Consider the following 72,089-nt stretch of genomic DNA (forward strand, 5'->3'; position numbering starts at 1 on the left):
ATAGATTGTATTACTGTTATTTTGTGAAAGTGACAGGAAATCTCTTAACCGAGTGGACTTAACAGTCTTATATGTAAATCCTCTAACAAGGTGACATTCTTATTGAGTGTTTGAAATCCTTTGATAAGGTCACTTCTAACAAAGTGAAGATCCTAACAGATCTGAGGGAAATCCCTTAACCGGGTCACATCTAGCAATGTGTTTGTAATCTTTAATAGGATTTGCTTTTAACTAAGCATACTCTAGAAAAGTATATTTCTTAGTGGGTCCAAAATCCCACAGTGGTTTTTCCCTATTTGGGTTTCCACGTTAAATCTGGTGTTATGAGGTTTATATTGTTCATATGCTTTTGAGTTTGCATGTTTGACAATTTTTGTTTATATGACTGATATATGTGTTACCGAAGTTGAATCTGATGTTTTTATAGATGATTAAGTTTGTATGATTCACCCCCACCCTCTCATCTTGTTTTCTATTGGATCTGTACTTATATTAAGTATCAGAACTATCAAATTATATCATCTACAAATACTTCAGCTATCAACACTCTATCTCCATCAGTCTTAATAATGTAGATAGGAATTTGGAATTCATCAAAGCAAATAGGATTTAGACTAGCTCAATCACGAAAACTAAATTGCAATGATAACAATCCTAAAACATTCAATAGAGACACGAAAACAAGACATTCAAATCAAATGCAAACCATCACAAATGCGAATATCTCCTCCATAGTTCTCCATTGTCCTTCTTTCTCCTTCAAATTGCTTTGTTTGTAGATCTCACCTACAAATGCAAAGGCATAATATGAAAGCAAGATTGTTAAGATGGAATGGCAGCGTAAGGGTACTAGAAGCGTGATTGATTGATCGAATTCAAAAAAATGTGATTAATCGGGGGTCCTTGGTTGAAGAAATTCATCCAATTTATAGACAAACTGGAGAGATGACAAGATTAGCATGAAGAGATTGAAAGGAAATTTCAAATCAAGAATGACAAATATGACAAATTATGACAAGATTGACACTTTCTATGCAAGATTGATTGATTGACAAATTATGACAAAATTGACAAGATTGCTATGCAAAATTGATTGATTGACAAATTATGACAAGATTGCTATGTCATTCCCATGAAATTAGGGGAAATGTTAGAAAAATAGGAGAAAATAGAAAATTAGATGAATTAGAAATTAGGAAATTAGAAAATTGATGAAAATTAGGTAAATTAATTAATAATTTTTCATTCATTAATTAATTCACAAAAAGAGGGGAATTAATTAGCCAATTAAATAAAAATTTAATTGTGACAAGAAGACTTAGGATAAATAAATAAATTATTTAACCTAGAGGGAAAGTGACAACCAAGATTAAATGAACAAATCATAAAACCCTAGAAGATGAATTAGAAATGCAAGGACGACAATTAGGTCTTGAGAAAAGATAATTGATGCAGGGTCGATTTGATCATGATTCAGACTGACAAAGGACCAAATGTTGATAAATAATTGAGATTGGTTGAGGAATTGACCAAGATTGATAAAGAGACCAACAATAGGTGCCAATTGATGAGGAACAATGACTAATTGATCAAAATTGACATGATTGAAAAGGAAAACGATTGATGATGAATCGATCGCAACAATGACGTGATTGACCAGGACAAGGATCGATGATGAATCAATTGCAAGATGAAAAGATTGACGAGAGGACAATGATCGATGACGAATCGATTGCAAGATGACAAGATTGACAAGGGGACAAGGATCGATGATGAATCGATCACAAAATGACAAGATTGACAAGAATAAGGATCGATGACAAATCAATTGCAAGATGACAAGATTGACAAGAGGACAAAACCCTAATTCTATCATCGATTAGGATTGACGATGTCCAAAATGAAATCGAATTGACGATGTCAAAATATGCCAAATGAGCATGCACATTGATGCGATAGGATAAGATCGACCAAAATCATGACTGAAGATTATTATCGACAACACCAAATTCGAAAGCGAGACAAATGAAGAATGTAGAAGAAGGACTCGATGCTCACAAATGATAAATACCGAGTGTGCAATATAGAAGAAATGTTAATGCGATGCAAGAACCCTCAAATAAGGCAATGCGCAAATGTTAAAGTATGACTCCGCAAGCGTTGACCATTTTTAGATGTCTACATTTTGCCCCTCTTTGAGACAATGCGATTCTAAGCATTGTTTCAAAGAACAATAATGAAAATGCCCCAGACAATAACAATGACATATGCATGCCCCCTCGAGGAATTGGTCAGAAATATCTAGAAAAGAGGCCAAGTGATCGATAAGAATGATAGAAGACGATAGGTTCGAACGGATCAAACGGACTGCCAAGACTAACGGAAGAAATGTTAGTAAGAAGAAATTAGATAGAGGACAATTAGAGATGAAGGAAAACTTGCTTTCACAAATGCACATAAGTAGATGAGAACCTTTATTTAATGTAGCAAAGCGGATGCAGAGCATCAGGGCATTGAAGGCCAGAGCTGGAATGCAACCCCTTTTGCAAAAGACAGACACATCACACATAAAGAATGAGTGAAGCATCCTAGGGTGCATACATCAAGGGTCGAGGTATGTGCGGTGTTCAAAAAGCGAACATACTTATCACAGACACCCAATGATATAGTTGCCCCAGTTTGTGACAAACATTCCACAAACAGCAAACACAACAAAGAAAAGAAAAAGGGACCATGAACCATCCTGGTCACTCTAAATCACTCAGTGACATCCTCGAGCAACATAGGAATATGATCGAAGCCAAAGATAAATCAGTAAAAAGATAAGATGCACAAATTCAACCAAGTCAAACAAATAGTCTGATCGTCATTGTCAAAAGTGGAAAACAAGAATGATCATGCTGTCTGGTTCCAGGGAATGCGGTACCCCGTCTAAGATAGGACACAGTCTAGTTTCGAGTATACCACCCCCTGTATAAGACCCATGATAATGTAACAAGGACAAATGATATTGATGTTGATTGATGGATATGACAACTTTAATCAGTTTGAATGCTTGCTTAGTCGAACAGTTCATTTGTTAATGCATGATTTCATTAAAGCGTAGTGTTTGATAGATTGTCGTTGGATGTATGCTTAGCGATCTGTCTATGCACAAAGGGAACCATTTATTGGCAAAATGCAAAATGCCAAAGGAATTGTTTTTGGATTTTGATGTTTTGAAAAAAAAAAATTGTTTGTTTTTCAGGACTTTATTTGACTTTTAGGATTTTTTCAGGACATTATTTGATTTTTAGGGATTTTTTCAGGACATTATTTGATTTTTTAGGGATTTTTTCAAGACATTATTTGAATGTTTTTGGATCATTTCAGGACATTATTTGATTTTTTAGGGATTTTTTTCAAGACATTTTTCAATTTTTATGATTTTGCCCCTAGTGTCTAGCAAGGCAAGGAATATGATAGGTGAATAAATAGGCTTTCTGAAATGTTGGTGGATAGAGGGAAGACAAAGGCCTTTTATCATGGAGATAATACGGATGCAATTTTCAAGGGCTATGGCATGATGGGACAAGAGACTGGATATGACAATGTAAAGCAGTGACATGGCATGAGGGACATGTCAAGAGGTTTTTGAAACCATGTTTTGTATTTCACGTCCTTATGTCAGATCAAGATCAAGGGATAGAAAGAGTGTATGGATGGTGATAAGATATGGATAGGATAAGCAAGACCAAGAATGGATAAGGGACATGGACTGAAGGTCGGGGTAAGCTAAGGGATAGTGGCAAAAAGTTGCAATAAGCTAGGGAATATGGATGAAAGGTTATAATAAGAAAATGGATAAAGACCAAAAGCTATGATAGACTAAAAGCTGCAAACAAGATGCATGATGCTCATGACAATCCTTAGCCTTGTCAAGATCAAAGGTGGAAAGGGAAACTAGACATGAGGGACAATAGGATAGTGGAGGGTAATGACATGGTATGATAGGATAATGGAACAATGAAGGACAAAAGGATATGATAGGATAAAACCTATCCCCAAGTATGGTATGCAAGAAGTTCATAGATGCAGGTTTTCATCACGGTACTTGCCCAAGCTACCTATTTGCCAGGTTTTCACCAGTGGATGAATTATTTTTGCTTTACTTTTTTTTTCTTTTGTCCTTTTTTTTCTTTGGATTTTGACATTTTAGTCGAAAATGGACACATGATAGGGGATGGAAGAAGGACTCAAACATCTTTTTGTTTGGATAGTAGCTTTGAAAAAAATAGACCATGACCGTTAAAAGTATGCTCAAAGACGTTGGTAAGATAAGGACATGGAAAATAAGATGAAACTAAGGCAAGGATTTATGCAAAGGATGGGATCAAAGGCATCGAAGGATGGAAAATATGCATTGGATAATGGATAGGGTATTGGAAGAATTGTGCTTGAGTGGATAGAAATGTTGGCAAGATCAACATTGGCACACACCTTGACGGGTGGTGGATTGATGGAGGAAAAATGGATTTCCGATTGTGAGATTTGGATGGAGGAATAGCTTGGGATTTTGGGACATAAGAGCCCAAAATGGATGAAGAAGGTGATGGAGGAAAAAATTTGAGAGGGTTGGATGGAGGAATAACAACTTTGGATGCCAAGTTGGATGTTTCTTTAGGCTTTTATGCTTCAAGGAGCCGCTTAGGGATCCACATGGTTTTTTATTTTTCATGCTTTTGTGGTTCCTTGGAGTGCATTGCTTGCACAAGGGATTTAGGAACCCATTTATATTTTGACTTTGCTTTATTTTGCTCAGTGGGCCTTTGTGGCCTTTTGGATATTTCTTTTTCATTATAGATCATATTGTTCTTTGTTTTGACATGTCGATTATATTGGACATGTTGATCCTTGAATACATGTGGATTTCTAGACTTATGACTTTTATACTTGGCATCCAAATTGCTTAGAGGGGGAAAGGAATGCATGGATGGATATGAATGAAATGGACTTCTTTTTGATTGATGAAATTTACTCAAGGATGTGTGCCTTTGCTGACCTTGCATAGAGGACGAAGGGATATAAGGACCTAAGATGGATGGAAAGTATGATGGGGAAGGGATATGTTTTGATTTTGATGGAGGGATACCAACATCTTGAGAGTGAGTTGTGTAGACATGAGCCTTAAGATCTTCTTTGATATGGAGGGGTTCTTTCTCATGAAGGTCTACCCCTTTGCCTTTATGAATATCTTGACTTGTAGGATACTCTTTTCTTTGGGAAGAAGACGCGAGTCCATTATGAGGTGGATATGATATGAGAGAAATAATGAGATCTTGAAGTGGATTAGATTGGACCAAAGAGGAAGAACCCATTATGCATGTCGAGGGTTCATGAACATCATGCACTAACACGTTAGAATCATGCGGGGGATTAGGATCATGAGGGGGACTAGGATTGTGTAGTGGACATGGATCAATGATAGGCTCTTCAAGAGATGGAACAGGATAAATAATGGGATCTTGGAGTGTGTATGGAGGATTAAGACAAGGAGATGGAGGAACAAAAGGATCTTGTGGAGGATTTAAAGGAATAATTTGATCTTGACAAGGAGGAAGATCATTGGAATCCTCTTTAAAGGTTCTTTGCTTTTGACTTTTAATGGGATCATCATAAAGGATGGAAGGGATATCTTGATCTTTCTTAGGAAGTGGAATGTCAATGGGATTTGAAAGGACATTTTTTTCATGAAATGGAAGGGGATCATTTGGGATTGGATGGACTGGGATATCTTGATTTTTCTCGGGGAATGGAGTGCCAATAGGACTTTGGATATGATGGACAAGAATAGGGGAATCATCGTGAGTGTCTGGGGAAATGGGATCCTGGTCAACAATTGGATGGGATGATAAGGTTTCAGGATCTTGATCTTGATCTGTTTCTTTAGGACTCATTTCTTCGTGCTCTAAATTATCCTCTTGACATGAGGTTGGACTTTGGATATGCATGGGGGATTCTAACAAGGAATCAATGTTTTGGGATGAAGGAAATGCACTTTGAACATTTGTGATGGATTCTAGCAAGGAATCAATGCTTGAACATGAGGAAGAGGGACTTTGAATGGGGTCCTCTAAAATAGGTAATGGTAATAAAATGCATGGTTGCATTGGGTCTAGTATTTCTGAAACATGACAAGGATGTGCATCATGAATTGGATTATCTTGGCAATCAATTATGGATAGCCCTTGGATAATTTCATCCTTGGGTGTATTGTTTGATGAGGACAATATGGAAGGTTCTTGTGAAACTGCTAAAGGTGTAGGGATAGATGCCACTAGAGAGTCAATTTGCTTGTGGGGGGATGAGGCATTGCTAGACATAAGTGTATTATTTTGATCTTCCTCAAAGAACTCACTTGGTAGTTTCCTTAAGATCCTTGCAATAAAGCCACCTTTCTTTCGAGGTTTTGACATAGTTGTATCTGGAATTTGAACTTGTTTGGCAAGGAGTTGGTTCTGGTCTGATGTCATGTTTTGATTTCGAACTAGATGTTGATCAAATTGGTTTGACATGTTCAAAATTTGGCTTGGTGTGTGTTGCAACCTTTGTATTTGAATGTTTGGTTGTGGTTGTTGACATTGATATATTGATTGAACTTGTTGATATTCCACCATTGGTTGAACTATTTGTGGACATTGTATAGTTGGTTGGACATATTGTTGAAATTGGACCATTGATTGTGTTGGTTGTATATGTTGGACAATTGGTTGTGTCTGTTGGAAATGTTGGAACTGTTGAACCATTGGTTGTGATGGTTGAAAATGTGATTGATAGTAAACACCTTCTTGTTCTTGTTGTGGAGGCACATAATGTTGTTGTCCCTTTTCTTGAAATTGTTTCATCATCTCTATTTGTGAGAGGAGAACTGGTATGTCTGATCATTCAATAAGAGATCTTACATCAATTGGCTCAATCTTTGGATTTTGACCTGGAAATTTTTGAAACATTTTGGACATTTGTGATCTATTCTTCTCAATGTTTTCCACTCTTTGTTCCAATATCTCCTTTTCTTGAGCTAGTTTCTCCTCTAGTTTTTGTATTTGGAGACTTGTTTCATCATAAAAAGTTTGATCAATGTTGCTTTGTTGTTGGGTTGGATAGAATTGTGATTGCATTGTCGGTTGATATGTCAAACTTTGTTGCATTATTTGTGCTTGAAACCTTGTTTCAATAGACATGTCACTATGCAATGCAATATTTTTTTTTGGGGGGATTTTTTGATTTTAAAAGGATGATGTATGATATGCAACTAAATATAACCTAAATAGACAAAAATGCAATCTATGGCAAGAATGCAACCTATGCTTTTGTTGTTTTTCAAGATTTGGACAAACTTTTTGAAATGCAAACCTAAAGACTCAACCTTAGGAAGTTGAAATCAAGCCAAGACCTTAAAGGACAAAGGACCAAATGACAATAGGACAAATTGACAATGTCTCACCTATATGCTTGGATACTAAGCTAGGTTTGACAAAAATGATATTAATGAAAGGACAAATTTTAGACAAGGTCAAGACTCCCTAACAACAACTTAGGGTATCATCCAAAGTTTTGATTGTTTTAAGTTTGACAAACCAAATTTTTGAGACTAAATGCAAGAAGGCAATGATTATGACAATGACTTAGGATATGACATGAAAATGATCTAAGGATATGATATGACAAGATGAAACCAAGACAAGATGACAATACAATAACAAGGATATGCGAAGACCAATGACTTGGAATATGCAAAATGCAACCTAGGCAAGACCTAATTTTAGCATGACAAGGATAATGCAAGAATGTCACCTAAATGGAAATCTAGCTTGGATATGACAATGAAATGCAAACTTAGGGAAAATGATCTTGGACCTAAGTGCAAAATGAGGACGCTTGCAATGAAAAGGACTAAAATGAAAGGAGATGACAATATGCCTTAGGACCTAAATGGGACTATGCAAAACCTAGCCTAAAGTGGCATTCAATGTTTTGACAAACCATGTTCAAATGTTGGATGAATACTTGGACAAATTTGGACCTTTGTTTGGATTGCGTTTTGAGTTGAATGTTGTTGATTTTGAAAATCCAAGTTGATTATGAGCACTTTTGAAAGTTTGTTTTTAATTTAACCTTTGACAATCACAGAAAACAAAATGTTTGTTTGACTTTGACTCAAGACAATCAAGCATACTTACAACAAATCCTATGGCTGGCAAGGAAAATATTTTTTGAATCCTCTATCCATAAAATACAACACGTAGCCGGATAGCTAGATGCTTGGTAGTATTGGCTCCCCCTTACAGTGCACTCACTTCTCGGGCATACCAAGCTTCGAGTTCAAGGGGCATCACTTCCCAAGAACTTGCTATCTCTAACTAAGGAGTACATGAGAGGTGTCTTCGGCATGCGCATATCACAATGCCTGAGCCAACAGATAGAAGGTTTTTGGCATCTAAACAAGAGATTCTAGTAAAGGCATCCGTTCGGGTCGGTATTGATCCGGCAAATAAATCATCCTAGTACCATTCTAGCACCTATTGTCTACAACTTTCGTTGCATCACAGTTATTTAGAGTGGTTCGGAAGAGCTTGGTTTTAGCCCGTCACCACTTAGGGACGTTCCCTCTCACCAATGCCTGTGCGAAGTGTCAGGCAAATCGGGAGGCAGGCCCAATTCTAAGGGTTAAAACATGCAATCAAACTAAAAGTAATCAAAGCATACATGGTGTTCATTAACCTTTAGGAAACTAAATGTGTAACTACTTTAAAAATCACATGCAAGATGTTTTAATAGAACTTTTTGACCGCGTCCTGCATAAGATTTGTTAGTAGCTTCATTCTTACTCTTCATCACACGTAATGCCAAGGTGCTACACAGAGAATCAGTACCAAAGAAAAACCATAATGCAAAAAATAGAATGAAAACAAACAAATTTGCAAGTAAAAACATTTTTATTTTATTTTTTTTACACAAGCGCAGAATGCCTCAACACAGGCATAGAACCCATCAAGTTGCACCTGTGTACCTTACATAGGCACAGAATGCCTCAACACAGGCGCAGAACCCTTCAACACAGGCGCAGAAGTGCCCAGAAAGCTCCGAGTTGCCCTGTTTCTTGAGTTTTTCACTTGCAAATAGCTCAAAAGGCACTCAAAACATGGTTAAATGGTTAGTTCACATCGGGTTCACCAATTAATGTAGGCAGGAATTTGGAATTCATCAAAGCAAATAGGATTTAGACTAGCTCAATCACGAAAACTAAATTGCAATGATAACAATCCTAAAACATTCAATAGAGACACGAAAACAAGACATTCAAATCAAATGCAAACCATCACAAATGCGAATATCTCCTCCATAGTTCTCCATTGTCCTTCTTTCTCCTTCAAATTGCTTTGTTTGTGGATCTCACCTACAAATGCAAAGGCATAATATGAAAGCAAGATTGTTAAGATGGAATGGCAGCGTAAGGGTACTAGAAGCATGATTAATTGATCGGATTCGAAAAAATGTGATTAATCGGGGGTCCTTGATTGAAGAAATTCATCCAATTTATAGACAAATTGGAGAGATGACAAGATTAGCATGAAGAGATTTGAAAGGAAATTTCAAATCAAGAATGACAAATATGACAAATTATGACAAGATTGATTGATTGACAAATTATGACAAAATTGACAAGATTGCTATGCAAAATTGATTGATTGACAAATTATGACAAATTATGACAAATTATGACAAGATTTCTGTCATTCCCATGAAATTAGGGGAAATATTAGAAAAATAGGAGAAAATAGAAAATTAGATGAATTAGAAATTAGGAAATTAGAAAATTGATGAAAATTAGGTAAATTAATTAATAATTTTTCATTCATTAATTAATTCACAAAAAGAGGGGAATTAATTAACCAATTAAATAAAAATTTAATTGTGACAAGAAGACTTAGGATAAATAAATAAATTATTTAACCTAGAGGGAAAATGACAACCAAGATTAAATGAACAAATCATAAAACCCTAGAAGATGAATTAGAAATGAAAGGACGACAATTAGGTCTTGAGAAAAGATAATTGATGCAGGGTCGATTTGATCATGATTCAGACTGACAAAGGACCAAATGTTGATAAATAATTGAGATTGGTTGAGGAATTGACCAAGATTGATAAAGAGACCAATGATAGGTGCCAATTGATGAGGAACAATGACTAATTGATTGAAATTGACATGATTGAAAAGGACAACGATTGATGATGAATCGATCGCAACAATGACGTGATTGACCAGGACAAGGATCAATGACAAATCGATTGCAAGATGACAAGATTGACGAGAGGACAAGGATCGATGACGAATCGATTGCAAGATGACAAGATTGATAAGGGGACAAGGATCGATGACGAATCGATCGCAAAATGACAAGATTGACAAGAATGAGGATCGATGACGAATCGATTGCAAGATGACAAGATTGACAAGAGGACAAAACCCTAATTCTATCATCGATTAGGATTGATGATGTCCAAAATGAAATTGAATTGACGATGTCAAAATATGCCAAATGAACACGCACATTGATGCGACAGGATAAGATCGACCAAAATCATGACTGAAGATTATTGTCGACAAGACCAAATTCGAAAGAGAGACAAATGAAGAATGCAGAAGAAGGACTCGATGCTCGCAAATGATAAAGACCAAGTGTGCAACATAGAAGAAATGTTAATGCGATGCAAGAACCCTAAAATAAGGCAATGCATAAATGTTAAAGTATGACTCCGCAAGTGTTGACCATTTTTAGATGTCTACAAAGATATATGTTATTGTCCTCACTGGTACGCTGGAATCCTATCTTGATTAGGTGTGCATGGAATCTTTCAAATCATACTCTCGGTGTTGGCCATTTGGTGGAATTAATTATGTGTTGCATTGATGTTTTGTCATTGATGTCAACACTAGCTATTTGGATGCCATACAGACACCCTTCTGGTCCCAATAGTTTGAGTAGTTTCTCGTTAACTTGGATCTGACATGATCTGGTTGACTTCAGTATAATCTGGTGATGGAATTGACTTGTTCATAATGCTTATACTCATATTTGGTCAGTTGGTTTTGGTCTGGTGATTGGATGCTATCCTGCTTGCTATGAAGATTGGTTTTTGGTTCCGGTGAGGGTTTCACCAATAGAGATTTTGGTGGAGATCATTGATGCATTGCATAATTGGTGTTGGTGCAACTTTTGATAGAGTTTCAAGATGTTGTTGGTGATCATGTTCGAGACTTGGTGTTTGGAGATCATTGCTAAAGTGTGTGGACCTATACTTGGTCCTGATTAATCTAGGTTATGGATCGACATTAATATAACTTGTGGATAGGACCTATTATTATATTTATGGGATGTCTTATGTGTTGGATATTATTATTTTTGGTCTAAGGCCAACATGGTTTGTAATTATGTAATTGGTTTATTGTCTGGTATCCAACCTGATTGTTTATTGTTGAGGGTTTGTATAAATAAAATGTAAGATTTCATTGTAGATCATCATGGTTATTATAAGAGGTCATGGTCAAGGAATGTAATGTACAAATAATGTAATATCATTTAGGCAGAGGAGTTGGTCAATCATTGGAGATCGAATTGGGTTTGTAAGAGCATTTAGTCCTTTGGTATTGAGCTTAATCAGAATTGTACTCAGGCATAGGAGATGTTATCTTTTGTAGTTCAACACTTCTCTAGATTATAGTCTAGATTTGTATGTAGTCAGTGAGACTCCTTTTGTGATGAGAAGTGTGCTCTAGACTGTTGGCCTTCCTACAAGTGCAGACCCCTTCATTATAAATTCACATACTGTAGAAGTATTATCAGATTATGGGCAGGCTTCCCACCATGGTTTTTCCCTTTATCAAGTTTTCCACGTACAAATATTGGTGTTGTGTAAATGGCTTTTATTCTGTGATTATTGTCCATGCTTAATTAGATTAACTGCTATTCCAATATTATTGTTTTGGGTTCTGGTATTGTTATTTTAAATTTCTAATACTTCCAGTAATCTGTGACATCTGATTCACCCCCCCCTTCTCAGTTGTCTTTTAGTTATCTGAACTGTCTAACAATTGGTATCAGAGCTTTGGTCCTCTCTGTAGAAAGGTTAAATGCTTTAGGAAGATCCTATGGTGACTAACAATTCAAGTTCATCCAGTTCTTCTGGAGATATCTTTTGAAGAGATATACCAAGGCTTGAAGGACCAAATTATACAATATGGAAGATTCAGATGAAGACTCATCTGAGATGTCTCGGCAAGGAGATTTGGGAGATCACACAGAATGATGTCACACCCTTTAATACAGGATCTTGCAATCCTCCTCTCGCAAACCTAGACAAGGAGCTTGAGAATGATTGTATAGTAAGAGAAGCCCTCTTGTGTGCACTTTCTGATCAACAAATAATGGGATTAATCGACAAATCATCTGGAAAGGCTATATGGATAAGTTGCAGACTCTTAATGAAGGTGACCCTACAGTGAAGATTACTAAACTTGATGGTTACCTAGTGAGATATGAAAACCTAAAGATGGGAGAAGATGAAAGGATTACTGCATTCATGAAAAGGGTAAATGAGATTGTTATGGGAATTCAATGTTGTGGTGGAACTTTGAGCGAAGATGAAATTGTTTCTAAAGTCCTGAGAGCCCTACCACCAAATTATAAAATGAAGGCTACTGCTATTAATGAGTTGAGAACAATGGCTAATACATCTGTCAATAGAGATACTTTGGTTGGGAAACTATCTGCTTTTGAGCTTGAGGATTTGGACCTTCTAGAGTTGTGAAGACTGAACCTACTTTTCATGCATCTACATCTACAACCAGTAAGCAAGACTGGAAAGCTTTATATGCAAAAGAATTAGAAGATATGAAGAGAGAAGATGATGAGTTTGAGCAACTTGAAGAACTATTTGCTAAAAGAGTATTGAAAGGACCAGTAGGAAGTAAGTGTGAAGGAAAAGCACCTTTTAAATGTTTTGCATGTAATAAGATTGGTCATTTTGCATCTAGATGTCCTGACAGAAATTCAAGATTTGAATAAAGAGTTAAAAGATCATTTAAGCCTAACCCTAGATATTAGAACAAGTATAGATTCAAGAAAAATAGAGACAAATCATGCTATATAGCAGATGAGGAAGGCATTACTGATTCAGATGATGAACCGACAGAAGACTCTACTAGTGGATCCATCAATGGGAAGGAATGGGTATTATTGGTTATCAAGGAAGATGATCCAACACTAGAAGAGAATGTACCTAAGGAGAAGGCACTTGCTATTAAAACTAAGGATAAGGATGAATGGGTAATTGGCAATGGTTGTTCACATCATATGACTAGAGATAAACGGAAGTTTCTATCTTTGCAAGTAATTGATGGTGGACTGGATAGATTTGGAGACAACAAGGCATGTATGATCAAAGGAAAATGAACTATATCATTGGATGGTAAGAATAATACTGACAATGTTTATTATGTTGAAAGTTTGAAGCATAATATTTTGAGTGTAGGAAAACTGGTAGATAAGAGATTTCAATTATAGTTGAAGGATGGAAATGCAAAATCATTAAAAAATATGGCTTGGAGATTGCAACCAGTACACAGACAAAAGGTAACATATTTTATTTGAACTCTGATGAGAAGACATGTTTGATTACATAGATTGATGAGAGTTGGTTATGGCATAAAAGGTTGTGTCATGTGAATTTTGATTGCATTGTGAAGATCAGTTCAACTAAGGCTGTTAGAGATATACCTAAGATTATGAAGCTCTATAATCTAGTATGTAAGGAATGTCAAATGGGTAAACAAGTCAGAACCTCTTTTAGGAGTATACAAGATAAATCAAATCATGATTTTTATCTTATTCATGCAGATTTGTGTGGCCTTTCTAGAGTTAAAAGTTTTCATGGTGATAGATATTTCATGCTAATCATTGATGATTATTCTAGAATGATGTGGGTTACTTTTTTGAGAGAAAAATATGAAGAATTTGAAAAGTTTAAAATCTTTAAGGCTAAAGAGGAAACTGAGACAGGATTGAACGTTAAATATTTGAGATCAAATCATGGTGGAGAATTCACATCCGGTGATTTTAATAACTTTTGTGACAAGCATGGTATTAGAAGACAATTTTTTGCTCCCCGGACACCTCACTATAAAGGAGTTGTGGAAATGAAAAACAAAACTATCTTGGATGTTGCTAGAACAATGATGATGGAAGCTAATCTACCTCATATCTATTGGAGAGAAGCAGTTAGTACAACAGTTTACACATTCAATAGAGTACATATCAAAGGAGAAATTGGTAAGGCACCTTATGAATTATGGTTTGGCAATACACCTACAGTTAAGTATTTTAGAATTTTTGGTAGTAAATGTTATGTCACAAGAGATGATACTAATGGGAAATTTGATCCTAGAAGTGATGAAGGAATATTTATTGGTTATTCTAATGAAAGTAAATCATATAGATGTTATAACAAGAGATTGCAAAGAATAGTGGAGAGTGCTAATGTCAAAGTAGATGAGCTGAAAAAAAGTCAAATTAGATTTTATGGGAAGGAACCGATAGTGGAAATGATTATATCTGAACCGGTAGTACCTTTATTGGAATAGAGAGTTGAACTAGTTACTCCGACAACATCAGAGAATTCTGCAGTAACTAAAGATCAGGGAAGAGGAATAGAGAATCAAAAGACTCCTAAGTATGTGAGATTGAATCATTCTAAAGATCAAATCATTGGGGATAAGAACAATGGAATGATGACAAGAAGAAGACTGCCAACCAATGAGGTATGTTTAATTTCATAGGTTGAACCGGTATCAGTAATTGAGGCATGTAAAGATGAATTTTGGTTAAAGGCTATGGAAGAAGAATTATATCAGATTGAGAAAAATAACACATGGACTTTGGTTCCCTAGCCTAAAAATAAAAATGTTATTGGAACTAAATGGGTTTTTAGGAATAAATTGAATGAGGATGGTAAAGTTATAAGGAATAAGGCTAGATTGGTTAGTAAAGGATATTCTCAAAAAGAAGGAATTGATTATGGAAAAAAATTTGCACCGGTAGCTAGGATTGAAGCTGTAAGATTATTTCTTGCCTATGTTGCTTATAAAAACTACAAGGTTTATCAGATGGATGTAAAATGTGCATTCTTGAATGGGGATCTTGATGAGGAAGTTTATATTGAGCAACCTGATGGTTTTTCACTATCAGATGATACTGATATGTTTTGTAGGTTAAGGAAAGCTTTATATGGACTGAAACAAGTACCTAGAGCTTGGTATGCAAGGTTGGATAAATATCTTTTGAAGCTTGGTTTTACTAAGGGAAGTGCTGACAGTAATTTATATTATAAAATCACTAATGATGATATACTGATTGTTGAAGTATTTGTTGATGACATTATTTTTGGAGGTGAAGATAAATTATGCATAGAATTTTCTAAGAACATGTAGAAAGACTTTGAGATGTCTATGGTTGGTGAGATGAAACTTTTCTTAGGTTTGCAGATTACTCAGATTGACAAAGGTATTTTTATCTGTCAAAATAAATATGCTAAGGGATTATTGAAGAAACTTGGTATGGTAGATTTTAAACCGGTAGGTACACCTATGGTTACAAGTGAGAAATTGACAAGGAAAGATGTTTCTCCACCGATAAATCCTACAAGATACAAATCAATGATTCAAGGTCTACTTTATTTGACTCAGACTAGACCCGATATTATGAATGTTGTTTGTATTGTTTTAAGATTTTAGAGTGATCCTAGAGAAAATAATGAAATGATGGTGAAAAGGATTTTAGATACTTGCAAGGTACATCAGAATATGGTTTATGGTATCCTAAGGATGATAACTTCACTTTATGTGCATATATAGATGTTGATTAGGCTAGAGATGTTGATGACCAAAAAAGTACTTCTGGTGGAGCTTTCTTTCTTGGAAAGAAGTTGGTTTCATGGATTAGCAAGAAACAGTCATGTACTTCTTTATCTACTATTGAAGCTAAGTATGTTGTTGCTGCTACTAATTGTACACAAGTTTTATGGATGAAGAAAATGTTGAAGGATATAAAGGTGGATTGTGATGCACTGGTAGTTATTCATTGTGATAACTCTGCTGCTATTGATATATCAAAGAATCTGATATTTCATTCTAAGACAAAGCACATATCTATCAAGTATAACTTTTTGAAGGAGAAGGTGGAAGCACATGAAGTTAAACTGGTTTATGTGAACAGTAAAGAACAAATTGCAGATATTTTCACTAAACCTCTATCCAAGGAATCATTTGATTACCTAAGAGATAGATTGGGGGTTTCTAGCCCTCTGGTAGAGACTTGATTGATGTGGTTTAGCATCAGTATGATATTCATTGTCAGATATACTATTCATTTTGACATTGATGTGGGATGCTACTGCTCGGGGGGAGTAGTCAGCTTTGAGAGTCAAAGGCTTATGTTTTTTCTTTGATATTTTTGTCTGATTTCTAGCATGATGTCAAAGGGGGAGAGATAGTGATGTGAAAAACAAATTCAAAACTTTACAGAGATATTATTCAAAGAGGGAGAGACATTGATATTCAGAACTATATGTAGGAGATTGTTGGTTGTCCTCCATAGGGGGAGACTAGTTTGGCATTTCTTGGTACTTAGATGTTTTTCACATCTAGTGTTTCTATCAATGCCAAAGGGGAAGATTGTCGACCATTTGGTGAAATTGATTATGTTTTGCATTGATATCAACACTACCTATTTGGATGCTTTACCAGCACCCTTCTGGTCCCAGTAGGTTGAGTAGTTTTTTATTTAACTTGGATCCGGCATGATCTGGTTGACTTCGGTATAATCTAGTGATAGAATTGACTTGTTCATTATGCTTATACTCATATTTGGTTAGTTTGTTTTTGATCACGTGATTGGATTCTATCCTTCTTACTATGAAGATTGGTTTCTAGTTCTGGCAAGGGTTTCATCGACAGAGAATTTGGTGGAGATATTTGATGCATTACATAATTGGTGTTCGTGGAGCTTCTAATAGAGTTTCAGGATGTTGTTGGTGATCATGTTTGAGACTTGGCATTCTGAGATCATTGCTGAAGTGTGTGGACATATACTTGGTCCCGGTTGATCTAGGTTATAGACCGACATTAATATAACATGTGGATAGGACATATTGTTGTATTTCCCGGATGTCTTATGTGTTGGATTTTATTTGTTTTGGTCTAAGGCCAACATGGTTTGTAATTATCTAATTAGTTTATTGTTTGGTATCCAACCTAATTGTTTATGGTTGAGGGTTTGTATAAATAAAATATAAGATCTCATTGTAGATCATCATGGTTATTGTAAGAGGTCATGGTCAAGGAATGTAATGTGCAAATAAAGTAATATCATTTAGGAGGAGGAGTTGGTCGATCATTAGAGATCAAATTGGGTTTGTAAGAGGATTTAGTCCTCCGATATTGAGGTTAACCAGAACTCTACTCAGGCATAGGAGATGTTATATTTTGCAGTTCAACACTTCCCTAGATTATAGTCTAGATTTGTATGTAGTCAGTGAGACTCCTATTGTGATGAGAAGTGTGTTCTAGGTTGTTGACCTTCCTACAAGTGTAGGCCCCTTCATTGTAAATTCACATACTTACTACAAAAGTATTATATTATTGTGGGTAGTCTTTCCACCATGGTTTTTCCCTTTAGTGGGTTTTCCACATACAAATCTTGGTGTTGTGTGGATGTCTTTTATTCTATGATTATTGTTCATGCTTAATTGGATTAACTGCTATTCTGGTATTTTTTTTTGGGTTCCGGTATTGTTTTATATTTCTAATGCTTCTAGTAATTTGTGACAACTGATTCACTCCCCCCTCTCAGTTATCTTCTAGTTATCTGGGCTGTCTAACACTTGGTGTCTGCTTTAATCCATACAGTGCCTTATGTAACTTGCAAACCATATCTTTATCCTCAGACAAAGCAAATCCATCTGGTTGTTCTATGTACACTTCTTCCTCAAGGATGCCATTAAGAAAAGCAAATTTAACATCCATCTGGTAGACCTTACAACCTTTAAATGTAGCATAAGTAAGTAACATTCTTACTCCTTCCAATATTGCAACCAATGCAAAGGTTTTTCCATAATATTCTCCTTCTTCGTGTGCATAGCCTTTGCATACCGACCTTGCTTTATTACTCACAACCTTGCCTTATTCATTCAATTTGTTTCTAAAGACCCATTTAGTATCAATCACATTATTGTCTTCCGGCCTGGGAACAAGTGTCCATGCCTTGTTATTCTCTATTTGATCCAATTCCTCATTCATAGCATTAATCCAATCATCATCCTTCAATGCCTCTCTTACTATTTTAGGATCAATAGTAGAAATCAGATAGGAGTTTTCTCTGATTTTCCTTCTTGTTTGTACACCAACATTTTTATCTCCAATAATTTATTCTTCTGAATGATTCAGTTTGACATACCTTGGTATTACCAGTTCTGGTATTGTGCCTTCTGCTTCTTGTTCTTCATCTTCTTCATCACTTTCTTCATTTACTAGTTGGGCACCTATTTCTGCATCTTCCCACTCATCATTCTTTTGTACTTCCAGTTCAATAAACACAAGTTTTTCTTCATCTTTCTCAGGTTCATATCTATTGGTCTTATCAATTTTCTTAGAGAGTTCATCTACCTTTACATTTTCACTCTCAATGATCCTTTTTGTTCTCTTATTATAACATTTGAAAGGCTTGCTCTTTCTAGAGTAACCAAGAAAAATACCTTCATCACACTTTGCATCAAAGTTTTTAGTGAAATCATCACGTTTAATGAAACATTTACTCCCAAATTTTTTTAAAGTAACTTACATTAGGATTCTTGCTATGCCATAATTCATAAGGTGTTTTGTTGTTACCTCTCTTGACAAGTACCCAGTTCAAAGTGTAAACAACAGTGCTAACTGCTTCTCTCCAAAACATTTTGGGTACTTCACCTTGAATCAACATGGTTCTAGTAGCTTCAACAATTGTTCTATTCATTCTCTCTACTATCCCATTATGTTGTCGAGTTCTAGGAGCTGGCATCAGCCTCTTGATTCCCTATTCCTCACAAAACTTCACAAACTAATTAGAAGTAAATTCTCCTCCCCGATCAGATCTCAAACATTTCAAATTCTTCTCGGTTTCTTTCTCAATTAAAGCTTTGAATGCTTTGAATTTACTGAATACCTCAGAATTTTCTCTTATAAAAGTTACCCACATTATCTTGGAAAAATCATCAGTGAAAATCATGAAATATCTATCACCAAAATAGCTCTTAGTCCTCATAGGACCACAAAGATCAATATGAACCAAATCTAGAATATTTTTTGAATTGAAAGACTTACTCTTAAAAGATACAGAAGTCATCTTACCCATCAAACAATCCTTACATAACACAGTATCCGGTTTAACAAGCTAGGGAAAACCTCTCACAATACTTGATTTACTAACCTTTATCAAATTGTCAAAATTCACATGACAAAACATCTTGTTCCATAACCAACTGTCTTCAATGTTTACCACCAAACAACTATTCACATTAGTATTCTGATTAAAAAGATTACCTCTTGTTTGCTTTCCAGTAGGAATCAATTCTCCATTACTTCCAAGAATCCTGCACACTCCACTTTTAAATTCTAAAAGATATCCCTTATCCTTTAATTGACCAACACTCAAAAGGTTACGTTTTAATCCATCAACCCAAAAGACATCATCTGCATTGCTTTTTCCATTTAATGAAATAGTTCCTTTACCTTTAACCATGCAGGGTGAGTTGTTACCAAACCATACCACACTTCCATCAAATTCTTCAAGGGATAAGAACTTGTTTCTACCATCAGTCATGTGGTGTGAGCAACCACTATCTATTATCTATTCATCACTGCTATCCATGTAAGACACCAATGTCAGTCAGATCTTCCTTCATAGCAACAAACACTATCTCCTCATTGTCATCTTCTTCTGCTTCTTCATCAGTTACGCCTTCATCGACTGCAACATAGCAATGTTTATGTCATTTTCTTTTAAATTTCATGAACTTTTTTTTTCTATCACCGTTAAGACAATTTGTAGCATTGTGTCCAATCTTATTGCAGGAAAAACACTTCAAAGGTAATTTACCTTTATACTTAATGGTGCCTCTAGGAAATCTTTTAGCCAATAGTGCCTCAAGTTCCATCAGATGATCTTCATTATCATCATCACCTCTACTACTACCATGACTAGACCTCCAGTCATGATTATGACAAATATCCTTTCCTTTCCTAACAGATGTACCGGTTACAAAAGCTTTGAAAGAAGATTTATATGGTTTTGAAACACTATTATTATAGGTGTTTAACTCAAATGCAGTCAACTTTCCAATAAGAGAATTAACAGGGACTTTATCTTTAGAAATAGATCTCAGTTCTTGAATTGTAGAAACTCTAATAGCATATTGTGGTAGGAGAGTTCTAAGCATTTTACTAACAATAATATCATCATCAATCTTATCTCTAGCACTCTTAATACAACCTACAACTTCTTTAATAATTTGACCATATTATGAAATGTTCTCACCATCAACCATTTTCATGTCATCAAATTTGCCTCTTAAAATTTCTTATTTTTCTCTTTGAACATGTTCATCTCCTCCATAAATCAATTCTAATTTCTCCCATACCTCAAATGCAGTTTCTAATCCATGAACATCTATATACTTAGAATCAAATAAGCTACTTACAATTTCTTCCAAGGCTTGAATGTTTTCTTATTGTTCTTTAAGCTCATTCGGTGTCAAGGGGTTGGTAGTAGGAGAAACATACTTGTTCATCACATGATTCCAATACTGCGAACCCAATCCTTTAATGTATATCTTCATCTAGTCTTTCCATATCTAGTAGTTGTCCTTGGTAAAATTGGGACCCTCCTTCTTCATCATCTTTCTTTAGGATCTTTCCCTCAAGTTGTTAAGCTTTCTACACACAGAGAACCAATGCTTTGATACCAATTGTTAATCTTAGAGGATTTAGTTAATACTAAGAGGGGGGGGGGGTGAATCAGTATTAACAATAATTTCAAACTTTAAACTTGAACTTATAAAACTTCACCAAATTAATCATAAACTAGTAATAAACTCTATACCATTATCGGTAATCATTGATAACCAAGTGTTAAACTGGTTTATCAGAATTGCTCATTAAGTGTTCATCAACATGCATAAACTGAAAGTGAAATATAACAGCACATAAAAAACATTCACCATATGAACACCATGTTTTTCACGTGAAAACCCAAATAGGGAAAACCCACGATGGGAATTCGTACCCACAAAAATTGTACACTCTTTCGGATTGCGCCCTTTTAGGAGCTTAGTCGGTTAGATTCTTACAATGATGCCTTGTTAAGAGTCACCTGATTAAGGGATTTAGATGATGAGCCTTGTTAGGAGCTTTGACCTGTTAGGATCAACCTTGCAAGAGGATTTAACACTCAGATGTTGAGCTACCTAGTTAAGGGATTTACAATGTAAGGTATGTTAGGACCTACCCAGTTAAGGGAATTTGACTACTGCAATTGTTAGAGAACAACAATAAATAATTTAGGTATAGTACTTAACTACTTGCTTGATCAGATCCAGTTCTTGCTCCAAATCTACTACACTCTAGTAGATCTCATACTCTGGTTTGGCTTCACACTTTTCTCAAAACTAGCAACACAACAAACATCAATTGTACCAACCTAAATAACCTTTTAAACTTTGTCGGTTACAAAACCCTAAGACTTACTACATAGATCATCATAGATCTTTACAACTCATTATAGATCATCATTGATTATCATATAGATCATTACAAGTAATTATAAATCAATTACAACTGTTGGTTGATCATCGCATCTCGATTTGATACAAAGTCAAACACTTAGAACACTCTTCTAAGCACTTTATTGTTTCCCAACAAATTTCATCTTCAAATGCAGCAAAACATCATTCAAACACTTCACACAGTTTGTGCCATGTCACCTTCAACATTTGAACTTGATGTAGATCACCGCCAAACCAAAAATCATTATCAGTTAAGAGAATTCTTTACTGGTCCTTAAACCCTTCTTAAACCCTAGCAAAAATACAACAAAAATCATAAACATGATTTCTGATAACAAAAAGATGATGCAATTTCGGTCTGATACATATTACAATAATACAAAGTCACATTCCAAACCGCAACACTTCAATCATCACCAATCGCCAGATCTAATTAACACATTTCCTCATTTATTAGTTAAGGTCCTAATTCCCAATTCACTATCTACAATACTAGTAAGGCATTTCCGGTAGACCAAAAAAACTTAGATGACAAAATACAACATAGTAAACATTAGTTTCCATCAATGACAACACAAGTAACTAATCAAATTTATCCAATCATGCAATCTCAATCTCTTCATCACAATGTCATCACAAACAATACTTTACCGATTCAGTCATCATTCTTCATCTACATCAGTTATGCCAATCATGCTAACAATATCATCTTATTGTGGGTAGGTTCCCACAATGGTTTTTCCCTTAACCAATTTTTCCACGTCAAAATATTGGTGTTGTGTGAGGTGCTATCAATTTTCTTATATTTGTTGTTACTACAGTTTATCAGATTTGCATTTGTGGTTGAGTTTGCTAATCCGGTGAAAACTGATTCACCCCCCCCGCCCCCTCTCAGTTTTCCTTCATTGTTGTTGCCAACAAAAACATATTTTATTAATTGAAATACTAATTTTTAAGTATAATATATTTTGAAATGAATATACAATTGAGAAATAATACCATTCTTGTATGTTTCATTGATGTGGATCTCGTTGTTCATTCCATGCATGGACAATAGAATAAAAGTATTTTTGAATATTTTTTACTTCATCATCATTTACACAATTAAGGTTTTGTATGTTAGGTTCTCTCTCTAACCATATAAATATACATGTGTGGTGATCCTCTATGCTACCATTCATATCTTGACCAATAATCTTTCACCTTCATTTCCTTTTGCAACATTTCCTTTTGAAACATTGCATATTGTAGGCACGTTTAATATGTCCTAGTATGTGGGTAGTCAATAATATTTTGTTGTCGCCATTTCTATGCTTCTTGTGGATTAGAAAGTTGTATCCCTAGCATTAATTTGCATGTAAATCTGGCCATTTCATATATGTTGCACTCAAAGTAAAGAATATTGTTGGTGTTCCAATTTGATGCAAGAGGTTAGTTAATTCAACTTGACATTTTCCCAAAAAGACTGTGCACCCCTTAGCATTATACCAAAATGCATCAAACGATTAGCTAGATGTGAGTGGGATATTTTCATATGTTCTCATAGTTCATTGATTGTGATTGATATGTCTTGCAAGCTCTTTTTGACAAACATTGTTGATTAATTTTGTGCACGATGTCACCTAATCATATTCATAATATAATATCAAAATCATGGGTGTCGTCCAAAGTGATGATCTCTATATTGAAATTAATTGTTAACATACTCATGTAGATGGACTCTCCTCATTCATGGTTCTATCAAATCACATCTTCCACCTAGAAATAGTGTTCAAAAATCCATATAATGTAATCCTTCAATGACATACTCATCAAATAGGGATACTCTAATTTCTAGCCAATCAATTAGTGATCTAGGATCTACATTAGGGTTATTTACCCATGCATGAATTAGTTCCATATCTCTTTGAGCATTTGGTGCTTTAGAGACTACTGATGTAGTGTGATTAATAATTTTTCCTTCATTCATCTCCAATATTGGACCCACAAATACATATTCATTCACATCTGAATCAAACTCCATAAGAACAAAATTCAATTGGTCAAAAAAAAAATCATCTAAATTGCATGTAAGTTCACTAAGTACATTTTCATCAATTTGAACATCTGCATAGAACTTATAATGTTTTATTTTATATTTAAGTTCCCTGTATACCCTCTCTTCATTGACTATAAGATTATAATTTGTTCCACGCTGATCCTTTTTTCGAACAATAATGACTACTAAATATTTTATTCGATGTGGTGAACTTTTAGCTATTTCTCTTGTGAAAAACTTATGGTATGTTCTTTATAGTTGTATTCACCTTTAGTTGCATGTGTTACTTAAATAATTGGGTCAACATATGCTATCAACATTTCCCTGATTTATGTTAAATTTACATGTTCTAATGGTTGTGGACTACGATCCATATTGCTTGATGATAAAAATCATTGTTCATTATTCTCTTGTTGACATAGATTGCAAATAGTGCCCTCAGACACCCATACAACCTTCATTGCAAGATAACTCTCTTCACATATGTATAGCATACTTGGTGTAGAAATTTATTCTAGCCCATGTCAAACTATCATTTGTAAAGTCTTCAAATCAATCTAAATATTTCTATTATTATTAACTATTCCTTGATCCCTTCTATTTTGTGTTCCTTGTAATTGTCTTTGTCTTCTTAGTGGAGATGTTAACTCCTATTGTGAACTATTGTTTTTTATATCATTTAGATAATAAAACTTCATTATATTTTGAACTCTATCATTTGGTGTTTGTAGCATACAATCTATTGTAATAGAATTCATCCCTTCAAAATTAACCTCAACACTTACATTAGATTAATGATGTCTTTGGACTGGTTCACGACTGTGGTTTTATATTTGTTGTCTTTCTATCTCATTCAATTTATTAGAATGCATGGCTCTTTGTATCCTTATTTTTAATCTATATTGGTCATCTTGATATGTTCATATACAACATGTTATTTGTGAAATATCCAGGCAGCTGAGAGGGGGGTGAATCAGTTGACATTTAAATCTTTCCTTTAATTCTTTCATATATCCAATTTAACCAACATAATTAATTAAACCAGATAAAACATGAAAACACATACACAAAATAGATCGCACAATGAACACTAGATATGATGTGGAAAACTCGAGAAGGAAAAAACCACGAAGAATGTTACATCTCAATATATAGCACCAGTTAAGGTGATTTTTACAAAATTGTCTCACTACCAGAGTGCTCAATGCAGGACTTCTCAAAGCCCAAAAAGGCTCACTACTAGAGGGCTCACTCTCAAAGGAAGAAGAAAGAAAAGAGAATCCACCACTGGAACATAATCTGAAATACCAAAACTTCTTTTGGTGCCTCTTAGCAACAACACACTTTGTATATCAATCAAATTTTCCTTTCAATATTGTACTTCTTCCATGCTTCAACATAATTAAATCATCTTCTTATATATACCATCTCCGAGCCACATAATCTTCTAGGCTAACCAAACAAAGATTTGAAATAGGTCACCACTAAAAATTTGATGGTGGAAATGAATCAGAAGTAGACCATACCACAATGCACTTCATCGATCATCAAATCATGATGTATATACTACACAAATAGCATTACTCATTCTCAAATTCTAGATTGAACCGTACCCAAAATAGTGTTAGACAGTTCAAATAACTGGAAGACAACTGAGAGGGAGGGGTGAATCAGTTGTCATAGATTACCGAAACTATTAGCAATTTAAAACTTTAATACCGGAACCCAAAACATTAATACCGGAAATAGAAGTTAAACCAATTAAGAATAAACAATAATCAAAAAATAAATACCATCCACATGACACCAAGATTTGTACGTGGAAAACTTGGTAAAAGGAAAAACCACAGTGGGAAGCCTACCCACAGTCATATAATACTTTTGTAGTAAGTATGTGAATTACAATTGAGGGGCTTGCACTTGCAGGAAGGCCAACGGCCTAGAGCACACTACTCATCACAAAAGGAGCCTCACTGACTACATATAAATCCAGACTACAATCCAGAGAAGTGTTGAACTACAAAAGATAGAATCTCCTATGCTTGAGTACAGTTTCAGTTTATGCTCAATACTGGAGGAATAAATCCTCTTACATACACCCAATTCAATCTCCAATGATCAACCAACTCCTTTTCCTGAATGATATTACATTATTTGCACATTACATTCCTTGACCATGACCTCTAACATAGCCATGATTATTTACAATGAGATGTTACATCTATATACACAAATCCTCGACCTTAAACGATTAGGTCGGCCACTAGATAATAAACCAATTACATAATTAAAAACCATGTTGGCCATAGACCAAACAAATAATATCGAGCACATAAGACATCCCAAAAATACATGGAGAGGTCCAATCCACACATTACATTAAAGACTGTCCATAACCTAGATCAACCGGGACCCACTATAGGTCCACATGCTACAACAATGATCTCCATCCACCAAGTCTCAAACAAGATCACCAACAACATCCTAAAACTCCACCAGAAGTTACACCAACACCACTTATGCAATTCATCAAAGATCTTCATCAAAAGCTCTGTCAGCAAAACCCTTGGTGGAACCAGAAACTAAGCTTCTAAGAAAATAGGACAGCATCCGATCTCAAGACCAAAACCAACTGACCAAATATGAGCATGAGTATCATGAACATGCCAATTCCATCGCCAAACTATACTGGAGCCTACCAGATCATGCCAGATCCAAATCAGCCAGAAACCACTCAACCTACCGGGACCAGAAGGGTGTCGGTAAGGTATCCAAACAACTAGTGCTGGCATCAATGACAAAACATCAATGCAACACATAATCAATTCCACCAAATGGACAACAATCTCCCCCTTTGGCATTGATGGAAACACTAGATGTGAAAAATATCTAAGTACCAAAAAATGCCAAACAAGTCTCCCCCAATGGAAGACATCCAATAATCTCCCATATACATCTCTGAATGTCAATATCTCTCCCCCAGTGACTTTTTCTTTTTCTTTCTTTATCTTTTTCACATCAATATCTCTCCCCCTTTGACATCAATGAAAGAAATCTAACACAAATATCAAAGAAAGAACATAAATCACTGAATCACAAAGCTGTCTACTCCCGCTCAGTAGTAGAATCCCACATCAATGCCCGAATGAATAGTATCTCTGATAATGCTTGTTGGATTGATGCCAAACAACATCAATCAAGTCTCTACCGAAGGGGCAGAAACTTCAAATCTATCTCTCAGGTACTCAAATGATTCCTTGGGCAAAGGTTTAGTGAAAATATCTGTAATATGCTCTTTAGTGTTCACATAATCTAGTATAACTTCATTTGCTTCCACCTTTTCCTTCAAAAAGTTATACTTGATAGATATGTGCTTTGTTTTAGAATGAAATACTAGATTATTTGATATATCAAAACTAGCAGAGTTATCACAGTGAATAACTATTGGTGCATCACAACCCACCTTTATATCCTTCCACATTTGCTTCATCCATAAAACTTGTGTACAATTAGTAGCATTGGCAACATACTCAGCTTCAACATGAGATAAAGAAGTACATGACTGTTTCTTGTTGATCCATGAAACCAACTTCTTTTCAAGAAAGAAAGCTCCAACGGAAGTTCTTTTCCAATCATCAACATCTCCAGCCCAATTAGCATCTGTATATGCACATAAAGTAAAGCTATCATCCTTAGAGTACCACAAACCATATTCTCATGTACCTTGCAAGTATCTAAAAATCCTTTTCACCGTAATCTCATGATTTTCTCTAGGATCACTTTGAAATCTTGAAATAATACAAACAGCATTCATAATGGCAGGCCTAGTCTGAGTCAAATAAAGAAGACATTCAATCATAGATTTGTATCTTGTACGATTTATTTGTGCAGAAACATCTTTTCTTGTCAATTTCTCACTTGTAACCATAGGAATACTTATCGGTTTAGAATCTCCCATGCCAAATTTGTTCAACAATTCCTTAGCATATTTAGTTTGAAAGATGGAAATACCATTGTCAGTCTGAGTAATCTGCAAACCTAAGAAAAATGTCATCTCACCAATCATAGACATCTCAAATGCTTTCTCCATATTCTTAGAAAATTCTATGCATAACTTATCTTCACCTCCAAAATTAATGTCATCAACAAATACTTCAATAATCAATATATCATCATCAGTGATCTTATAATATAAATTACTGTCAGCACTGCCTTTAGTATAACCAAGCTTCAAAAGATATTTATCCAACCTTTCATATGAGGCTCTAGGTGCATGTTTCAATCCATATAAAGCTTTCCTTAACCTGCAAATGATATTTGTATCATTTGATAGTGAAAAACCACCACGTTGCTCAATATAAACTTCCTCATCAAGATCACCATTCAAAAATGCACATTTAACATCCATCTGATAAACCTTGTAGTTTTTATAAGCAACATAGGCAAGATATAGTCTTACAGCTTCAATCCTAGCTACAGGTGCAAAAGTCTCTCCATAATCAATTCCTTCCTTATGAGAATATCCTTTACAAACCAATCTAGCCTTATTCCTTATAGCTTGACCATCCTCATTCAATTTATTCCTAAAAACCTCATTTAGTTCCAATAACATTTTTATTTTTAGGTCAGGGAACCAAGGTCCATGTGTTGTTTTTCTCAGTCTGATCTAATTCTTCTTCCATAACTTTCAACTAATGTTCATCTTTACATGCCTCAATTACTCATACCGATTCAACTTGTGAAATTAAACATACCTCACTAGTTCCCAGTCTTCTTCTTGTCATCACTCCATTGCTTTTATCCCCAATGATTTGATCTTTTGAATGATTCAATCTCACATACCTAGGAGTCTTCTGACTTTCTGCTCTTCTTCCCTATTCTTTAGTTACTGTATAATTCTCTGATATTGTTGGAGTAACTTGTTCAACACTTTGTTCTGAGAAAGGTGCTACCGGTTCAGATATAATCATTTCCACTGTTGGTTCTGTTGTTCTCAAATTCTGATTGCTTTGTTTTCCCTACTCGAATCTTAGATCTCTATCACTTATGGAGAGAAACAATAGGAAACAGAACAAGAGCAGACATATAACAAGGTTTGAACTAAAACCTTCTACACTTCAAGCTTTCACCTAGCTTAGGCGGGTTTACCTTCTATGATTACTTTTCATAACTGTGATTGGAGATCTACAGAAAAGACAAATACGAACCCCTGCAAACCCTATCACCTTAAACATAAAAGAAAGGCTTGTAATCATTTTTTATTGATCTCCAAGAAGCTTATAGAACCCAACAAAGTATACCAGTGCCTTATCTCAGGCTTCAGAGTCACCTAAGACTAAATAAGAATTCAAAATTGGAAATCCACATACATTTCATCATTCTGATTTCACTAAACTTACATATGCCTCACATGCATAAATTTTTATCTTTATGCTAAACCTAGTTATCAGATTCAAGCAGAATTACTGATTACTATCAGAGAAATTCTAAGTATATTTAATCTCCCTCCTTGAGAGAGAAACCTAAAACATCTCCATGAATTTGCCTTGCAAATAATTCAATTAAATAACCCTGGATTATCTAACCAAACTAGTAGATCAATCATACATACAAGAAGACAACAGGAATCTAGGATCAGAATGCTTTGATCTATGTATTGATGTCCATCATTGAATCTACATTAAGTCAGAATGATCCTTCAGAACCAGAAAGAAGAAACCCCCAAATATATTTTTCCAGAGCTTTGTTACAAAATTTTTGTTATCATTTCAAAATGAGAAGAAATTGGAAATATGAAGAGGAGGGATAAATTAGGTCTGCAACCGAAATTGCCAGATGTCTCCTTTTTCAACTGAATTTCAATTCCTTCCTTTTTATCATGGAAACTGCTCTCAAAAGATCTGATCTTTGTTGAAACCAACTCCATAACTACATTCCTCATCTCGAGAGCTTTCTGTAAACATATAATACTTCATATTTTGGCCAAAAATATAGCCCTGAGCGAATTAATCCTTTATGTGCACAATCATTTAAATTTTTGAATTTTCTCTATAGTCAGAACTATATATTTAACTGATTTTAATTTTGATTTTTTCCTCCTTTTGGGCTTGATGCCTTGCCACGTGGTGGGACCTGATTGGCTGATGGGGTTGACTGGATGCCACCTGGGATGACACCTCATCATCGCCATGTCATCCACTTTGTCACTGCCACTTGGCCGCCACATGTACACCACCTTAGCACCACGTCATCACCACCTAGGTTTCACCTCTATGCCACGTCATCACCACCGGGATGGGACCTACTTGCTGGACACTGACTATACCTACCATGTCATCGCCACCTGGACTTCGCCATTTTGCATTTCTCATTTTGCCATTTCGCGACCTCTAACGGGTGAGCATCTTCGGGCTCCGAAATCACGCAGACCGTCAGATCAACCCGAACTTGCTCGACCTTTACTAGTGGTGCATTTTTCACCAAACCATTTTTTCATTTCACAGGGCTTAACTCGCATGCATCTTCGGCCCGCGAATCAAAGTGCTTCGTCGAATCATCTCGGACCTGCTCACCGGTTAAGCCGACCTTTCTCTGCAAAATTTGCCTGTTTGCCTTAGGAAGCGTGTCTGTGTGGGGTCCACTTGGTTGCCACTCAATCGCTACCTCGAGTCACCTTGGGATCCATGCCCATGCACATGGGGTTCGCCTTGGGCGCCCAAAAGCACCGTCTGTCAAAAGCCTAGAGGCTTTGACATTATGGTAGTGTGTGGCCTTAGTTTTAAATATTAAAAACTTTGCTCGCCCAGCCAATGTGGGATATTGCGTTTTGCCTGGCAATGCATTTTTTGGAGGATTTTCCTGAGTTTTAATGGCAATTTTTGAAACTTACATTGTTTGGAAGATTCATGATGTCCTTTGCTTTGGTTTTAACACTGCTTCTCCTCCACCACGCAGCAGAAGGTTTCAGCATTCATTTGCTATTCAAACTTCTTCAAAATTTCATTTTATTCTGCAACGTGCCATGGAGGATACCACTAGTTTGATTTAGAATGAGCTCAAAATTGAAGTTCAGTAGTAGGATTGACAATGCACCCAGTGATTCCAGCAATGCAAAATGATCACCTACACACTTACGTGGTCTACCACTGAAGGGTATGAGCCTGAAATCTATGTTTGTCCCATTTGACATGGGACCATTCAAATCAAACCTCTCAGGTATGAACTCATCATCCATATCCCATACCATTGGTGAATGATGGATGTTGTAAACAGAAATCATTATATCCTGACCAACATCCACCTTATAACCTCTAGGAAAAATATCAGCCTTCGCTTGTGCTTTCTTCAATGAAGTGGGGTTCTGACTCAGAAGATATATTGTCCATGTTAAAACAGAACCCGTGGTCTTATGGCCAGCAACTAGCATTGATAAGAGATCAATCTGCTAGAGCATTTGCTTGAAAGTCTCTTTTAACATGCTCCACACTGCCCTCCTAACTTACGCCACGCAGAGGGAAAGAATGCTAGCAGATGTTTGCATTAGCTATGAGTTTTTCAACGCTTTCCATACACCCACGTGAGGGAGAAGAGAGTACATAAATTGCCATTTTCTAAGGAGTTTCAACGCCTTAATCTGTATTTATTTGAAAATTTTATCTGATGTTCCAGTACTAGCCTCTCCCAGGGAGATTAGGGTTTCGGTCCTCCATAGATAGTATTTTCTAGGAGGTTGGACATACAGCGCACATCCAACAGCCTTAGAGATGGAACCATATCCTCCTTAAACTTGCATAGATTTTGATACAAATGAAGTATTCATCTTGTATGAACTTTTATCATCTTCCGTTTCAAAACTGAAGGGCTATAATGTATGGCATGAGACTGAAAATGACCAGCCATTAAGTTTGAGCTTTGCAGCATTATGACCATTGCATCTTTGTCGAGGCGGACACTTGACCCATTTTCAAGTTGTACCTCACTCCCAGAACAATACATATCAGATTTAGAAAGAAAGCTTGAGTGATGGTGCCACATCATTCCTTCAAACTATTTCAGCAATCGCAACTTTATTGCTTCCAAAATCAAACACAGTGATACATTGTGCTGCAGATTCTTCACCAATTTTAAGAATGTAGTGCTCTTGTGTGAGGCCAAATTTGTCCCCAATTGTAAAGAAAATAGTTAGCATGCTCGACGTTTTGTCACAATAGCTTCCTGTTTTACTTTATACTTAAATCATTCAAACATATAGTTTAAGATATCAATTTAACTCTTGATTCAAAAACCTTGGGAAACTACAAGTCAGGTCGGGCCCCAAAGTGGGTCCGACAAAAAAAAAATTCATTTTCATGCAACTGACCTCTGAAATGCTTCATAGGTCTCAAACATACCTCTGGAAATGATCAGCATCATTTTCGGATCATCAGACTGAATTTTGCAACCTTCAAGCAATTACGCCACATTTTCGCATTTAATAGCGAAGACGTAATTTTCAAAGTGGTCAAAACACCTTTCTGGACCTCACCATCTGACAGGCGTGTACTCTGATATCCAAGCATGAAATCTACGAAACGGTTTCTCAAGACGATTCCCGAGCGAAGAGATATTAATCGGCGAAAATGGCCAACTAACTTTGTCGACACTGTGGACCTAATGAAGTCAATGTTCTGGCAACACATGATGCCTTTCTCAAAAATATCAAATGACCTTCGTAGACCCTCAAATTTGAAACATAGGTACCTTAAAGTACATATTAAAACTTGGAAATCTCAGTTTGATCACAAGACTGACAGGATACAAATGGTGCACTTATGAAAATGGCTACATTAACTGATATAGCACTGGAAGTATGGAAGACTGAAAATGATGGCTAAATGAACCCTTTTGAAAACCGATCAAATGGATTGGTAGGAGCCTGAAACTTGAAACGTAGCTCATCATTTATACTAAAATTAGTCTAAAACAAACATTATGGCATGACACTTACTGAGGCAACTTTTACACTCATGCGAAACAGGGCTTCGATTAGCTGTCGAAACAGGGACTAGTCAAACCACACAAACTGCAAATGGATTTGGCTATGAAAACTGAGCAAATGGATTCATTAGGACTTGAAATTTTACAAGATGACTCACATTTATGCATAGAATTGAATCCATTTTGAAATTCTCCATGATGATCAATAGGGAAAAAGATGTAATCGCTCAAAGTAGGCTACTCAATAAAAATCTGCATTTGTGCCTAAAATGCACTTTCAGCTCACCCCTCAAAATGGGTACCTCATAAACTTCTCCAAACTGAATTCTGAAAGTTTCACATCACTGAATAGGCCAAATGAAAGGTGTGGGACATGAATCCCAAGCCTTACCCTCTGAAAATCCACTGGCTCCATTTTACCCCCTCTCCAACTAGGCCATTCAAATTGACTCATTTAGGTAATTTTCTGACATGCAGAGCAAACTTTTTGAAATGGGCCTCTAATCTTGACTCAATTTTAATGAGTCCCAACAGTGGCTTTGACTGGGGATGGTTGATCAAAAGATCAAGACAAGAATCCATATATCTTTGGTTAAGCAGACCACCCAAAAACAGATCATTCTTCTCTTCTCATCTCATTTCGAAAACAGGGTTTCCTTATTCTACCCAAACAACGGGACACTTTATTGAAAACCACACAACCGAAGCAAAGCAACTACATAATATATACAAAAAAAAACTGACAACTGATTACAAATTGCTCAATCAATCTTAGCATTTACCTCTGTCAAAAATCTGATTCTCATCACTTGATACCATGATCCAAACAAAGGCACTTTTCAATAATAGCTGAGCATAATTCTTATAATCAACCTCTTTTGTCTCATCACTGTAACAGCTAGTGTGCTTACCTCTTGTCTGATTCTGAACTTTGTAATCACACACTACTTCAACACAAGTAAAAACATGAGACAATTCACCATAGAGGCCTTCCCACAAGCTACAATACACTTCACTATCCCAACCAATTCTACCATTTGCAAGGACATCATCATGTTGAACTTCGAAAGTAAAACATTCATTTTCAATATTGTAATACTCATCAGCACATACCTTATTATCATTTAAATCAATAGAATAAGGGACACTACTAACCAACTGATGCAAACAAGGAACATGAATATTACAATTTGGATGTGATACTTCACTATGCTGATCACACCTCATACTATCCTTGCTTATCAAACTAAAAACCTCCGCATTCTCAACATCCCATTCATGGAAAAGAATGCATACCTTCAGCTGAAGCAAATCCTCAGCTAAGTCTTCCTCATTTAGGCTTACATCTACCTGAAACACTTCCATTTGTGGTTTGAAAAATTCATCACATAACCCATGCCTCTTGTCTTCATCACAAAGTGAATTCTTACAACCCATGTTACGGAACTTTATCAGCATTACAAATTTGTTCCACACAAGGGGAAACTTCATATTTTTCATCAATGAAATCAGCACCATGGATATTTGTATCAAAAGCAAAGAACTCCAAATCCGGTTCAAGCATACTATCAACATTCACATCCTCATCATGGTACTTGAAATTCTGAAAGCATTCAAATGTGGGTTCATTTAAATCTGAAAATAGAACATTATCAGCACTGTCACATACATTCTTATCTTCAAAAACACTTTCGTTTTCAGATTCATAACTAAGGTACATAACTTGGTCTCCTATTATATCATCTTCACAAGATGAATAATAAGAATTCTCATAACCATTATCAGCTGCATGACTGGCATTCATTTGCTGATCAAAAGAAAGTGAAACACTTGTGCCAAGATCGTTCTCATTCTGAAATTGATCTTCATTGTTCATTTGCATACCTTCAAGGTGCTAGGAATAGAACTCATTATCCTCATAATCAGCAACACCACTGCATTCTGAAATACATTCATCACTGGGTATACTTGCACTGAACACATCATCAACATCATTCACAATTTCATTTTCAGATTTATCAGACTTAACCAAAATCTGATTTTCATCATATTGCACAACTTCACTTACATAATCAACAACATTTGGTGATCCTTCAGTATTTGGTATTTGAACATCAAATACATCAGCAACATTTAAAGATAGATGGTCATCATTACCATAATTCTCATTATTGTTAACCTTAGGAGATGCATGATTAACTTGATAATTTGCAGTCACATAGTCAGCATAACCGACATACAAATCAAATGGTACATATCCTTTGTATATATCAATATTTGTATCAGCATTATCACAACATTGCACACTAATCATTCCATCATTATTGTGAGAGGTGACCGACATTAACAACAGAGGATCTTGACTCTCATTCAAATTTGAAGCACATGCATCAACAAAACCATTCAGAACTGCAGAGCTTGATGCACCTAGACAAGGAATGATTGGTTGAGCTTCACATGGTATTTCACCATTGAAGGTGCTTTGATAAGAAACTATAGCAGACACAAATCTCTTGGCTATCCCAAATTTTGAATTATTTTCAATGTCTCTAGCTATTTTAAAAGCTTCATACAAAGTCTTAGGTTCTTTGTTTCTCAATAGGAAACCCATCTTCATACCAAAAGCACTCATATAGATATCCAGACATACCGTATCATCAAACATATACTTTCTAGAAATTTTAGTCAATGCTTGTGAAAATCTGATGTTAAATGTTGGTACCAATTCATCTTCCCTGATTTGTATATAAGTGAATTCTTTCAACAAGTCATAATCACTCACCTTCTCATCGAATTGATCCATGAAATCTGAAATCAATTCTTCCCATGAGGTAATAGAATTCACTGGCAAAAAAGAAAACCAATCTCTTGCATCTTCTTTCAATGACTGGACGAATAACTTCATGCACACATCCTCTTGGCAAATTTCAAATTCTCCTATCAAATCTGAAACTCTTTTCACATGTTGACATGCTAATTCTGATTTCTTCCCACTAAATATGAGCAAATACTTTCTGATTTCTGTGGGTATGGGATTTGGGTAACCCAGAATACCTTCAAAGTTTAGAGCAGCATAATACTTCATACTGAAACTCTTCCTATTACATGGTTGTTTTGGTTTACTAGGCATGGTCATATGTGGATAAGATTAGGGCTGAAAAAATTCACTACACATTTCTTCCTTACTTCCACAAATGATTATATAACTTTGGATAAAAATTCAAGCAAGTATCCTTATACAAATCTATTCCTTAACATTGCTTGACATAAAGTTCTTCCACATTTGCATACTACGAAAGATAACATACACTGAATATTTTAGCAGCATAGATATGCAAATCAATTTTGTGATTCCTCTTTCCCACTAGACTAGTGTTGTTCACTAAATGGGAAAACAACATTACACATTCAAACTTTTAGAAGAGATGTCTTGCTTTTAAAACCTCTAAAAATACCTGGAGATTTGCAGTTGTATGACTTGTAGATCTAGAGATTTACTTCACTTTCAGCACGGTCTTTTACATCAGAGTCGCCACCTCTTGCACAAAGGATATTTTGAACAGCAGAATGCCATCCAACACTTATTTAATTCTCTATTTCTCTTTTAATCTTGTTGCAATCAACACTCTTGCAGGCTATTTAACACTGGTATGAACCACAGAGTCACCACCCAATAAGGAATTGGGGAAAAAATCGCACACAGCTGCAAGAACTACTTACAACTCTCAACAATATAAATTCACTGTTACTCCTTCATAAAATATGATATGAAACACATATAATTCTGCAGATCTAGAACAAGGAGCATTTTCTAACTCATAAATTCTCTTTCACACTCTGTGCATACACAATGGACAGACTAATTGGATGAATTTAGGCAATTTCCATTCTGATTTCCCCAGCAGAGTCGCCATTTTTGTTGTTCTCAAATTTTGATTGCTTTGTTTTCCCTACTCGAATCTTAGATCTCTGTCACTTATGGAGAGAAACAACAGGAAATAGAACAAGAGCCAACATATAAACAGGTTTGAACTAAAACATTCTACACTTCAAGCTTTCACCTAGCTTAGGCAGGTTTACCTTCTGTGATTACTTTTCATAAGTATGATTAGAGATCTACAGAGAAGACAAATACCAACCCCTGCAAACCCTATCACCTTGAACATAAAAGAAAGGCTTGTAATCATTTTTTATTGATCTCCAAGAAGCTTATAGAACCCAGCAAAGTATACTAGTGCCTTATCCCAGGCTTCAAAGTCACCTAAGACTAAATAAGAATTCAAAATTGGAAATCCACATACATTTCATCATTTTGATTTCACTAAACTTACATATGCCTGACATACATAAATTTTTATCTTTATGCTAAACCCAGTTATCAAATTCAAGCAGAATTATTGATTACTATCAGAGAAATTCTAAGTATATTTAATCTCCCTCCTTGAGAGAGAAACCTAAAACATCTCCATGAATTTTCCTTGCAAATCATTCAATTAAATAACCCTGGATTATCTAACCAAACTAGTAGATCAATCATACATACAAGAAGACAACAGGAATCTAGGATCAGAATGCTTTGATCTGTGTATTGATATCCATCATCGAATCTACATTAAGTCAGAATGATCCTTCAGAACTAGAAAGAAGAAACCCCCAAATATATTTTGCTAGAGCTTTGTTACAAAATTCTTGTGATCAATTCAAAATGAGAAGAAATTGGAAATATGAAGAGGAGGGAGAAATTAGGTCTGCAACCAAAATTGCCAGATGTCTCCTTTTTCAACTGAATTTCAATTCCTTCCTTTTTCCCATGGAAACTTTTCTCAAAAGATCTGATCTTTGTTGAAACCAACTCCATAATTGCATTCCTCATCTTGAGAGCTTTCCGGAAACATATAATACTTCATATTTTGGCCAAAAATACAGCCCTGAGCGAATTAATCGTTTATGTGCACAATCATTTAAATTTTTGAATTTTCTCTATAGTCAGAACTATATATTTAACTGATTTTAATTTTGATTTTTTCCTCCTTTTTGGCCTGATGCCTTGCCACGTGGTGGGACCTGATTGGCTGATGGGGTTGATTGGATGCCACCTGGGATGACACCTCATCACCGCCATGTCATCCGCTTTGTCACTACCACTTGGCCGCCACGTGTACACCACCTCAGCGCCACATCATCACCACCTAGGTGCCACCTCTGTGCCACATCATCACCACTGGGATGGGACCTGCCTGCTGGACACTGACTATACCTGCCACATCATCGCCACCTGGACTTCGCCATTTTGCATTTCTCATTTCGCCATTTCGCAGCCTGTAATGGGTGAGCATCTTTGGGCTCTGAAATCGCACAAACTGTTGGATCAACCCGAACTTGCTCGACCTTTACAACTGCTGCATTTTTGCCAAACCATTTCACCATTTCGCAGGGCTTAACTTGCGTGCATCTTTGGCCTAAGAATCAACGCACTTCGTTGGATCATCTCGGACCTGCTCACCAGTTAAGCCGACCTTTCTCTGCAAAATTTGCTTGTTTGCCTTGAGAAGCGTGCATGCATGGGGTCCAACTGGTTGCTACTCAGTCGCCACCTTGGGTTGCCTTGGGATACGGACCCATACGCGTGGGGTCCGCCTTGGGCGCCCAAAGCCACTGTCCATCAAAAGCCCAGAGGCTTTGACATTATGGTAGTGTGTGGCCTTAGTTTTATATATTAAAAACTTTGCTTGCCCAACCAATGTGGGATATTGCGTTTTGCCTGGCAATGCATTTTTTGGAGGATTTTCCTAAGTTTTAATGGAAATTTTTGAAACTTACATTGCTTGGAAGATTCATGATGTCCTTTGCTTTGGTTTTAACACTGCTTCTCCTCCACCACGCAACAGAAGGTTTCGACATTCATTTGCTATTCAAACTTCTTCAAAATTTCATTTTATTCTGCAACGTGCCATGGAGGATACCACTGGTTTGATTTGGAATGAGCTCAAAATTGAAGTTCAGTAGTAGGATTGACAAGGCACCCAGTGATTCCAGCAATGCAAAATGATCACCTACACACTTACTTGGTCTACCACTGAAGGGTATGAGCCTGAAATCTGTGTTTGTCCCATTTGACATGGGACCATTCAAATCAAACCTCTCAGGTATGAACTCATCATCCATATCCCATACCATTGGTGAATGATGGATGTTGTAAACAGAAATCATTATATCCTGACCAACATCCACCTTATAAACTCCAGGAAAAATATCAGCCTTCGCTTGTGCTTTCTTCAGTGAAGTGGGGTTCTGACTCAGAAGATATATTGTCCATGTTAAAACAGAACCCGTGGTCTTATGGCCAGCAACTAGCATTGATAAGAGATCAATCTGCCAGAGCATTTGCTTGAAAGTCTCTTTTAACATGCTCCACACTGCCCTCCTAACTTAAGCCACGCAGAGGGAAAGAATGCTAGCAGATGTTTGCATTAGCTATGAGTTTTTCAACGCTTTCCATACACCCACGTGAGGGAGAAGAGAGTACATAAATTGCCATTTTCTAAGGAGTTTCAACGCCTTAATCTGTATTTATTTGAAAATTTTATCTGATGTTCCAATACTAGCCTCTCCCAGGGAGATTAGGGTTTCGGTCCTCCATAGATAGTATTTTCTGGGAGGTTGGACATACAGCGCACATCCAACAGCCTTAGAGATGGAACCATATCCTCCTTAAACTTGCATATATTTTGACACAAATGATGTATTCCTCTTGTATGAACTTTTATCATCTTCCCTTTCAACAATGAAGGGCTATAATGTATGGCATGAGACTGAAAACAGCTAGCCATGAAGTTTGAGCTTTGCAGCATTGTGACCATTGCATCTTTGTCGGGGTGGACACTTGACCCATTTTCAAGTTGTACCTCACTCCCAGAACAATACATATGAGATTTAGAAAGAAAGCTTGAGCGATGGTGCCACATCATTCCTTCAAACTATTTCAGCAATCCCAACTTTATTGCTTCCAAAATCAAACACAGTGATACATTGTGCTGCAGATCCTTCACCAATTTTAAGAATGTAGTGCTCTTGTGTGAGGCCAAATTTGTCCCCAATTGTAAAGAAAATAGTTAGCATGCTCGACATTTTCTCACAATAGCTTCTTGTCTTACTTTATACTTAAATCATACAAACATATAGTTTAAGATATCAATTTAATTCTTGATTCAAAAACCTTGGGAAACTACAAGTCAGGTCGGGCCCCGAAGTGGGTCCGACTAAAAAATTTTTTGTTTTCATGCAACTGACCTCTGAAATGCTTCATAGGTCTCAAACATACCTCTAGAAACAATCGGCATCATTTTCTGATCATCAGACTGAATTTTGCAACCTTCAAGCAATTACGCCACATTTTCGCATTTAATCTCAAAGACGTAATTTTCAAAGTGGTCAAAACACCTTTCTAGACCTCGCAATCTGACAGGCGTGTACTCTGATATGCAGGTATAAAATCTACCAAATGGTTTCTCAAGAAAATTCCCAAGCGAAGAGATATTAATCGGCGAAAATTTCCAACTGACTTTGTTGACACTGCAGACCTGATGAAGTCAATGTTCTGGCAACACATTATGCCTTTCTCAAAAATATCAAATGACCTCCGTAGACCCTCAAATTTGAAACATAGGTACCTTAAAGTACATATTAAAACTTGGAAATCTCATTTTGATCACAAAACTGACAGGATGCAAATGGTGCACTTATGAAAATGGCTACATTAACTGATATAGCACTGGAAGTACGGAAGACTGAAAATGATGGCTAAATGAACCCTTTTGAAAACCGATCAAACGGATTGGTAGGAGCCCGAAACTTGAAATGTATCTCATCATTTATACTTACATTAGCCCGGAACAAACATTATGGAATGACGCTTACTGAGGCAACTTTTACACTTATGCGAAACAGGGCTCCGACTAGCTGTCGAAACAGGGACTAGTCAAACCACACAAACTGCAAACGGATTTGGCTATGAAAACTGAGCAAATGGATTTGTTAGGACTTGAAATTTTACAAGATGACTCACATTTATGCATAGAATTGAATCCATTTTGAAATTATCCATGATGATCAACAGGGCAAAAGATGTAATTGCTCAAAGGAGGCTACTCAGTAAAATCTGTATTTGTGCCTAAAATGCACTTTCAGCTCACCCCTCAAAATGGGTACCTCATAAACTTCTCCAAATTGAATTCTAAAATTTGCATATCACTGAATAGGCCAAATGAAAGGTGTGGGACATGAATCCCGAGCCTTACCCTCTAAAAATCAACTGGCTCCATTTTACCCCCTCTCCAACTAGGCCATTGAAACTGACTCATTTAGGTAATTTTCTGACATGCAGAGAATTCTTTTTGAAATGGGCCTCTAATATTGACTCAATTTTAATGAGTCCCAACAGGTTCCTTCTCATAAACTCTTATTTGACTTCTGTTCAGCTCATCTACTTTGACATTATCACTCTCCACAATTCTCTGCAATCTCTTGTTATAACATCTATATGATTTTTCTTCATTAGAATAACAAAGAAATATTCCTTCATCACATCTAGGATCAAATTTCCCAATGATATCATCTCTCCTGCTATAACATTTACTACCAAAAATTCTAAAATACTTAACTCTAGGTGTATTGCCAACCGATAATTCATAAGGTGTCTTACCAGTTTCTCCTTTGATATGTAGTTTATTGAATGTATAAACCGATGTTCTTACTACTTCTCTCCAATAGATATGAGGTAGACTATCTTCCATCATCATTGTTCTAGCAGCATCCAAGATAGTTGTGTTCTTCCTTTCCATAACTCTATTCTGCTGAGGTGTCTGGGGAGCAGAAATTGTCTTCTTATACCATGTTTCTCACAAAAGTTATTAAACTCACCGTATGTGAATTCTCCACCATCATCTCACCTCAAACATTTAATCTTCAATCCTGTCTCAGTTTCCACTTTAGCCTTAAAGATTTTCAAATTTTCAAATGCTTTAGATTTTTCTTTTAGAAAAGTAACCCACATCATTCTAGAATAATATCAATGATTAGCATGAAATATCTACCACCTTGAAAACTTTTAACTCTAGAAAGGCCACACAAATTAGTATGAATAAGATCGAGAACATCTTTTGATTTTTCTTGTATACTTCTAAAAGAGGTTCCGACCTATTTACCCATTTGACATTCTTTACATACCGGATTATAGGGCTTCGTAATCATAGGTATATCCCTATCTGCCTTAGCTGAACTGATCTTCACAATGCAATCAAAATTTACATGACACAACCTTTTATACCATAGCCAACTCTCATCAATCTATGTAATCAAACATGTCTTCTCACTGGAGTTCAAATTAAATATGTTACCTTTTGTCTTTTTACCAGTTGCAATCTACAAACCAGGTCTGGTAATGATTTTGCATTTTCCATCATTGAACTATAATTGAAATCCCTTATCTACCAATTGTCCTACACTCAAGAGATTATGCCTTAAACCTCCAACATAATAAACATTGTCATTATTTTTCTTACCATCCAATGATATAGTTCCTTTTCCTTTGATCATACATGCTTTGTCATCTCCAAATCTAACTAGACTACCATCAAATTCTTGCAAAGATAGAAACTTCCGTTTATCTCCAGTCATATGATGTGAACAACCGTTGTTAATTACCCATTCATCCTTGTCTTCAATTTTAGCAGCAAGTGCCTTCTCTTCAGGTTCATTCTCTTCTAGTGCCAGATCATCTTCCTTGATAGCCAAGAACACCCTTTCCTTCCCATTACCAGAACCACTAGCAGAGTCTTCTGTCGGTTCATCATTAGAATCAGTAATGCCTTCCTCATCCGCTATGTAGCATGATTTGTCTCTGTTTTTCTTGTACTTGTACTTGTTCTGATATCCAGGGTTAGGCTTAAATGATCTTCTATCTCTTTCTTCAAATATTAAATTCCTTTCAGGACATCTATATGCAAAATGACCAATCTTATTACATGCAAAACATTTAAAAGGTGTTTTTCCTTTATACTTACTTCCTACCGGTCCTTTAGGTACTCTTCTAGAAAATAGTGCTCCAAGTTGCTCAAACTCATCATCTTCTCTCTTCATATCTTCTAATTCCTTTGCATATAAATCTTTCTATTCTTGCTTACTGATTGTAGATGTAGATGCATGAAAAGCAGGTTCAAACTTCACAGCTTCAGAAGGTCCAAATTTTTCAAGCTCAAAAGTAGATAGTTTCCCAACTGAAGTATCTCTGTTGATAGATGTATTAGCCATTATTCTCAACTCATTAATAGAAGTAGCCTTCATTTTATAAGTTGATGGTAGGGCTCTCAAGAATTTAGAAACAATTTCATCTTTGCTCAGAGTTCCACCATAATATTGAATTCCCATAATAATCTCATTTACCCTTTCCATGAATGCAGTAATCCTTTCATCTTCTTCCATCTTCAGGTTTCCATATCTCACCTGGTAACCATCAAGTTTAGCAATCTTTACTATAGGGTCACCTTCATTAAGAGTCTCCAACTTATCCCATATAGCCTTTCTAGATGATTTGTCAGTTAATCCCATTATTTGCTGATCAGAAAGTGCACACAAGAGGGCTTCTCTTTCTCTACAATCATTCTCAAGATCCTTGTCCAGGTTTTCTAAAAGAGGATTTCCAAATCCTGGATTATAAGGTGTGACACCATTCTGTGAGATCTCCCAAATCTCCTTGCCAAGACATCTTAGATGAGTCTCCATTCAAATCTTCCATATTGTGTAATTTGTTCCATCAAGCCTCAGAATATCCCTATGAAAGATATCTCCAGAATCTAACTGGATGAACTTGAACTGTTAGTCGCCATAGGATCTTGCTCAAGCAGTTAAGCTTTCTACAAAGAGGACCAAAGCTCTGATACCAATTGTTAGATAGTTCAAATAACTGGAAGACAACTGAGAGGGGGGTGAATCAATTATCATAGATTACCAAAACTAATAGCAATTTAAAACTTTAATACCAGAACCCAAAACATTAATACCGTAATAGCAGTTAATCCAATTAAGCATAAAAAAAATCACATAATAAATACCATCCACATGACACCAATATTTGTACGTGGAAAACCTGGTAAAGGGAAAAGCCACGGTGGGAAGCCTACCCACAGTCAGATAATACTTTTGTGGTAAGTATGTGAATCACAATTGAGGGGCATGCACTTTCAAGAAGGCCAACAACTTAGAGCACACCGCTCATCACAAAAAGATCCTCACTGACTAGATATAAATCCATACTACAATCTGGAGAAGTGTTGAAGTACAAAAGATAACATCTCCTATGCCTAATTATAGTTCTGGTTTAAGCTCAATACCAGAGGACTAAATCCTCCTACATACACCCAATTTGATCTCCAATGATTGACCAAATCCTCTACCTGAATGATATTACATTATTCACACATTTCATTCCTTGACCATGACCTCTAACATTACCATGATGATCTACAATGAGATCTTACATCTATATATACAAACACTCGACCATAAACAATTAGGTCGGCCACCAGAAAATAAACCAATTACATAATTACAAAACATGTTGGCCTTATACCAAACAAATAATATCCAACACATAAGACATCCTAGAAATACATCGAGAGGTCCAATCCACACGGTACATTAAATATTGTCCATAACCTAGATCAACTGAGAGCCAGTATAGGTCCACACACTACAATAATGATCTCCATTTGTCAAGTCTCAAACATGATCACTAACAACATCCTGAAAGTCCACCAGATAATGCACCAACACCACTTATGCAATTCATCAAAGATCTTCACCAAAAGCTCTCTTGGTGAAACCCTTGCTAGAACTAGAAACTAAGCTTCTAAGCAAGCATGATAGCATCCAGTCACCAAACCAAAACCAACTGACCAAATATGAGAATGAGTATCATGAACAAGCCAATTCCATCACCAAACTATACCAGAGCCTACCGGATCATGTCAGATCCAAATCAACCAAAAACCACTCAACCTACCAAGACTAAAAGGGTGCTGGTAAAGTATCCAAACAGCTAGTGCTTCCATCAATGATAAAACATCAATGCAACACATAATCAATTCCACCAAATGGCCAACAAATAGCACTACCCAACTTAGAAGTAATAAGAATGGAACCAAGATACTCATGAATAGAAATCCATCAATACCATATCCAATAAATAGATAAATATAGATTACCACCAACATGAACAAACAGTCTTAAGTATCAAATATAGCACATCTTCCGAAGCACCAAATATTCTAGAAATGCATCTTCCAGATCACCAAACATAAGAAATCAATCGTAAAATAATATGTTGACATCAATGACAATCATTAATGATAACCATCAACATCAAATTTGTGACAATCTCCCTCTTTGTCATTGATGGAAACACATCAATGACAAACACACAAATCTCTCTACATCATCAGATTAGTGTCCTTATCTCATCACATCTCTCTCCCTTTTACATCAAATAAAAAGGATGACATCCCAAGAATCAATTTAGATAAGGATATTCAAGAAGTTCACTGCACCAATGCACATCCGAATGTACATCCGTTTAAACTAGGGAGGGGTAATACCCCTAACTTCTATTGGAGATACTCAAAAGTATCCTTACACAATTCCTTTGTGAAGATATCTGCAATCTTCTCTTTAGTAGGTACATACTCAAGCTTAACTTTATTGTCCAACACATTTTCCCTCAAGAAGTGATACTGAATAGATATATGCTTCATTCTAGAATGGTGTACCGGATTCTTGGAAATGTTTATTGTGTTGGTGTTATCACACATGATTGGGATGGGTTTATTAAATAATACACCAATATCCTTAAAAGTCTACTTCATCCATAGTATCTGTGTGCAACATGAAGATGTTACAATAAATTATGCTCTAGCTATAGATAAAGACACAAAATATTGCTTCTTGCTTGACCAAGAAACCAACCGGGAGCCAAGAAAGGATGCTCTACCACTTGTAATTTTACTGTCATCAATACTTCCGGCCCAATCTGCATCTATATAAGTTGTCAAGGTGAAATCTGAATTTTTGGGATACCACAAACCAAACTCTTATGTTCCTTTTAAATATCTGAGAATCCTTTTTACAACCACAACTTGTGGTTCTTTTGGTTCTTGTTAAAATCTAGCTACCAAATAAACTGTATACATAATATCTGGTCTAGTAGCAGTCAAATATAACAGTCCTACAATCATTGATCTATACTAACTTGCATCAGCTTTAGGAGATTTATCATATTTTGTTAACTTTCATCTGGTGGTTACAGGTGTACACACTAGTTTAGAATTATCTAACCCAAACTTCTTTAATAATTCTTTAATGTATTTAGATTGAGAAATCAAATTTCCTTTTCTATTTTGATTCACTTGCAAACCAAGAAATAAATTTTACTCAACGATCATGGACATCTCAAATTCCTTTTGCATCTCATTAACAAACTTCCTGTACATGCCCTCATTTCCTCTAAATATTATGTCATCAATACATACTACAATAATCAATATTTTTCTTGAGTTAGTTTTGAAATAAAGATTACTATCAACAAATCCCTTTTAAAAACCTTGATCAATCAAATACTTATCTAGCCTTCCATACCAAGCTCTAGGAGCTTGTTTCAATCCATATAGATCCTTCTTCAATCTGTAAACAATATTTAGATCATCTCTCAACTTAAATCCTTACTAATTTTCTATGTAAACTTCTTTCATCTCTCCATTCAAGAATGCTAACTCTACAACCATCTAATAAACCTTGAAATCCTTAAATGCTGCAAAAGCCAAAAACATCCTGATAACTTCCATCCGGGCAAAAGGAGAACATGTTTCATTGAAGTCAATGCCTTCAAATTGTGTGTATTATTTACAAACCACCCTTGCTTTATTTCTCACAAATTTTTCATCCTCATCCAACTTGTTCCAAACTACCCATTTTGTTCCATTTACATTCTTGTCTTCCAGTATGTGAACTAGTTCCCATGTCTGATTTTTCTCAATATAGTATAGTTCTTCTCTCATAGTCTTTATCATGTTGGTAATATGCTAGATTTGACTAAGTGTTGTCATTGATGTCAACATTGTATCCCGGTTGGATATGGTTCTGCTATCCCAGTTGGACCTATCCCGGTTTGTCTTGGTGTTTATCTTAGCTTTGGCTTCGATTCTGATCCGGTATGATCAGATCCTTGGATGCAGTTTTCGATACTTATTTTGGATGGTTATATGCTTGTCATATTCTATTCATTCATGTTTTGGTGCTTTGGTAACTATCACTTATGTTCTTGGTTGGTATTTCTTGGTACCGGTTAGCTTTACTGGTAAGTGATATTTGATGTTTTGATCAGACGATTTTGGTTCGGCTTATGGAATCAATTTGTATCATGTTTGGTGACTTTCCATTGGCTAGAGTGCTATTATGGTGGTCCTATTTGGATCTGGCTAGACTTTCTATGTTACTTCGCTGAGGGTTTCTACCGGTTGGTGCAACGTGTTGGATTTTGGTCTTAATGGAATTTCTGGTGGATATAATTGTTTGGATATTTGAATTAGGTCCATGCTATGTAATGTAAATCATAATATTGGTCTGGTGATACCGTGTAATATAATTTTTGTTATTATGGGTTTTTGGGTTGAGGGTTTAGCCGACCTTATCATAAGGTTGATGATCTGTATTTATAGGTGACTTATTCATGTAATTTGGAGATCAATGGTTTCCAGGATCAATGGTTGTGTCTGCATTATTAGAGGAAGGTTTATGTGTGAACAAGTGATATATCATTCAGTAGAGGGTTTTTGGTATTGTAGGGAAAACATATGTGCTTAACCGGAACTGTATCAAGCATTAGGAGATGCCACTTTCACAGTTAATTTTTTTTGGATTGTAGTATGATGTTTTGTAAGTCACTGAGACTTCTTTTTGTGATGAGAAGTGAGCTCTATGCGATTGGCTTGATTACAAGTGCAATCCCCATTGTAATTATTTTACATACTACTGCAGAAGTATTATCTGATTGTGGGTAGGATTTCCCACCGTGTTTTTTCCCTTTACTAGGTTTTCCACATCAAAAACATTGGTGTTGTGTGTATTGTACTTTCATGTTTCATCCTTCATTGTGTTGGTTTATTTGTGCTCTGATTTAAGGTTTTTGATATGCATTAGTTTTGATTTCTGATAGTAAATTGATTCACCCCCCCCCTCTCAGTTTAGTCTTGGTATCAGATTTGACTAACAATTGGTATCAGAGCATTGGTCCTCTCTGTAGAAGCCTAACCCCTTAAGGAGATCCGATGGAAACTGCATCTACTTCTACATTCAACCCCTACCTGAAGGAGAGTCCTAGATTTGATGGTACAAACTACAAAATATGGAAGGAGTGAATGCAGATTCATTTAAGATGTCTTGGAGCTAAAGTTTGGGAGATAGTGGAGAAAGGGTATATACCTCATGATCCCAATTTTGGAACATCGACACTTGCTGATGAACAAAAGAGAGCTGAAAATGACGTTAGAGAAAAAGAAGCATTGTTAAGCACCCTATCTGATGAAAAGTTATTGAATGTCATAGAGTTGGAGAATGCAAAGCTAGTCTAGAAAAAACTTGGAATTCTTTATGAAGGTGACCAAGCAGTAAATATTGCAAAACTTGAAGGTTTTTGGGTGAGATATGAAACTTTGAAGATGGAAGAAGATGAGAAGATAAGTTCTTTCATGGATAGAGTAAATGAGATTGTTATGGGAATCAAATGTTGTGGTGGATCAGTTAGTGAGGATGAGATTGTGTCAAAGGTTTTGAGAGTTCTAACTCTAGCTTATAAGATGAAGGCTACTGCAATCAATGAACTCCAGAAAAAGTCAAGTACCCCTGTTACCAGAGATACACTACTTGGAAAATTGATTGCTTTTGAACTTGAGGAACTTGGCGGTTTGAGTGCTACTAAAATAGAAATTGCATTTAAAGCATTTGCCTCTAGTAAGCAAAAGATAGATTGGAAGGAATTGTATGTTAAATATTTGGAGGACATTGAAAAGGAAGACAGAGAACTTGAAGAGTTGGAAGCCTTGATTGCTAGAAGAATTCCTATAGGACCGGCTGGAAGTAAGTATGAATGAAAAGTGCCTTTTAAATGTTTTTCATGCAATAAGTTTGGTCATTTTACTTCTAGATGCCCTAAAACAGTTGCTAGGAATCATGAAAGATTTGTGAAGAGTTATAAGCCTAATCCAGAATATCAAAATAGACCTAGATTTAGAAGGAATAAGGATAAATCATGATATTATGCTGGTGATGATGATTTTGGTATTACTGATGATGATGATGAACCCGTGAGTGGAACCAGCAATGGAAGCTCAGGTAAAGATTGGGTCTTTATTACTATCAAGGATGATTCTCCAAAACTTGTCATTGAAGCAACTCATACTAAGGAGAAGGCTTTAGCTTCTAAAATTGAAGAAAAGGATGAATGGGTTATAGATAGTGGATGCTTGCATCACATGACCGGTGACAAGAGAAAATTTCTATCACTACAAGAATTTGATCACAGACTAGTCAAACTTGGAGACAACAAGGCATGTAGGATCAAAGGCAAAGGAACAATATCATTAGATGGTAAGACTAATGCTAATAGTGTTTATTATTTTGAATGATTGAAGAATAATCTTTTAAGTGTAGGTCAGATGGTGGATTGAGGATTTCATTTTCAATTCAAGGATGGAAAATGCAAGATCATCAATAGATCTAGATTGGAAATTGCTTCCAGGACCAATGGAAACATTTTTCATTTGAACTCCAATGAGAAAGCTTGTTTGATTTATCAGATTGATGAAAGTTGGTTATTGCATAAGAGGACGTGCCATGTAAATTTTGATTGCATAGTGAAGATCAATTCAACACGGGCTGTCAGAGATTTCCCCAAAAATGTCAAACATCATAATTCGGTATATAGAGAATGTCAAATGGGTAAGCAAGTCACAACTTATTTTAGAAGCATACATGATAAATCTAATGAAATTCTTGATCTTATTCATACTGATCTATGTGGACCGGCAAGGACTAAAAGTTTTCAAGGCGATAGATATTTTATGTTACTTATTGATGACTACTGTAGAATAATGTGGGTTGCATTTTAAAAAGAAAAAATAGAAGCTCTTAAGAAATTTAGAATTTTCAAAGCTATGGTTGAGACTGAGATAGGATTGAAGATAAAATGCTTAAGATCTGATAAAGGTGGTGAGTTTACATCCAGTGAATTCAACAAATTTTGTGAGAAGTATGGAATCAGAAGACAACTTTCTGCACCTAGAAATCCACAACATAATGGATTGATAGAAATGAAAAATAGAACCATATTGGATGTGGCAAGGACTATGATGACTAGAGCTAAATTGTCTAGTATATATTGGAGAGAAGTTATCAATACCGTTGCATACACTTTCAAGATAGTACACATAAAAGGTGATACCGGTAAGACTTCTTATGAATTATGGTTTGATCATACCCCTACCGCTAGATATTTCAAAAAATTTGGAAGTAAATGCTACATTAGAAGAGATGATGCATTGGGAAAATTTAGTCGTAGAAGTGATGAAAGAATATTTTTGGGTTATTCTACTAAGAGTAAAGCATATAGATGTTATAACAAAAGATTGAATAGGATAATAGAGAGCATAAATGTTAAGGTGGATGAACAAGGCAGTAATCAAATCATATGACTCTGGACCAGAAGATGAATTTATTAGACCTGAATCGGTAATGCAAGAAGTTGCTTAGAGCATTGAATCAGTGACTCCGACAATATCATAAAATTTAACTAACTATTGAACAATGGAAAGATTCAAACTCCCAGGTATGTGAAACTAAATCATTTTGAAGATCAGATCATTAGAGATAAAAGAAAACGTATGATGACTAGAAGAAGGATAGCTACTGAAGAGGTATGTTTTATTTCTCAAACTGAACCAGAATCATTTATTGGAGGAATTAAAGATGAAAATTAGATGAAAGCAATGGAAGAAGAATTAGAATTAGATAGAAAAGAATAAGACATGGGAATAAGTTCCCAGACCTAAAGACAAGAATATTATTGGAACTAAATGGGTTTTTAGTAACAAATTGAATGAGGAAGGTCAAGTTGTAAGAAACAAGGCTAGATTGGTTTGCAAAGGTTATTCATAGGAATAAGGAATTGATTATGGTGAGACTTGTGCTCTGGTTGCAAGAATTGAAGCGGTAAGACTATTTCTTGCCTATGTTGCACACAAGAACTACAAAGTATATCAAATGGATGTCAAATGTGCATTTCTAAATGGATATCTTGAGGAGGAAGTCTACATTGAGAAACATGATGGATTTTATTTATCAGAAGACAAGGACATGGTTTGCAGATTTAAGAAAGCTTTATATGGACTAAAACAGACCCCTAGAGCATGGTATGCTAGATTGGAATGATAGCTTTCTAAGCTTGGTTTTAGTAAAGGTAATGCTGACAGTAACCTATATTATTAAATTGAGCATGATGATATACTAATTATTGAAGACTTTTTGGATGATATCATTTTTGGAGGACAAGAAATCCTATGCATGAAATTTGCTAATGTTATGAAGAATGATTTTGAAATGTCTATGATTGTTGAGATGAAATTTTTCTTAGGTTTGTAGATTAGTCAGACTAATTAAGGTATTTTCCTTTGTAAAACTAGGTATGTGAAGGAATTGGTTAAGAAATTTGGACTTGAGAATTCAAAACATGTCGGTACTCCTATGATAACCGGCTGCAAATTGTCAAAGGATGATGAATCCCCTAAAGTGAATCCAAGTAGATACAAATCAATGATTGGTGGATTGTTGTACTTAACTTAGACTAGGCCTGATATAATGAATGTTGTTTGTATTGCTTATAGATTTCAATCAGATCCTAGAGAAACTCATGATATTGTGTTCAAGAGGATATTTAGATATTTGGAATGTACACCAGACCTTGGGTTATGGTATCCAATGAATGATGATTTCAGATTATGTGCCTATATATATTCTGATTGGGTAGGAGATGTGGATGATAGGAAGAGAACCACCAACGATGCATTCTTTCTTGGAAAGAACTTGGTTTCATGGCTTAGTAAGAAACAATCATGTACTTCATTATCTACTATTGAAGCAAAATATGTAGCTACTGCAACCAACTGTACTCATATTTTATGGATGAAACAAATGTTGAAAGATATAAGGATAAGTTATGATGAGCCTATTATTATTCATTATGATAATATTGCTGGTATTGATATGTCAAAGAATTTGGTATTTCATTCCAAATCAAAACACATTTCTATAAGATATAATTTCTTGACGGAAAAGGTTGAAGAAAAGGAAGTCAGATTGGTTTATGTGCCTACTAAAGAGCAGATTGCAGAAATTCTAACAAAACCATTGCCCAAAGATACTTTTGAATATCTCAGAGAATAGTTGGGGGTTACCAACCCTCTAGAAGAGACTTAGAGATGCAGGAATGCATCAATCTAGTAAGCTTGTTCGATATTTTCTTTGATCTGGGTTGATGAGATGATGCTACTACTCAGGGGGAGTGGTCAGTTATTTGGTTCAGTATTTTGGTTTGGTATCCATCCTTTTTCATTGATGTCAAAGGGGGAGAGATGGTATTCATGTGAAAATCTGTCATATCTTTGAGGGAGATTGTTGGGATTCCTTGGCACTTGGATGTTTTTCACATTCAGTGTTTCCATCAATGCCAAAGGGGGAGATTGTTGGCAATATACTAGATCTGGTTAAGTGTTGTCATTGATGTCAACATTGTATCCCAGTTGGACCTATCCCGGTTTGTATTGGTTTTTATCTTGGTTTTAGCTTTGATTCTAATCCAGTATGATTAGATCCTTGGATGCAGTTTTCGATGCTTATTCTGATAGTTATATTCTTGTCATATTCTATTGGTTCATGTTTTGGTGCTCCAGTAACTATCACTTATGTTCCCAGTTGGTATTTCCTAGTATTGGTTAGCCTTACCGGTAAGTGATATTTGATGTTTTGATCTGATGATTTTGGTCCGACTTATGGAATCAATTCCTATCATGCTAAACATGTGCTTCTCGATCATATTCTAAGTGTTTGGTGACTTTGCATTGGTTGGCATGCTGTTATGATTGTCCTATTTGGATCTGGTTATACTTTCTATGTTACTTCACTAAGGGTTTCTACCGGTTGGTTAAATGTGATGGATTTTGATCTTAACAGAATTTCTAGTGGATATAATTGTATGGATATTTGAATTAGGTCCATTCTATGTAATGTAAAACATAATATTGGTCTGATGATACCGTGTAATGTAATTTTTGTTATTACGGGTTTTTGGGTTTAGGGTTTAGCCAACCTTATCATAAGGTTGATTATCTATATTTATAGGTGGCTTGTCCATGTAATTTGGAGATTGATGGTTTTTGGGATCGATGGCTATGTCTGAATTATCGGAGGAAGGTTTATGTATGAACAAGTAATATATCATTCGACAGAAGGTTTTTGGTATTGCGGGGCAGACATCTGTGTTTAACCAGAACTGAATCAAGCATTAGGAGATTGTACTTTCACAGTTCATTCTTTTTGGATTGTAGTCTGATTCTTTGTAAGTCAGTGAGACTTCTTTTTGTGATGAGCAGTGAGATCTAGGTAGTTGGTCTGATTGCAAGTGCAATCCCCATTGTAATTATTTCACATACTATTGAAGAAGTATTATTTGATTATGGGTAGGGTTTTGCACCATGGTTTTTTCCTTTACCAGGTTTTCCATGTCAAAAATATTGGTGTTGTGTGTACTATACTTTCATGTTTTATCCTTCATTGTGTTGGTTTCTTTGTTGTCGGGTTTAAGGTTTTTGATATCCATTAGTTTTGATTTCTAATAGTAAACTGATTCACCCCCTGCCCCCTCTCAGTTTACTCCCAGTATCAAATCTATCTAATATATCCAACTCTAATCATTGCAATATTCTTCTACTATTTTTAGTTCAGTTTCAGATAGTAAGCATAACAAAAATTGATCTTGAGTTTCTTTACTTCTTGTGAGAATTCCTCTATTCTTATCTCCAATAATTTGATCCACTGAGTGATTCTTCTGTACATACCTTGAGTTTTTAGATGAAGATGGCAGATCATCCCGACTTACCTTTTCTTTGTCCTCTCTAGTTTCCTCTTCCCTCTTTCTATCGTAGGACTCATCAGATTCATAAATTGTTAGTTTATTAGAGTCTCGATAAATGTCTTCATCAACCTTCACATTTGGACTTTTAATAATCTTGTTTAGTCTTTTGTTGTAATAATAGTATGCCTTTCTCTTTGTATAATATCCTAGGAATATACCTACCTCTTCTCTATTATCATTTTTTCCTAGATCATCCTCATCTCTCTGAATATAACATTTGCTTCCAAATACCTTGAAGTAATTTATTGTCAAAGTTCTACCATGTCATAGATCATATGATGTCTTTCCATATCTCTTCTAGTATAGAATTTTGTTAAGAGTGTAAATTGTTGTCTGAATTACTTATCTCCAGTAGTTATTCTCCTTTGATCATTGTTCTAGCTGCCTCTTGTATAGTAAAATTCATCCTTTCTCCACGGTGGTGTCCTCAAGGCTGATAATTTTCTTCTAATACCACGTTTCCCACAAAACTTGTTAAACTCATCAGAGATAAATTCTCTTCCTTTGTTAGACCTCAAACACTTAATGTTTCTATCAACTTCATTCTCAACTCTTGCTATGAATATCTTGAATTTTTCTAATATTTTTGAATTCTCGCTAAAAAATGCAACCCATGACATTCTAGAATAATCATCAATCAACAACATGAAATACCTCTCACCTTGTATACTTGTTGTTCTGGTAGGACCACATAAGTCTATGTGCACCAAGTCTAACAATCTAGTGGACAATTATTCCTTTCCTTTGAATATTCCTCTTGTCTGCTTCCTTTTTGACATTCTTTGCAAATATTGTTATTTGGTTTGGTCAGCCTTGGTAAATCTCTCACTACACTTGAAGAACTGATCTTTACCAAATTATCAAAGTTGATATGACACATCCTTTGGTGCCAGAGCCAACTATCATAGAGATGAGATAACAAACAATGTCTTTTATCTCCTTCTAGTTGATACATGTTTCCACCAGTCTTTTTGATGCATGAGCATCCCTGGTTCACAACAATCTTGCATCAACCAAAAACATTTTCCTTTTTAGTTTGTTTTTTGTTTGCAGTTTCAGTTTTCCTTTCTGTGTGTCCTAGTTTTGGCTCACCGAATCCTGTGGAGTTGGATTCTACTTGAAAACTTGATCATCTTTCTTTTTTCCAGACCGCATCGCATTTGGATCACTTTCTTCCAAGATATTGCTATCGGTTTCGATGTTCCTATTTTGGATCACTTTCTGCAAAGACCTATTTTGGTGATCTACCGGAACCCATTTTGAAGCTTTCGGAGACTTGGGCATTGATTTCGATGTTCCTCGCCATGTGGCCGACCTTATATGTTTCATCCTTTGTATTTTTTGGAGGAATCGCTTGGCAGAGGCTGACCTTTGTTATTATTATGTTAGGTCTTGTTCTTCAGGTTTTGGTCCCTTTTGGGCCAATTGGATCCATTGGATCAATATATATATTTGTAATTATGCTTTAGAATGCAATCAATTAGAGAATGAGATAGCTAGATTGTACATAGAAGATAAATCTTTCGATTCAAGGTCCCAGTTGTGACCTATTCTACCAAGCCTAACAGTCGGTATGTTGTAACTCAGTTGTAACCAGTTAGATGTAATCAATATGTTTTGCATTTCCTCCGTAATATCTTTGAGTTTCTATTGTGTTTACTCTTGTTGGCCAGTCTAGATTGATCTCTTTGAGGTCCCTCCTCAGTAGTGATTGCTTCAAGTGGTATCAGAGTGAAGTTTCATTTTGGAGGTTGTGTGTTCTGGAGTTTTGTTGTAGGGTTGTGGATAGTGGATCTGACTTGCAATTGTAGAGGACTAGCGTGAATTGATGGTGCAAAGAGGAACTAGGAATGGTGGAGCGTCTGGGAATGCAGACCCTGTTGTGATGGAGATGTTGTTAGGAATAGTATCCTGGTTAGAAGCCGTGGAGACAACCTAGAGAAGAGGTGGACATATGGAAGATGTAAGTGAAGTTGAAGGAGAAGAAGCCCCGACTGAACAAATAAACCTACCGGCGGTTGATCCAGATGAAGAAAGGTGTTTAGGAGTTTTGAGTAGGGCAAACACTAAACCTCATTTTACCAAACCAGAATATGATGAGAAGTTACATTTGGATTAATTGATGGATTGGATCTCAAAGATGGAGAAGTATTTTGATTTTGAAAACATTGAAGAAGAGAGGAAGGTGAAATATGTCTGTACTCGATTGAAAGGCCATGCATCTCTTTGGTGGGAGAATTCGCAAGTTGACAAACAGAGAAGAGGTAAAGGGAAGATCAAGACATGGGATAGGATGATTGCTAAGTTGAAATAAAAGTTTGTGCTGGTGAATTATCAAGTGGATTTGTTCCCGAAGTTCTGGAATTTGAGACAGAAGGAATCTAGTGTGAAGGAGTACACCGAAGCATTTTACAAGTTGTACATCAGATCTGGACATGTTGATGATGAAGTTGAACAAATTGCAATTTATTTGAATGGGTTGTTGATGTCTATACAAGATGAACTCAGTATGATCAAACTTGAGAGTGTTGAAGAGGCTTACCGGTATGCCCTAAAGGATGAAGAGAAATTGAAAAAAAGACATGAGCAGAGACAAAGAGGTAGGGGTGAAAGGTTTACCAAAGGAATATTTTAAGGAGGAAGAGGATATACTAGAGGAAGAGGAACTAGTACAGATCATAAAAAGAACAAGGAAGTGAGAAAAGAAGGTAATTCATACTGGAAGGATGATAGAAATTTCTACCAGAGGAGTGAACCAAATGGTTACTAGAAGACAAGACAAGAGGACATTCAGACGAACCTATTTTAAGTGTGGAGGAGAAGGATGACGTGCATTTGAATGTAAGGAGATAGAGGCTACCAGAAGAGAAGCAGTGGTGGAAGAAAACTCCAATGGTTCAAACAATAAACCGAAAGATGGAGAACTGTTGATGATGAGGAGAGATTTATGTCATATCGAAGGAAATGAAGAGCCCTTGCAGAGGAAGAATTTGTTCAAGACCAGATGTAAGGTATCTGGTAAGTGTTGTAAAGTTATTATTCATAGTGGTAGTTCAAATAATTTTGTTTCAAAGGAGATGGTGAATTAGTTGAAATTGGAGAGATTAAAACACCCTAAGCCTTACCAAATAGCATGGATTCAGGATGAACATAAGTTGTTAGTAAGTGAACAATGTTTGGTGAAATTAAAAATTGGGAATTATCATGATGACGTTTTGTGTGATATTATACTTATGAATATTTGTCATCTTTTGTTGGGTAGACCTTGGTAGTTTGATACATAGGCAATACATGATGGGAGGAAGAATACATACACTATTATGGCCAATGGGATGAAGCAAACCTTGTTACCTTTGGAGGAACCTTTGAAGAATGAAGTCTGTATGAATGCCAAAATCTATTTAGTAGATGGAAGGAAATTTATGGATGAACTAAGACATGAGAATGTTTGTTTTGCCTTAATTCCTAAGAAGACTGAGAGACCAAAACCGGAAGAAGAACACCTAGAAGAAATAAGAGATTTGCTGACACAATATGAGGACATCATTTCAGATAATGTACCTGATGGATTGCCACCTATTAGAAGTATTAGTCATTGCATGGACTTGGTTCTCGGAGCTAGTTTTCTTAACAAAGATGCACAACGGTTGACACTGGTAGAGAATGAAGAATTGAATAGACATGTGCATGAGCTATTGAAGAAAGGTTTGGTCAGGGAGAGTTTGAGCCCTTGTGCAGTACCAACAGTATTAGTACCTAAGAAGAATGGATAATGGAGGATGTGTATGGATTCAAGAGAAATAAACAAGATCATAGTGAAATACTGGTTTCCTTTGCCTCAGATGGATGACATAATGGACTATTTGAGTGGAGAAAAATACTTTACAAAGATAGATTTGAAAAGTGGATATCATCAGATAAGGATCAGAGAAGGTGATGAGTGGAAGAAAACATTTAAGACAAATGAAGGGATATGAATGGTTGGTGATGCCTTTTGGATTGACTAATGCACCAAGTACTTTGATGAGGCTGAAGAATGAGGTATTGAAGAAATTATTGGGTATGTTTGTTATTGTGTATTTGGATGACATTCTGATTTTCAATAAGACAAAGAAGGAGCATTTGTTGTAGTGAAGACAAGTTTTGCAGTGGTTGAGAGAATAAAAGTTGTTGATCAATATCAAGAAGTGTACTTTCATGAAGGATGAGTTAGTCTATTTAGGATTTTTGATATCTAAGGATGGTTTGAAGATGGACCCTGATAAAGAGAAAGCCATTGTTGAGTGGCCTACACCAAAAAGAATTGGGGAGGTAAGATCATTTCATGGGTTGGCTAGTTTTAATTGGAAGTTTATCAAAAAATTCAATTCAGCTTGTAACCCTAAGATTGATACCATGAGAGGAGATCAGAAGGAATTCAAGGGGACCACTGGAGTAAACAAAAGTTTTGAATTGTTAAAGCAGAAACCCACTGAGCAACTTGTATTAGCTTTACCGGATTTCAATAAAGTATTTTAAGTGGATTGTGATGCAAATGGAACAACAATAAGAGCAGTCTTGAGTCAAGAAGGGAGAGTAGTAGCCTATTTCAGTGAGAAATTGAATGATGCCTAGAGGAGATATTCAGTGTATGATCAGGATTTTTATGCCATAGTTGAAGCCTTGAAGAAATGGAGACATTACTTATTGCCTAAGGAGTTTGTGTTGTATATAGATCATCAAGCTTTGTAGTATTTGAACAGTTAGAGTAAGTTGAATCAAAGACATATGAGATGGGTATAATTCTTGCAGAGTTACACCTATGTGTTGATGCATAGAAGTAGAAAATATAAAAAAGTTGTTGATGCATTAAGTAGGAGAAGGAATTTGCTGACTGAAATGAGAGTGACAGTATTAGGTTTTGAAGATTTGAATACCTTGTATGATGAAGACCCAAACTTTGCAGAACTTTGGAAAGCATGTAGAGAACCAATTATGGTTGATAGGAACAAATGGTTGGATTACTTCATTCAAGATGGAATGTTATTCAGGGGAGTTTAGTTGTGCATACCTAAGAGTTCCATGAGAGAGAACCTGATTAAGGAGAAACATAGTGGAGGACTAGCTGGATATTTTGGCATTGACAAAATAGTTGCATTGGTGAGTGAGCAGTAATTTTAGCCCCAGATTCATAAGGATTTTAAGAGATATGTGTAGAGTTGTAGATTTTGTCAAGTCGCAAAAGGTAGTAGATAGAATGTGGGATTGTATAAACCTTTGATAGTACCGGTAAGACCTTGGGAGGATACAAGCATGGATTTTGTACTTGGATTGCCTAAGACACCGAGAGGGAATGATTCTTTATTTATGGTAGTGGATATATTTTTGAAGATGGCTCATTTGATACCTTGTAAGAAGACATCATATGAATTACATGTAGCAGACCTATTTTTCAAGGAAGTGGTGAGATTGCATGGATTACCTAAGAGCATGGTTTTAGACCGAGACACTAAGTTTGTTGGCTATTTTTGGAGAACACTTTGGAAGAAGATGTAGACAGATTTGAAGTTCAGTTCTACTTTTCATTGACAGACTAATGGGCAGACAAAATTTGTTAATGGAAGTTTGGGAAACTTGTTGAGATGTTTAGTGGGAGATAAAACTAAAAGTTTGTTAGGACCCAAAGGCAACTAAGAGGGGGGGTGAATCAGTTGTCTATTAATTTCAACCCAAATATAACTTAACCAAACTTAGTGCATAATACCGGTAAACCAAACTTAATGTTGGTAGATAGTTTAACAGTTAATAACAGTACCGGTAAAGTTTAATGCATGAAATAGAAAGACAAATAACATACACAACACATAACACAGTTATTTGTACATGGAAACCCTGTAAGGGGAAAAACCACGGTGGGAAACCTTACCCTCAATCAGATGATACTACTGCAAATAGTATGTGTACAAATGGGGTCTGCACATGCAGAAAGGCCAACTGCCTAGAGCTCACTGCTCAATCACAAAATGGGAGTCACACTGACTACAATTGGATGGTTAAATCCAATGATAATGTACTAATCAAAATAGCATCTTCATATGTTGGATTCAGTACCGGTTAAGCTCTGATCGTCTTCCTCAAAACCTCCTTGAATCTTGAATGATGTTTGCATGTATAGCTCTGCTTATATTCGCATATACCTTATTATATTCCTCTTCCACCTTCTCTCCATAATCTCACAAATGAGATCTTATATATATGCCAAAACCTAAGACCAAATGTGTAGGTTGGCTCACTAAGAATATTACAATTAAATCAATTACAAATGAATCAATATGCGATGCATGATGTCGGCTCAATGCATTTAAAATAATAATCAATCAATAAAACATCTCCATAATGTTTCGTGCTGATTTGGAATAGATAATTCTTGCCAATCCATAACCTAGACCTATTTTCCGGTAACAACAAATATGAAAACTCGGTTAGACCAATAACCAAATCACCAAACCAAGTGTCCAAACAATGTCTTCGACATAACCAAGTAATCTCTAGATGATAACAGATCATCCTCAGTGCCGGTGAATAACACAACCTATTAGTGAACTAGATACCGGTGACTTTGCATAAGTCACTCAACATGTCGGTAAACATAACCAAAGATCTCCACAAGGATAAGTGTTGAAAAGTGTTGACATCAATGAAAAAGCCAATGCAACACATCCATAATACCAACAAAGTTGAGATTTAATCCTTCCACAAGTAGAGTTTTCCTACAATAATTCAGTGAATAGAAGTACTAGAAAAACACCTTTTGAGATTGTTACTAGAGTGCACCCTAGAGGTATATAAGAATTGAGAGATATTAGCAGTAAATATCAGAAGAGTTCAAAAGCAGAAGATTTTGTAGATCACGTGGCAGCATTGCATATTCAAGTTAAACCACATTTGGAAGACATGAACAACAAATATAGAGAGAAGACAGATAAGAAAAGGAGACATAACGAATTTGAAGTTGGCACTGAAGTGATGGTATATCTAAGAAAAGAGAGATTCCTAGTTGGAACTTATAATAAGTTGTTGATGAAGAAGTTTGGACCCTGTAAGATTTTCAGGAAGTTTAGTTCTGGAAATGCATATGAAGTGGAGCTATCAGATAGTCTAAGTATTTCACCTATATTCAACGTTACAGATCTTCATGAGTAGCATAAGCCAGAATTTAGTAAGGACAGTGTTGCAGACTTGGAGAAACAGTTGTCCTGGAAGGAACCATATCAGATTGAAAAGATTTTGGACAGTAGGATTGGACGTAGTACTCGGAGTAGTAAGTATAAGGAATATCTTGTGAAGTGGAAAGACATACCAGTTGAAAATTCATCTTGCATTTCTCAGGCAAAGGAATACTGCCTTGGTTTTCCTCTAACTCCAGTAAAGTGAGAGGCTCACTTTTTCAATAATCCCAGATGTCTGATGCAAGAGCATCCCCGGTTTATAACAATCTTGCATCAACCAAAAACATTTTCCTTTCTGTTTTGTTTTTTGTTTGCAGTTTAAGTTTTCCTTTCTATGTGTCCTATTTTTGGCTCACCAGATCTTGTGGAGTTGGATTCTACTTGAATACTTAATCATCTTTCTTGCTTTTAGACCGCATCACATTTAGATCACCTTTCGGCAAGATATCGCTACCGATTTCCATGATAATTTCTTGTTATCAGATTGACAGTTGTTTGTTACTGGTTGCCTGAGACTTATTTTGGTGATCTATCGGAACCCATTTCTAACCTTGCGGAGCCTTGGGTATTTATTTTGATGTTCCTTGGCATGTGGCCGACCTTCCACATTTCATTCTTTCAATTTTCTGGAGGAATCTCCTGGCAAAGGCCGACCTTTGTTATTTTCATGTTAGGTCTTGTTCTTCGGGTTTTGATCCCTTTTGGGCTGACTAGATCCTTTGGATCAATATATATATATGTAATTATGCTTTAGAATACAATGAATCAAATAATGAGATAGATAGACTATACATAGAAGATAGATCTTTCTATTCAAGGTCTCGATTGTGACCTATTCTACTAGGCCCGAGATCCGGTATGTTGTAACCTGGTTGTAACCAATTGCATGTAATCAAACTTCACTCAATTAATCAATTTGTTCTTCATTTCCTCCATCATATCTTTGAGTTTCCGTTGTGTTTACTCTTGTTGGCTGGTCCAGATTGATTTCTTTGAGGTCCCTCCTCATCGGTGACTGCTTCACTTTTTCCCTACCACAATAATAGTATCAGATCCCTTTCAAATCTCACAACCATCATCTTGAAAAACAACATTATAACCATTTTCACACATTTTCCCAACACTTAAGAGATTAGGATGCAAACTCTTCACATAGTAAACATTGTTAGTATTATATTTTCCATCAAAAGTAATAGAGCCAATTCCTACAATTTGAGTTGTTTGATCATCTCCAAACCTAATAGAACCTCCATCATACTTTTCAAGTTTTATGAACTTACTCCTATCACCATTCATATGATTTGAGCATCCACTATAAATAAACCATTCATTTCTATCTCTTCTAGCATGTAAAGAAGTAGAAATAGTCTTAGAAACATCATTCTTAGGTACATCTTTTTCTACCAAAAACAAACAGTCACCATCTTCATAATCAGATTCATCATCTAAAATACTAGCATCATCTCTAACATAATAGGCTTTCTTATTAAAATTCCCTTTATTCTCCCTATATTTTTGTTTTGATCCCTTTTTCAGATATCTAGTAGCTATATGACCATTTTTTTCACATCGAAAATATTTAAGAGGTAACATACCTCTATATTTGTTAGTGCCTTTCTTCAATCTTCTTACAAAGTTTGCTTCCATCTCATCCAAACTTTTATCTTTCAGATCTTCCTTAGAGGCTTTAAATGTAGTCTCAAATTTCATTGTCTTTTCCAAAATTTCTTACTTCAAATGCAGATAGAGTGTCATATAGTTGTTCCCTATTAAAGTTCTTTGGATCATAGGTTTCTTCAATAAAAGAGATGTTATCACTATAGCTTTCTAGTAGAGATATTGAAATCTTTTCAATTATGTCTTCATTTGTCAAGGTGCCACCAAGTTCTCTAATTTCATTTAATGCACTGTCAACCTTTTGAAAATAGCTTAATATATCTTCTCCTTTTTCCATTTTTAAATTCTCTATTTACGCTTACCCATCAACTTCTTTGATAATTTAGCTTTGTCATTTCCTTCATAGATATCCCTCAACTTTTTCCAAACCACATAAGTGGTACTAAATGAAAATTTGTTAATTCAGTCTTTGATAGAGCATTAAAGATAGCATACCTTGCCTTTTCATTTTATTCATAGGCTTGAATTTCATCCAGAGTGGTAAGATTGTTTGCCGCTAGTATATACTTAGTTTCCACTACTTTCCAAGTTTTATAACCCAAGGAGATCAGGTAACCTCTTATATTCACTTTCCAGAAGCCATAGTCAAATCCTTCAAAGATAGGAATGGTTAATTTGTATGGCATCAGATCAGGATCTGCCTCAAGAGGTTAAGCTCTATTCTAAGGAACCAAGGCTCTGATACCAATTGTTAAATATCCAAGCAACTGAGAGGGGGGTGAATCAGTTGACAATTGAAATCTTTTCTTTAATTTTTTTACACATTCTAAACAACCAATGGAATTAATTAATGAAATGAATTAATTAATGAAATATAACATAAAAACACATACATAAAACATATCGCACAATGAAAAATAGATATGGCATGGAAAACCCAAGAAGGGAAAAATCACAGAGAATGTTAGTTCTTAATATATAGCATTAGGTAAGGTGACATTAGGTAAGGTGATTATTACAAAACGGTGGCTCACTGCCAGAATGCTCACTATAGGAGGGCTCACTACCCAAGGCTCACTCTCGAAGGAAGAAGAAAGAAATGAGAATCCACCACTAGAACATAATCTGCAATACTAGAACTGCTTTCGATGCCTCTCAGCAACAACACACTTCATATATCAATCAAATTTTTCCTTTCAGTCTTGGACATCTTCCATTCTTCAACACAATTAGATCATATTCTTATATATACCATTTCCTAACCACATAATCTTCTAGGTCGGCCAAATAAAGATTTGAAATAGGTCACCACTAAGCATTCTGATGGTGGAAGGGAAATGAAATTAGACCATACCACAATACATGTAATACCCCTTACCTAATCAGACTATTTTTGACATCGTTGACCATGGTCAATTTTTCAATGGCTTACGTAGATGGTAGATACAATATGATTGTGATGTTTTTATCCAAGTATTATGCTTTGGAGTGTGATTTGGTGAATATGATTATGCATTATTTCTTATTGCATAGTAGATGTTGATTAGGTACTATTTTTTTGAATGAGTAGATGCTAATTATGCTTATGCATTGTATTTTATAAATGATGAAATGTTAATTTTATTTATGTGTTACTAACGATGTAATAACACATTTACTTCCTATGTGAGTAGCACTATGTATATATCATCATGTATGTGTGCAAATTGTATGGGGTGCAAGGGGATGATTTTCTGTCATTCACTTTGGTGAGACATAGAAAGTCATGATTCTCCTTCACTGATGTGGTTATCATGTTTATATATGTGTGTGTGTGTGTGTGTACTTGTGGTTGGTGATGCAAGAATTGCAGGTACAAGTTACTTACTTCACCTTGCTCCATAGGTCTAAGCGTACCTAATTAACCCGATGAAAGTGGAGGAGATAGTTTTAAGGTCCTAAATATCATCCCTAGCCTTGCTCGATTGTGAGCGTTGTTAGTCATTTGTCAACCCTATCAGATCTCCAAGTAGGCCACTTTTTTGACGTTGGTATGTGGGTCATGTCTTTATTTTGTTTGGTTGAGTTTTGTGTGTTATGCATTTTGTGACTTTATTTATTCTTCTAGTGTTGTTTAATGTGAATTGTGTTTTAAATTAAATAAGGATAAATTATTATTATTTTTTAAGCGAAAGTGGAGAGCCACTAATATATTATATTAATATTAATACCTGGTTCAAGAGCTCCTCGAGGAAAGAACCAATGAAGAAAACTTCCATTCCTTGCTCAATTACATATTACAGATATGTCACAAGACTATCAGATCCCCCCCCATGCCAAATATGCAGAGTTTACAAATAATTCAGACTACCAATAGTCCAATAAAGGACCATATCCAGAAAGATTCTAGCCCAAGAGTAGTAAAATTTGCTTATGCTTGATACTTGGTTTTCAAAATAGGTTTCCACTAACATTGCATGCTATGTGCCTTCGCTATTTCGCTGACTGTGTGCCTGACATTTCCTTTAGCCTTGTGAAATGGTGAATGAGACCCATATTGCATGTTATGTGCCTTCCTTCATTGTATCACTGACTGTGTACTCGACATTTCCTTTAGCCATGCAAAATAGCGAATTGCATGTTATGCGCCTTCGCTATTTTGTAGACTGCATGCCCGACATTTCCTTTAACCACATGAAACAAAGAATGCAACTAACATAGCATGATAGTCATCTTCACTGTTTCGTAGACTACATGGCTGACATTTTCTTTAGTCTCACAAAATGGCGAATGCGACCCACATTGCGTGTTATGGACCTTCTTTCATTGTATCGCTGACTACGTGCATCACATTTCCTTTAGCCTCAAAAAATGGTGAAATGTGTGTTAAGCACCTTCGTTGTTTCACAAATTATGAGCCTGACATTTCCTTTAGCCTCGCGAAATGACAAAAGTGACTAACATAGTGTGTTATGCACCTTCATTGTTTCATGGACTGTGTGGCTAGCATTTGCTTTAGTCTCATGAAACGATGAATGTGACCAACATTGTGTTATGAGCCTTCACTATGTAATAAGAGGAAAATAGTCATGCCCAAGTAATGCTATTATGGCATAAATTTTGTATAGATTTTTCTTCTAATTTATGAAGATAGAACTCTACCTACATTCCTGGCATCATGGTGAAATGGGAAAACATTCTAGACATCAAGGGAGTACTTGATACTATCAAAATTCTGCACAAATTCATCTCCATTCTACAAGTAATGCCTAGCAAACAATCTTCCAACCAGAGCATTGCCATTCCAAAGGTCAAACAACCTTACCGTAGAAAGAAGATTATCCCCCACCAAAAATTCTTCTCTAACAATTTTGGAGGCTACATTTTGAAACTTGTTCCAACATTGTAAAACATCAAGAATATTTGAAAGAAAATTGAGACTAGTTGGGAAGGAAAAATCGGCCTCTTTTCTTGGGGATATAAAATATCATTACCTAAAATGCGAAGAACATAGAGCTTATAATGCTAGCACTGTAGTTTTAATGCTTGACCAAGATGCATATCCGAAATGTGTTCCTCAAAAGGTCTCTCCCAATCTTCAATTTTTAACTACAACCTATAATTTCTTGGGGAGTATTCCATTGTACAGTAAGGGTCCGAAGAAAAGAATGATGATGAGTAGAAGTCTTACAAAATGCGAGGAAGAAATCACTGTCAGACACTCTATAAATGAAGCCTTCAAATAATGTCAAATCATGTTAAGGACATTTCACATACTTCGAAATCTCCACAAAATATCCCACACAAACTAAATTCACTACTTCTGAGATTAGTTACAAACACCCCACATGAATAATGTACTTATGATTACCAATGCACAGAGGGGAATACTAAAGAAGTCATCCACCACTAACACCAATCTACTAACCATAGAAAACAATGGAGGGCAACCATATCACCAGACCAATTCCAAAGTTATGACTTCTGCAAGAGGAGGAAAGTCTTCAAATTTATGATGAAGAATAGTATAATCTACTTCAACTTAGTCACACCCCAAATTTTCTATAACATCTACAACTTTATTGCCCTCCCTGAGAGTATGAGATATAACATTCTTTAAATGAGTCTATAAATGCCCAGGCTTGATGAAGAATGTAGGATATCTTCCAGTTATAAGATTGCATTTTTATGCTAGCAATGATAATAATAGTTGAATCTCCTTCTATGTGAATTTTTGAAAATCTTAACTTTTTTCCATAGCCACACCACTTAACAAGGCTTGAGCCTCAACCATGCTATTTGTACTAGAAGTAATAAAAGATTATTTGAATGCCAAAGGATTACCTAAATGATCTTGAATTCACACTCCAATCCCTAAGACTCCCAGGTTACCTCTAGAGGAACCATCAAAATTAACTTTCACAAAACCTTGATTTGTAGGTTGCCAACAAATTTTTGACCTATCAACTAGTGGTTTGCCACTCCCAAAAGAAGATATAAAAGAAGGGACACATAATATTTTCTAATTCTTAATAATGAAACTATCCCAAGTAGTAAAAATATAGTTACTAGTTCTACACTTCACAATGCATTCACCTGCTCTAAAATATATTTCTCCAAACCATCCAATATCACTTGCAAAGGAGAAGCAAACTACCTAAAGATTATCTTGTTTCGTTCCCATTAAATTAAGCATATGACAGTAGCTAGAATACACCTCTAAATGCATGCAAAAAGAGAACTGAAAAAAGCATGGGCCAAGATTGAAACAGTTCCCATAATGTGTTAGGCAATGGCATTGACAGATTAAGCTTGTTCATAATAAAACACCACAATTGTTGGGCTAAAGAACATCTTAAGAACAAATGATCAACTAATTCAACAACCTAATCACATAACACACAATGAAAGGGCTGAGTAGTGTGTAGTTTAACCAATTTATCATCCTCTTTCTTAAAGTTAGCCAAGCAAAACAACCAAATTTTGGGAGAACAACACTATCCCAACAAAAAGAGAATTCCCTATGCTTAAAATGTTGATTTTCCATACCTCTAATAGTAGAATAGCCGACTTTAATTGATTAGTTGTGATCTTTTGCAGGTGCCCAAAATAGCTTATCTTGCTTATTTGAAGTATATACTACTCTATCCAATAATTTCTTTTGAAGACAAGGTTTTTGTTTATCATCAATGGGCAGCTCCAAAGTATCCTTCCAAAATGTTTTCCTTGAGAAAAGATCTACTCCACATACATAGTCTATAAAATAAGAACCCCAATAATTCCTGTTAATCTAACTAACCTGAAGTAGAGAAGTTGTTTGGACCAAAGGTGGCAAGCCATTCTAGGAATCCTCCCAAAACAACACACTTTCACCATTGTGAACCTCCCAAGAGACATATCTTGTTATAACTTCTCGAGTTGATACTAAGAAGTTCCAGATAGCTGAGCCCTTTGGCGGATCTAGGATGGAGATAATGCGAAGAGGATTAGAAGAGTCCAAATATTTCTCTTGCATAATATTACACCATTTCTTTTCTGGATTAGTTAACATTTGCCATACAAGCTTCCCCCCAAAAGCTATGTTCCTCTTGGAAAGATCTTGCAATCCTACTCCCCCACTTCCTTTATCAAGAGACATCTCCTTTAGAGATATTAAAGGAACCCCTTTTTCCTCTGTTTTGTTGTCCCTTCAAAGAAAGTCTTTAATCAATTTTTCAATCTAGCGGATGACTCCAGTAGGAGCTTTAATTACTGACATATAATAATTGGGAATAGTTTCTAACATTGATTTGATAAGCAAAATTATGCCTGATAAATACAACAAACAAACTTTTCATGCTGATACTTTGTTCTTAATTCTTTCAATAATAGCCTTCCAATACGAGGTTTTGTTGGCTCCCATAATAAAAGGGAATCCTAAATAAGTGGATGGCAATGTCTCCTAAGGAAAACCCATAATTTTCACATTTTTTTTTGTTATAACTGAATTTGTGTTAAAGACATATAACTTTGAATTTTGGGCATTGACCCATTGTCTTGAAACTGCCATATAAAGATCCAATGTTTTTTTATTTGCTTGGCCTCCTAGACATTCGATCTACCAAATAAAAGAGTATTGTCCACAAATAAATAATGCGTAACTCAAATTGAAGTACCTTCAATGTGAGCCCCCAACCAATCCCCGTGATCACTTCTAACCTTGATAATTCTACTGAAGGCTTCTACCATGATAATGAATAGCGAGGGAGACAATGTCTGACTCCTTGTGTAGAAGCAAAGAACCCAGCTAGAACACCATTGATTTATGATTGAGAGATGAGCAACTATAACACATGCTCTAATCCATTTACACCAATTCTCATCAAAACCAAATCTTCTCAAAATTTTAAAAAGGAAAGACCAATTAAGCTTATCATAAGCCTTCATCATATCAAGCTTGGCTACAAATGTTGGTGTATGAGATAAAGTTAGTGAATGAAAAACCTCATGAGTCACTAATGCCCCTTCCATGGTCTCTTTCCTAGGCACAAAACAACCTTGTTAAGGAGAAATGATTTTGGTAATAAGTTTATGCAACCTCAAATATATTGTTTTAATGAAAATCTTATACACAGTGTTACACAATGAGATGGCACTGAAATCTGCAAAAAATTTAGGCTCCTTGATCTTAGGAATGATCAATATTAGTGGTATTGAAGTTTTTAATAATAGAGGCACTCCTTCTAGACTCTTCCCTAGCAGCCAAAAGATCAATAGAAATAACATCCCAACACTTTTGGAGAAAGAGAGCAATGAACCCATCTGGCTCCGTGGCCTTATCTGGAGGAAGAGAAAACAATATCTTATGAACTTCTTCTAGAGTGAAAGGTGCTAGTAATGCTAGATTGTCTTGAGCCAATAATATGGAAGGGACAACATCTAGTAGCTCATTCTCTTGACCCTCTGCTGGGGATAAAGAGGGAGGAGGGGCAAGCAGATTCATGAAGAATCTCACTCCTTCATTTTGAATACCTTTTGCATCCGAGATAATATTTCCTGAAAAGATGCATCCTGAATATAAATTATTGTATTAGTTTCTCTTTTCTGCTTTGCTGACATATGAAAGAACTTGGTGTTCTTATCCCCTTCTCTGAGCCATAGTTCTCAGGATTTTTGTCTCCAATACTCCTCCCTTTTTCTAAGTTCTTCCCATTCTTCTTGGAGAAACTTTTACTTATTATATGTATCCGAGTCCAATCCATTAGAAATGATCTTCTCATTCACTTCAAATAGTTGTTTTTTAACAATCTCTTTTTCTACAAAAATGTTCTTGAATACTTGCTTGTTCCAAATCTTAATCTAATAATAACAAGGATAAATTATTATGGGTACCTTTTTATGGTTAAATTAATAAAGCAAGCATGCTAGGTTGATTGATTTAAATTATTGTTTAAAATTTATCATATATTGGGTTTATTTTTATGCCTTGTGTATTTATAAAAAGGTCATTTTTACTTCTTTTAAAAAAAAAATGATTTAATAGCATGTTGACTTTGGTGTGTGAGAGGGAATTTTATTTTAAATGAAAAGTGTAAATGTTATTAATTGGAAAAAGAATTTCAATTTTGCATTTTTTAGAAAAAAGGGAAAAAAATTTCATGAGGAAAATATTTTAACCTAAAAAGATATTTTGGGGGTAAAAATTCTGGAGATGGGAAAAATTTTCTAGAATAGTGGGCTCTTGCATTTTTGAACATTTTTTCTCTCTATTCTGAACGGAGTTTTGTTGGAGGAGATGATAAAATTTGTGAGGGTTTGTTTTGGTGGAGAGCTTTGGATTCTTCTTCAGTTTGTTCATCTAGGAAGGCTCATTAGGTTAGATATAAAACGTCAGTTTTTAGAAAATTTGGTGCTGGTAAAGAAATCTTTGTGTTTCTCATTATGAATCTAGGGGTTATTTTGTGTTTAAAATGCATTCTTGTATTTATTGTTTGATGAAAGAATCCTACAATTTTATTTATCAACTTCAAATTGGAGATTTGGAATTTCAAAATCTGGGTTGGGGAAGTTTTTATTTCAAAATTTTGTGCCCATTCTTGAGTTGGCATATGGATAAAAACTCATTTACCTAAGGAAAATTGTTGGTTGTTTGCAGTTTTAAGCAATTTTGTTTTGTCTGGTAAATTTTATATTTCCCTGTTTTTGCTATTTTTGCCTTACATAGAAAGAGAAAAAAAAATATCATAGAGTATCTTTTAAATGTTGAGGGGGCTATGTTTTAATAATTTCTATTTCTTATTAAATTTGTTTTTGTTTAAAAATAAATAAAATGTTTTGACTGTGGGAGTTGTAGGAACTTCACAATGTGGGTGCCCAAAGGGGAACCCATGGTTGTCGGTATCATGGCCTCCCCACAACACGACTGTGGGTGCTATGGCCTTCCCACAACACAGTTGTGGGTGCCTTGGTGCGATACAGCGTGGGGATCCATGGGGAAACCCATAGTTGTGTGTGCCATGGTGCCCCACATCATGTAGACCCATATGGGAACCCATGGTTGCGGGTTTCATGGCATCCCCACAGTGTGGGTCCCACGCACCCCACTGCCTCCATTTCCCCATTTCGTGGGGTTAATAAAATTAAGATTATTTTATTTTATTTAAAATTATTATTTTTAATATATATATATATATATATATATATATATATATATTTAGAGGATAACCATATTTGTTAGGTGATGGAAAATTGAAATAGATAAATATGTTTTGTTAATTTTCAGATTAAATAAATGCATGATATATATTTTCATTTATATATAAACTATTATATATAAATATATTCATAATTATGACTGAGTTGTCTAGTGTTGATTCAAAATTATTAAATTGATGATAGTGAATATGATTTGGAGGACATTACTGAAATTGGGAAAATTATGATTAGTAAATGATTTAGATTGAAATTTAAAAATCATAGTCAAACTGGGTCAACATGAATTAGGTAGGAAAACAAATCTACTTTCAGGTATAAATGATGGTTTTTGTTTCATACATGTATATATACTAATGTGAAATTTAGATTTACAAAA

This window comes from Cryptomeria japonica, chromosome 9 (genome assembly GCF_030272615.1).
Source record: "Cryptomeria japonica chromosome 9, Sugi_1.0, whole genome shotgun sequence".
Taxonomy (NCBI): Eukaryota; Viridiplantae; Streptophyta; class Pinopsida; order Cupressales; family Cupressaceae; genus Cryptomeria; species Cryptomeria japonica.